Source organism: Eleutherodactylus coqui, chromosome 6, assembly GCF_035609145.1.
Source record: "Eleutherodactylus coqui strain aEleCoq1 chromosome 6, aEleCoq1.hap1, whole genome shotgun sequence".
Taxonomy (NCBI): Eukaryota; Metazoa; Chordata; class Amphibia; order Anura; family Eleutherodactylidae; genus Eleutherodactylus; species Eleutherodactylus coqui.
The window spans coordinates 228,728,570-228,800,658 of record NC_089842.1 but is presented as its reverse complement, the minus strand read 5'-3'; the positions used below and the strand labels follow the sequence as shown (position 1 = coordinate 228,800,658).

Below are 72,089 nucleotides of genomic sequence, written 5' to 3'. Positions count from 1 at the left end.
ACAAGAATATAACTACTATAATACTGCTTACTATGTACAAGAATGTAACTACTATAATACTGCCCCCTATGTACAAGAATATAACTACTATAATACTGCTTACTATGTACAAGAATGTAACTACTATAATACTGCCCCCTATGTACAAGAATATAACTACTATAATACTGTCCCCCTATGTACAAGAATATAACTACTATAATACTGCCCCCTATGTACAAGAATATAACTACTATAATACTGCCCCCATGTACAAGACTATAACTACTATAATACTGCTCCTATGTACAAGAATATAACTACTATAATACTACTCCTATGTACAAGAATATAACTACTATAATACTGCTCCTATGTACAAGTATATAACTACTATAATACTGCCCCCTATGTACAAGTATATAACTACTATAATACTGCCCCCTATGTACAAGAATATAACTACTATAATACTGCTCCTATGTACAAGAATATAACTACTATAATACTGCTCCTATGTACAAGAGTATAACTACTATAATACTGCCCCCTATGTACAAGAATGTAACTACTATAATACTGCCCCCTATGTACACGAATATAAGTACTATAATACTGCCCCCTATGTACAAGAATGTAACTACTATAATACTGCTCCTATGTACAAGAATATAACTACTATAATACTGCCTCCTATGTACAAGAATATAACTACTATAATACTGCCCCCTATGTACAAGAATATAACTACTATAATACTGCTCCCTATGTACAAGAATATAACTACTATAATACTGCCCCCTATGTACAAGAATATAACTACTATAATACTGCCCCCTATGTACAAGAATATAACTACTATAATACTGCTCCCTATGTACAAGAATATAACTACTATAATACTGCCTCCTATGTACAAGAATATAACTACTATAATACTACCTCCTATGTACAAGAATATAACTACTATAATACTGCCCCCTATGTACAAGAATATAACTACTGTAATACTACCTCCTATGTGCAAGAATATAACTACTATAATACTGCCCCCTATGTACAAGAATATAACTACTATAATACTACCTCCTATGTGCAAGAATATAACTACTATAATACTACCTCCTATGTACAAGAATATAACTAATATAATACTGCCCCCTATGTACAAGAATATAACTACTATAATACTGCCCCCTATGTACAAGAATATAACTACTATAATACTGCCCCCTATGTACAAGAATATTACTACTATAATACCGCCTCCTATATACAAGGATATAACTACTATAATACTGCCCTCTATGTACAAGAATATAACTACTATAACTGCCCCCTATGTACAAGAATATAACTACTATAATACTGCCCCCTATGTACAAGAATATAACTACTATAATACTGCCCCTATGTACAAGAATATAACTACTATAATACTGCCCCTATGTACAAGAATATAACTACTATAATACTGCCCCCTATGTACAAGAATATAACTACTATAATACTGCCCCCTATGTACAAGACTATAACTACTATAATACTGCCTCTTATGTACAATAATATACCTACTATAATACTGCCCCCTATGTACAAGAATATAACTACTATAATACTGCCCCTATGTACAAGAATATAACTACTATAATACTGCTCCCTATGTACAAGAATACAACTACTATAATACTTCCCCCTATGTACAAGAATATAACTACTATAATACTGCCCCCTATGTACAAGAATATAACTACTATAATACTGCCCCCTATGTACAAGACTATAACTACTATAATACTGCCTCCTATGTACAATAATATACCTACTATAATACTGCCCCCTATGTACAAGAATATAACTACTATAATACTGCCCCTATGTACAAGAATATAACTACTATAATACTGCTCCCTATGTAAAATAATTTAAACTACTAAAATACTGCTCCCTATGTACAAGAATATAACTACTATAATACTGCCCCCTATGTACAAGAATATAACTACTATAATACTGCTCTATATGTACAAGAATATAACTACTGTAATACTGCTCCTATGTACAAGAATATAACTACTATAATACTGCTTACTATGTATAAGAATATAACTACTATAATACTGCCCCCTATGTACAAGAATATAACTACTATAATACTGTCCCCTATGTACAAGACTATAACTACTATAATACTGCCCCCTATGTACAAGAATATAACTACTATAATACTGCTTACTATGTATAAGAATATAACTACTATAATACTGCCCCCTATGTACAAGAATATAACTACTATAATACTGCTTACTATGTACAAGAATGTAACTACTATAATACTGCCCCCTATGTACAAGAATATAACTACTTTAATACTGCTTACTATGTACAAGAATGTAACTACTATAATACTGCCCCCTATGTACAAGAATATAACTACTATAATACTGTCCCCTATGTACAAGACTATAACTACTATAATACTGCTCCTATGTACAAGAATATAACTACTATAATACTACTCCTATGTACAAGAATATAACTACTTAAATACTGCTCCTATGTACAAGTATATAACTACTATAATACTGCCCCCTATGTACAAGTATATAACTACTATAATACTGCCCCCTATGTACAAGAATATAACTACTATAATACTGCTCCTATGTACAAGAATATAACTACTATAATACTGCCCCCTATGTACAAGAATGTAACTACTATAATACTGCCCCCTATGTACAAGAATATAACTACTATAATACTGCTCCTATGTACAAGAATATAACTACTATAATACTGCCCCCTATGTACAAGTATATAACTACTATAATACTGCCCCCTATGTACAAGAATATAACTACTATAATACTGCTCCTATGTACAAGAGTATAACTACTATAATACTGCCCCCTATGTACAAGAATGTAACTACTATAATACTGCCCCCTATGTACACGAATATAAGTACTATAATACTGCCCCCTATGTACAAGAATGTAACTACTATAATACTGCTCCTATGTACAAAAATATAACTACTATAATACTGCCTCCTATGTACAAGAATATAACTACTATAATACTGCCCCCTATGTACAAGAATATAACTACTATAATACTGCTCCCTATGTACAAGAATATAACTACTATAATACTGCCCCCTATGTACACGAATATAACTACTATAATACTGCCCCCTATGTACAAGAATATAACTACTATAATACTGCTCCCTATGTACAAGAATATAACTACTATAATACTGCCTCCTATGTACAAGAATATAACTACTATAATACTACCTCCTATGTACAAGAATATAACTACTATAATACTGCCCCCTATGTACAAGAATATAACTACTGTAATACTACCTCCTATGTGCAAGAATATAACTACTATAATACTGCCCCCTATGTACAAGAATATAACTACTATAATACTACCTCCTATGTGCAAGAATATAACTACTATAATACTACCTCCTATGTACAAGAATATAACTAATATAATACTGCCCCCTATGTACAAGAATATAACTACTATAATACTGCCCCCTATGTACAAGAATATAACTACTATAATACTGCCCCCTATGTACAAGAATATTACTACTATAATACCGCCTCCTATATACAAGGATATAACTACTATAATACTGCCCTCTATGTACAAGAATATAACTACTATAACTGCCCCCTATGTACAAGAATATAACTACTATAATACTGCCCCCTATGTACAAGAATATAACTACTATAATACTGCCCCCTATGTACAAGAATATAAATACTATAATACTGCCCCCTATGTACAAAAATATAACTACTATAATACTGCCCCTATGTACAAGAATATAACTACTATAATACTGCCCCTATGTACAAGAATATAACTACTATAATACTGCCCCCTATGTACAAGAATATAACTACTATAATACTGCCCCCTATGTACAAGACTATAACTACTATAATACTGCCTCTTATGTACAATAATATACCTACTATAATACTGCCCCCTATGTACAAGAATATAACTACTATAATACTGCCCCTATGTACAAGAATATAACTACTATAATACTGCTCCCTATGTACAAGAATACAACTACTATAATACTTCCCCCTATGTACAAGAATATAACTACTATAATACTGCCCCCTATGTACAAGAATATAACTACTATAATACTGCCCCCTATGTACAAGACTATAACTACTATAATACTGCCTCCTATGTACAATAATATACCTACTATAATACTGCCCCCTATGTACAAGAATATAACTACTATAATACTGCCCCTATGTACAAGAATATAACTACTATAATACTGCCCCCTATGTACAAGAATATAACTACTATAATACTGCTCCCTATGTACAAGAATACAACTACTATAATACTTCCCCCTATGTACAAGAATATAACTACTATAATACTGCCCCCTATGTACAAGAATATAACTACTATAATACTGCCCCCTATGTACAAGAATATAACTACTATAATACTGCCCCCTATGTACAAGACTATAACTACTATAATACTGCCTCCTATGTACAATAATATACCTACTATAATACTGCCCCCTATGTACAAGAATATAACTACTATAATACTGCCCCTATGTACAAGAATATAACTACTATAATACTGCTCCCTATGTACAAGAATACAACTACTATAATACTGCCCCCTATGTACAAGAATATAACTACTATAATACTGCTCCCTATGTACAAGAATATAACTACTATAATACTGCCCCCTATGGACAAGAATATAACTCCTATAATACTGCCCCCTATGTACAAGAATACAACTACTATAATACTTCCCCTATGAAGTGGGGGCAGTAGTAAAGCCTTTCTTTAGCTGTCCATGGTACTAAGTTTTACCTTTATCTGTAGCTCCACAGGATGACAGACATGAGCAGCCAGAAGGAGACTCTTGTGACATTCTAGAAGATTGATGAGTGGCCTCTAAGAGTTGAAGTTCTGCAGTAAGGGATTGCGGAGTGAGATGTTTATCTTGGCTGGGCTCTCGCTGAATAGAAGTTTATATCATGGATTACACTATTTATAGACTATTTCAGCCTACTTATGTCCAGTGTCACAGTCTAGTCTTAAACGTTGCTGCAAGTGTAAAGTCTTTCCCTGGATTGTCATTTCAGTTTCTTAGCATAAAATGTGGTGTCCTTGCCCCACCCCCCACAGCCCAGATATGGATATATGACTCTGGCCTTTCAAACCCACTGCAAAGCTGCTTTGCTTTCAACCATGATCTAGCTTCTTGCTGGTGACCTTCTGGTCTCATCAGATGAATTGAAGCCATCAGCCACCTGACCTCAGAGACTTGGACTTTGTACAGTCGATATTATGGACCAAATCACTAATCTCTTATATACTAGGGAACAAAACACCTTACCACAAGATACCAGAGACCCAACACTTTACCATTAGATACCAAGGACCATCTTCTTTATTTGCATATATATCCAAGAGGAGCATGCATGGCCTTATAAGCCTCCTTACTCACCTTCTAGGTATCTCCTTAAGAAGAGATGATAACCCTCCTGACCCACATCATAGGCCTCTCATTAACCAAATCAGGATCCTACTGCACACTGATGAGGGGCAAATATCCTGAAACAGCTGTCTGTGTATGGATTCTGGCTTGGTTTTCAATTCCCAATCATTGTTAGAAAGACTTGTTTAAAGGGTCGGACACTGATTTGCAGAAATGCTGCTATGCAATAGATGGTGCTGCAGAGGTATTGTTCCATCTTCCTTATTTCACTCCCTCCGCAGCCCCAAGGAACAGGCCCCTGCGACAGACCTGACTGCCGGAGAACTAGCTGCCTATTTCAAAGAAAAGATCGACCACATTCGAAAAGAAATCTCTGAAAGCTGCATGGTTAGCCCTGATCCCAGTTTCATCAGCACTACATCCAGCACCTACTCACTATCTACGCTAGAACCAACGACAGAGGAAGAAGTCTCCAGGCTCCTTTCCGCTGCCCGCCCCACCACCTGCGCTAGCGACCCTCTCCCCTCTCACCTCCTCTGCTCCCTTTCCCCAGCTCTCATTACTCACCTCACTACAATCTGCAACCTCTCCCTAACCTCTGGCACTTTTCCCTCCTCATTCAAACACTCCATTATATCCCCTCTGCTTAAAAAACCAACCTTGGACCCGACTAATGCTGCTAACTACCGACCCGTCTCAAACCTCCCCTTTATCTCCAAATTACTGGAACGCCTGGTCTACTCCCGGCTTACTCGCTTTCTCTCTGACAACTCGCTCCTCGACCCCCTCCAGTCTGGTTTCCGCTCTCTACACTCGACCGAAACTGCCCTCACAAAAGTAACAAATGACCTGATGACTGCAAAGTCGAGAGGTGACTACTCCCTACTAATCCTCCTTGACCTGTCTGCTGCATTTGACACGGTCGACCATAATCTCCTTCTCACTATGCTCCACTCTATTGGTCTAAAGGATACTGCTCTCTCCTGGTTCTCTTCCTACCTCTCTGACCGCTCTTTCAGTGTTTCCTTTGCTGGTTCTATCTCTGCTCCACTTCCTCTCGCTGTCGGGGTACCCCAGGGCTCGGTCCTTGGTCCCCTTCTTTTCTCTATCTATACTGCCCCAATTGGACAAACCATCCACAGATTTGGCCTCCAATACCATCTCTACGCTGACGACACCCAACTATACACCTCCTCCCGTGAGATCTCTGGACCATTCCTCCAAAATATCACCGACTGTCTGTCCGCTGTCTTTAACACTATGTCCTCCCTTTTTCTCAAACTAAACCTCTCTAAAACTGACCTCCTTGTCTTTCCACCTTCTAACCGACCTCCCCTCAACATCTCCATTCCAGTGTCTGGCACCATTATAACCCCCAGACAGCATGCCCGATGCCTTGGGGTCACACTGGACTCTGACCTCTCCTTTGCCCCCCCATATCCAATCTCTGGCCCAAACATGCCACATGCACCTCAGAAATATTGCTAAAATACGTCCGTTCCTCACCACGGACACGCTAAAGACACTCGTGGTTGCCCTCATCCACTCCCGGCTTGACTACTGCAACTCGCTACTCATCGGCCTCCCCCGCACTAGACTCGCTCCGCTCCAATCCATACTAAATGCAGCAGCTAGGCTCATTTTTCTATCCAGTCTTATTCAGACGCCTCTGCATTATGCCAGTCGCTGCATTGGCTGCCCATCCACTGCAGAACTAAATTTAAACTCCTCTACCTCACTCACAAAGCTCTGCATGGCGCTGCGCCACCATACATCGCCTCCCTACTGTCAGTACACCACCCAGCCCGCTCAGTACGATCGGCTAACACACTCAGACTAAACACCCCTGTAATACGAACCTCACATGCTCGCCTACAGGACTTCACTAGAGCAGCACCCATCCTCTGGAATGCTCTACCCCAAGGAATCCAGACAATTCCCGATGCACGAAATTTCAGACGAGCCTTAAAAACGCACCTCTTCAGGGAAGCATACCAAATCCCCTGACCTAGTCCCTCGCCCCTCCCTATGGTGCTCCACCCTGTTTGCCTTCTGATAAATGATCTGTACATAAAATTTCCTACTGCCTGTTTCCCCACCCCTGCACCTCCTGTACCACCCCCAACCCATTTGTGTCTAACCCAATGTACCTCACATTGTAATTGTTGCAATTGTTGTATTGTTCTGCATTTATCCATGCCTGAAAGCGCTGCGGAATAAGTTGGCGCTATACAAATAAAGATTATTATTATTATTATTATTTGCATATATTTCCCAGAGGAGTTTGCATGGCCTTATAAGCCTCCTTACTCACCTTCTAGGTATCTCCTTAAGGAGAAATGATAACCCTCCTGACCCACATCATAGGCCTCTCACTAACCAAATCAGGATCCTACTGCACACTGATGAGGGGCAAATACCCCGAAACAGCTGTCTGTGTATGGATTCTGGCTTGGTTTTCAATACCCCAATCATTGTTTAAAGCGTCGGACACTGATTTGCAGAAATGCTGCTATCCAATAGATGGCGCTGCAGAGGTATTGTTCCATCTTCTTTATTTGCATATATTTCCCAGAGGAGCATGAATGGCCTTATAAGCCTCCTCACATACCTTCTAGGTGCTCTCCTTACTAATACAAGAGGGCAGGTAGAAACATCACATCCCTGACAGCCAGACTGCTAAATGGAGGAGCCACCGCACAGGTGAAGGTACTGATGAACAGCCACCCACAGACCTTCCTTATATTGATGGCGGCAGCTGTTTAGTACTATTCCTGCACATAGATAAAGCATATACAGGGTGTCAGACCACATGGTACGTGTAGATCAGGCTTGTAATCTATTAATGGTGCTATATTACAGTCCACAGGGCTACTCTGTACCCCAAAGGTGAACTATACTGGCAGCGCTTAAAGCCGCACTGCATGTTACTGACACCAGGGATCCCAACACTTTATGACCAGATACCAGGATTCAAAACACTAAACTACTAGATGCAAAGGACTAAAACACGACACCGCTAGATACTAGTGACTGAAACACTCAACTGCTAGACACCAGGGACCAAAACACTAAACTAGTACATGGGTAAAGGTAAAGTCCCCTGGTGCAAGCTCCGAGTTATGACTGACTCCTAGGGTGATGTCACCTCATGTCATTTTCTTGGCAGACTGTTTTTGTAGGGTGGTTTGCCATTGCCTTCCCCAGTCATCTTTACCCCCCAGCAAGCTGGGTACTCATTTTACTACCATAAAGTGGCTATGCATGGGCTAGAACATGCAGTCATATCCATTTTACTAACACTGGGTAGTCATTTTACTAACCTCAGAAGGATGGAAGGCTTGAGCTGGCTACCTGAACCTAGCGGGGATTGAAGTTGCAACTTTCAGGTCATGAGCAAAAGCTTAGGACTGCATTTCTGCTGCCCTAACACTCTGCGCCAAACGGGGCTCTCAAACTAGTATATACAAGGGATCAGACACTATACCACTAGATACCAGGGACCAAGCCTTATACCACTATGCACCAGGGACCAGAACACTAAACCAATAGAAACTGGACCACAACACTAACCCACTAGATACTAGGGACCAAAGCACAAAACAATTAGATATCAGGGACCAAAACATTAGACTACTTGACACCAGGAAGCAAAAAACACTTAACTAGTAGATATCAGAGACCAAAACACAAAACTACTAAATAGCAGGGACCGAAACACTAATCCACAAGATACCAAAGCACTAAACTACTAGTTACCAGGGGCCAAAACATTAAACAGCTAGATGCCGAGGACCAAAACATGACCCTGGTATAACAGAGTCATTTCCAGCTGTAGCCTTCAAATCTTTTATCCACTACCAACCTGCACCTGCAATGCCCAAATAACGACAAACACTTATAATCTTTTTGGATAATCTGGCCACAGTAGCCATTGTATTGGGAACAAAAATGTACATATATTTAACATAGAATTACCAGGATTCAACTGTCAACAATAATTAACATGCCCCACCAAAAGAAGGGAGGTCCTTGGAGCCCCAAAATCTGTCGCCTCACCATTTAAGGGAAATATCCTAATTGCCTCCAGCCACACACCTCCCAACTTGGAGACCCACTAGCCTTTACAAGGCTAGACACACCACCACCTCTGCAAGGAATCCGCCCTGTCAAAGCCAAGAGGTGACAGACCCAACAGCAACCATTATTCAAAGGGAGTAAGGTGGATATCCACCCCCTGCCTTCCCCCCAACCAAATTTTATACCAACTCCAAGGACTCCCGACCCACCACAGCAAGCACGGCTTGATCCCGTCAAGCCTATGCTGCACCCCACAAAACCACTGCTCTCTCGATCCCCTCTTGGATCGCCAATGCCCAAATTTCAATGCCCACATCATTCAAATGCACAGCATCGCTCCTCCAAAAATTCCTGTGCCCAGATTCCAGATCCAAAATGGCGAACGGCCACAACCCTGTTACAACCAATAAATCCAGAAATCTCTGGAATGATTCAACCTTTACACTGACCTCGCCACGACTTACATAGCACAATTTTAACCAAACCACTATCAACCCTGGGTATGACTTTAAAATTTGCCAAACATCATAACGAATGTCCCGTGGCAGCTCCCGAAATGGCCTCCTACCCAAATCATTTCCCCCAATGTGCAGCGTAAAAATATCCGGAACTCTATCCAAACTCACAAAATACTGAAAATGTGGCAAAACCCTACACCACGCCATCCCACACATCCCTATCCACCTTATCACTGCCACGCTCCTAGCAAATCCCAACTGTCTTCCATTAGGGTGGATGTCTTCCCTCTCCGCGCCACAATAAAAGTAGGAATGGCCCATAATCCACACTAAGGCTGGACGATGATCTGTTAAAGAAGAGAAAGAGGGGAAAAATATAGCCAAAATAGAACTCAAAGAACATCTCATTATTTCCTGCCGCCATGTGCAAGACTGCCCCCCCCCCAGCCCCTTTTACTCATCACTGACTCTTTATAATAAATTAATAAGTGGGATCTTATATATATATAACCTATATTGCCTGGATTCCCATCTGCCAATCCTTTTTACCACCTCCGAATCCAGGCCTTAACTATCAGTGCAGTGCCCACCCGGAAAGGATGAGACAAAAAAGGGAACTATCGAGTCCACACTCTTCAACGACTTATAAAATAATGCATTAAATTGGAATCCGGACAAAAAAGAACCATCTGTGAAACACAAAAACAGCTCCATGCTCACCCCGATATTTTTTTGTAGTCTTCCAAACACTTGAGCGGACACATCCGTGACCCCGGAACTTGACCAACAAAAATAATTTTATCTTTTCTCACCTGATCCATCTTAGAACGCCAAATGCAAATCTCCAATCGGCCCTCACTACAACTCGCGTGGTTCATATATAAGCTGCCCCCTACTCGTTTGCCGGGAGAATCCAACTCCCCCAACCGTAGAGTCCCAAATAGAGATGAGCGAGCACCAAAATGCTCGGGTGCTCGTTACTCGGCGACGAAATTATCGCGATGCTCGAGGGTTCGTTTCGAGTAACGAACCCCATTGAAGTCAATGGGCGACCCGAGCATTTTTGTATATCGCCGATACTCGCTAAGGTTTCCATTTGTGAAAATCTGTGCAATTCAAGAAAGTGATGGGAACGACACAGCAACGGATAGGGCAGGCGAGGGGCTACATGTTGGGCTGCACCTCAAGTTCACAGGTCCCACTATTAAGCCACAATAGCGGCAAGAGTGCCCCCCCCAACAACTTTTACTTCTGAAAAGCCCTCATTAGCAATGCATACCTTAGCTAAGCACCACACTACCTCCAACAAAGCACAATCACTGCCTGCATGACACTCCGCTACCACTTCTCCTGGGTTACATGCTGCCCAACCCCCCCGCACGACCCAGTGTCCACAGCGCACACCAAAGTGTCCCTGCGCAGCCTTCAGCTGCACTCATGCCACACCACCCTCATGTCTATTTATAAGTGCGTCTGCCATGAGGAGGAACCGCAGGCACACACTGCAGAGGGTTGGCACGGCTAGGCAGCGACCCTCTTTAAAAGGGCGATAGCCCACAATGCTGTACAGAAGCAATGAGAAATATAATCCTGTGCCACCGCCATCAGGAGCTGCACACATGGGCATAGCAATGGGGAACCTATGTGCCACACACTATGCATTCTGTCAAGGTGTCTGCATGCCCCAGTTAGACCGCGGTTTTTTATAAAAAGTCACAGGCAGGTACAACTCCGCAATGGGAATTCCATGTGCACCCACAGCATGGGTGGCTCCCTGGAACCCACCGGCTGTACATAAATGTATCCCATTGCAGTGCCCATCACAGCTGAGGTAACGTCCGATTAAATGCAGGTGGGCTTCGGCCCACACTGCATGCCCCAGTCAGACTGGGGTTCTTTAGAAGTGGACACAGATGCATTTACAACTCCCTGTGGACCCACAGCATGGGTGGGTGCCAGGAAGCCACCGGCGGTACATAAATATATCCCATTGCATTGCCCATCACAGCTGATGTAACGTCAGCTTTCATGCAGGTGGGCAAAATATTAATTGGATTACACTGTAGGTGAGGGCCACAAAAAATTGGTGTACCAACAGTACTAATGTACCTCAGAAAAATTGCCCATGCCCAACCAAGAGGGCAGGTGAAACCCATTAATCGCTTTGGTTAATGTGGCTTAATTGGTAACTAGGCCTGGAGGCAGCCCAGTTAAAATAAAAATTGGTTCAGGTGAAAGTTTCAACGCTTTAATGAGCATTGAAACGTATAAAAATTGTTTACAAAAATTATATGACTGAACCTTGTGGCCCTAAGAAAAATTGCCCGTTCGGCGTGATTACGTCAGGTTTCAGGAGGAGGAGCAGGAGGAGGAGGATGAATAGAATACACAGATTGATGAAGCTAAAAGGTCCCCGTTTTTGATGGTGATAGAGAACGATGCTTCCATCCGCGGGTGCAGCCTACGTATTGCTTAGGTATCGCTGCTGTCCGCTGGTGGAGAAGAGAAGTCTGGGGAAATCCAGCCTTTGTTCATCTTGATGAGTGTTAGCCTGTCGGCACTGTCGGTTGACAGGCGGGTACGCTTATCCATAATGATTCCCCCAGCCACACTAAACACACTCTCTGACAAGACGCTAGCCGCAGGACAAGCAAGCACCTCCAGGGCATACAGCGCGAGTTCAGGCCACCTGTCCAGCTTTGACACCCAGTAGTTGTAGGTGGCAGAGGCGTCACCAAGGACGGTCGTGCGATCGGCTACGTACTCCCTCACCATCTTTTTACAGTGCTCCCGCCAACTGAGCCTTGACTGGGGAGCGGTGACACAGTCTTGCTGGCGAGCCATAAAGCTGGCAAAGGCCTTGGAGAATGTTCCCCTGCTGCGCTGTACATGCTGCTTGATCTCTGCGTCTCCCCTGCTACCTGGCCCTCGGAACTGCACCTTCTGCCACTAGCGCTGTCGGATGGGAATGTTACCATCAGTTTGTCCACCAGCGCCCTGTGGTATAGCATCACTCTCGAACCCCTTTCCTCTTCGGGCATGAGAATGGAAAGGTTCTCCTTATACCGTGGGTCGAGAAGTGTGTACACCCAGTAATCCGTAGTGGCCAGAATGCGTGTAACGCGGGGGTCTCGAGAAAGGCATCCTAACATGAAGTCAGCCATGTGTGCCAGGGTATCTGTACGCAACACATGGCTGTCCTCACTAGGAAGATCACTTTCAGGATCCTCCTCCTCCTCTTCCTCCTCCGGCCATACACGCTGAAAGGATGACAGGCAAGCAGCATGTGTACCCTCAGCAGTGGGCCAAGCTGTCTCTTCCTCCTCCTCCTCATGCTCCTCCCCCTCCTCCTCAATGCGATATAGACATGAGGGTGCTCTGACTATCCAGCGACATACTGTCTTCCCCCGCCTCCGTTTCCGAGCGCAAAGCGTCTGCCTTTATGCTTTGCAGGGAACTTCTCAAGAGGCATAGCAGAGGAATGGTGACGCTAATGATTGCAGCATCCCCGCTCACCATCTGGGTAGACTCCTCAAAGTTTCCAAGGACCTGGCAGATGGCTGCCAACCAGGCCCACTCTTCTGTAAAGAATTGAGGAGGCTGACTCCCACTACGCCGCCCATGTTGGAGTTGGTATCCACTATAGCTCTACGCTGCTCATAAAGTCTGGCCAACATGTGGAGTGTAGAGTTCCACCGTGTGGGCACGTCGCACAGCAGTCGGTGCACTGGCAGATTAAACCGATGTTGCAGGGTCCGCAGGGTGGCAGTGTCCGTCTTGGACTTGCGGAAATGTGCGCTGACCCGGCGCACCTTTCCGAGCAGGTATGACAAGTGTGGGTAGCTTTTCAGAAAGCGCTGAACCACCAAATTAAAGACATGGGCCAGGCATGGCATGTGCATGAGGCTGCCGAGCTGCAGAGCCGCCACCAGGTTACGGCCGTTGTCACACACGACCATGCCCGGTTGGAGGCTCAGCGGCGAAAGCCAGCGGTCGGTCTGCTTTGTCAGACCCTGCAGCAGTTCGTGGGCCGTGTGCCTCTTCTCTCCTAAGCTGAGTAGTTTCAGCACGGCCTGCTGACGCTTGTCCACCGCTGTGCTGCCGTGCCGCGCGACACCGACTGCTGGCGACGTGCTGCTGCTGCTGCTGACACATCTTGATTGCGAGACAGAGGTTGCGTTGGAGGAGGAGGAGCGTGGTTTAGGGGAGGAAGCATACACCGCCGCAGATACCAGCACCGAGCTGGGGCCCACAATTCTGGGGGTGGGTAGGACGTGAGCGGTCCCAGGCTCTGACTCTGTCCCAGCCTCCACTAAATTCACCCAATGTGCCGTCAGGGAGATATAGTGGCCCTGCCCGCCTGTGCTTGTCCACGTGTCTGTTGTTAAGTGGACCTTGGCAGTAACCGCGTTGGTGAGGGCGCGTACTATGTTGCGGGAGACGTGGTCGTGCAGGGCTGGGACGGCAGATCGGGAAAAGTAGTGGCGACTGGGAACCGAGTAGCGCGAGGCTGCCGCCGCCATCATGCTTTTGAAAGCCTCCGTTTCCACAAGCCTATACGGCAGCATCTCCAGGCTGATCAATTTGGCTATGTGCACGTTTAACGCTTGAGCGTGCGGGTGCGTGGTGGCGTACTTGCGCTTGCGCTCAAACAGTTGCGCTAGCGACGTCTGGAAGCTGCGCTGAGAGACATTGCTGGATGGGGCCGAGGACAGCGGAGGTGAGGGTGTGGGTGCAGGCCGGTAGGCACTCGTGCCTGTGTCCTCAGAGGAGGGTTTGATCTCAGTGGCAGGTTGGGGCACAGGGGGAGAGGCAGTGGTGCAAACCGGAGGCGGTGAACGGCCTTCGTCCCACCTTGTGGGGTGCTTGGCCATCATATGTCTGCGCATGCTGGTGGTGGTGGCTCCCCAGCTGATCTTGGCGCGACAAAGGTTGCACACCACTGTTCGTCGGTCGTCAGGCGTCTCTGTGAAAAACTGCCACACCGTAGAGCACCTTGGCCTCTGCAGGGTGGCATGGCGCGAGGGAGCGCTTTGGGAAACATTTGGTGGATTATGCGGTCTGGCCCTGCCTCTACCCCTGGCCACCGCACTGGCTCGGCCTGTGCCCACACCCTGACTTGGGCCTCTGCGTCCTCGCCCGCGTCCACGTCCTCTAGGCCTACCCCTACCCCTCAGCATGCTGTATTACCAGTAGTGCAGAAACAGAACGCTGTAATTAAATGTGCCGCTTATTGGCCTGTGGTTGGAGGCTGACTTCGCTTACAGAACGCACAGCAGAGCCAGGAAAGAATTTTGCGCAAGCCTGCTGTAACACTTAGCTGGCTGCGTATGAATTAGGACAACTACCCCCAGCAGAGACCCTGTACACTGAGGACGGTCACAGGCAGCCCAAATAGATTTATTTTCCCAAATGTTTTTGGAAAGGCCCACTGCCTATATACACTAAATATGTCTTCTGTCCCTGCCTCACCACTACTGGCCCTGGACAATGTAAAATTACTGCAGACTGTTTCACTGTGGACAGGAATACAGCGGTCATGTAACAGGCAACACAGAGACAGGAAAGAATTTTGCGCAAGCCTGATGTAACACTTATCTGGCTGCGTATGAATTAGGACAACTACCCCCAGCAGAGACCCTGTACACTGAGGACGGTCACAGGCAGCCCAAATAGATTTTTTTTCCCAAATGTTTTTGGAAAGGCCCACTGCCTATATACACTAAATATGTCTTCTGTCCCTGCCTCACCACTACTGGCCCTGGACTATGTATAATTACTGCAGGGCGCAATGCTCTGCACGGCTGATATACAAAAAAAAAAAAAAGTGCAACAGAAGGACAGTTGGGGTTCTTGAAGCCTAAAATCACTCCTAACGCTCTCCCTATAGCAGCTCCGGCAGCAGCAGCACTTTCCCTGAACTATGTCAGAATGCATCTGTGGCGAGCCGTGGGAGGGGCCGATTTATATACTCGGGTGACACCTGATCTCGCCAGCCACTCACTGCAGGGGGGTGGTATAGGGCTTGAACGTCGCAGGGGGAAGTTGTAATGCCTTCCCTGTCTTTCTATTGGCCAGAAAAGCGCGCTAACGTCTCAGAGATGAAAGTGAAAGTAACTCGAACATCGCGTGGTGCTCGTTTCGAATAACGAGCATCTCGAACACGCTAATACTCGAATGAGCATCAAGCTCGGACGAGTACGTTCGCTCATCTCTAGTCCCAAAGAATGCCAGGGAAAAAGCAACTTTAAATAAAGACTTTTCAAAACTCCCCTCACAAATATCATCCGATACCACCTCCAATTGTTCCAACAATTTGAACGACACAGGTCTCCGGTTGTCCGGTCTCCCCTTTCCCTTTCTGAAACCTTTCAGGGCCTGGCCTTTTTCCCCTATAATTTAAAGCCAAGGCTGGCATAAAATGTTGAACCTTATCAACAGACCAGCCAACCCTAGAAGCATTCCCCAACCAACACAATAAGGCTCTCACTCTATACTTGTCCGTCCATATGTCCCCCAATTCCAGTAACCAATTCTCCCATTCCTGCTACGCTGCCTCATATGCTGACAGTGTACTCAGCACCAACGATGGACTAATCAGGTGATTCGCTGCTTGCCGACCAATCTCCAAACCCATGGCCGGCACATCCTCCCCTCCTCTTCTGCTCCCGGAGATAGCAAACAAAAACACTCCCACTGAAACCGAGAGAGAGAATCTGCAATTGAGTTCTTTACACATGAACCGCCACGACCCACATGTTTAGCGACAAGGCTTGCAAAACCAGATAATGCAACAAACTCACACATGGGTGAGAGGCTGCCGTTAAATTGTTAATCTCTTGAATCACCCTCAACAATGCCCCCTACCATATTTTCTCACCCAACCTACAGCAGCATCAAATCAAGTATAAACCCCCGATCACAGCTCAGGATCTATGCCTTCATTGACTGATGCCCCCTTTGCGTACGATAAGTGATGAATCAGCCAAAATTTATTTGGCTCCTTTTTGGTGACTACGCCTAATGGTGAAGCTCTAAAATCTGAAGAAGGTGGTTCCCTAAAAGGCTCCGCCATGCGACCAAAGGGTACCTGCTTCCTCAATTACTTTGTAACAACTGTCGGATACCGACTGAAGGTTTTTGTAGAAAAGGGAAAAAATGTCCCAGGAAAGGAGTTTTAAAACCATTGGGGAAACCCAATGACAACAACTCTGCTATAACTTTATCTGCATATCTATTTAGAAAACGGCACCATGTCTGCCTGCTTCACCGGCGTCCTGCCCTTTTCCAGAACTAGCTGGCCCTTTTCCTTTTCTAAAACATCCTGTTGTCCCATGTGATGTTGCTTTGCACCTGCAATTCCCCCCAAATTTGCATTGCCCTCATTAAACTGCCAATACAATCCCAGTTTGTGCCCCGCTGATTGCCCAGATTGACCTGAGGCTTGTGAACCACTGGCCAAGCCTGAAGACCCAGCTGCCTTCTGAAAGGGCTGCCCATTAAGGACCAGGGCCATCACCCTTAACCATAAGCCTGTATCTTTCTGACCCCATCTGATAGAAAGGTGAACCGCTTCCCTCTGCCTGAACTGCTCATCGTACCGCAGCCAGGTCTGCCCCCCATAAGCTCTCTAAGCCTCCCCAATTGAAGCCCTATACGAAGAAAGCGGGGAACAATGTTTTGGCTCCTTTTTCCCAATCATGCTAGGTAACCAGTTAGTAAAGTCTGAGGAATCAAGCGCCATCTTCTCTTCTACTCCTCTTCCTTTTTATATTCTGTCCTCTTTCTTCGTGCCATATTTTTTCTTTAACCTCCTTCTTTAAATGTGCTCCCGACGGACCCTCAAAACACACATAAACCTTACACTTTGCTCTCTTATCTAACTGCATTCCATCACCATCTTTTTCCGTCTGCACCGCGACCGTCACCCCCGAAGCCCACTGCCCCACCGTTGTCACCCCCGAGCTCCAACAGGGAATGCTACCCCTACTCGTTTACGGAAGCAATAGGGACGTCCACACTGAAATAGGAGATGGGATAGGTCCCCTCTCTCGCCTACATACCAGCTCCCACATACACCCCAAAATTGCCCTGAAATCATCCCCCACGCCATCTGCGTTCAAGCCAGCCCTCTCGCTTCCACAACCCCCACCTAAACTGTCCCCGGTGAGCACCAGCCGACTGTCTAAATTAAATGGACAAGACATGGAATTGAACTCACCCGGCTGCGCAGGAGCTGTAATCCCACCAGCCGCCGTCCCTGCATCCCAACGGGCAATCTCCTCTTCCTCTTCACATGCCTTCCGGACCTCCGAAACCCAGACCGTTTGCCATAACTCCGCTGCTCCTGCAGCCAAATCCGACCTCCTTGAAGATGAATCCTTCCCCTGTGCCGCTGGACCCACCAATTGCTGTCCTCTCTCTCTGATCTCTGGACCAACTGACATCTAGGCTCCTGATATCCTCTTCTCCCAGTGACCCTGGCCTGCGACAGGGGTGCTCCCTGACCGGTGCATCGCCAGGTAAGCTTCCCCTCGCTCATCCCCTGCTCTCTGGTGGCAACCGAGTCGTATGCCCCACCCCTTCTTTGGAGCAAGGCCTAGTACTCAGCGCTGAGCTGCACTGTCTCATGGGATTCTTCCCAGGTCTGCTCTCCCCCCTGGTAAGTGGTGCGGGGAACACCCGGCCTGGAGGGTCCTCGGAAGGACTCCACAGATGGCGGTGAACTCCCTGCTTGTGCTCCGGACTTGGGCTCTTCGGAGCCCGTGGTTTCCTCTTACGTATCCCTGCTGATCTAGTCCCATCTACGTTCTCTATAGATGAAGCGATAGATCCATGTTCTCTATGACTGGAAATATTAACCAGTAGGCACTAGAGCCGTGATGGCGAACCTATGACACGCGTGTCAGCACTGACATGCGTAGCCATAGTCGCTGACATGCGGCCGCTCACCCAGTTAATGAATACCGGCAGGGGCCGTGACTCCCCTGCCAATATTCATTAACCAGCGCTGATCCCGGCGCACACTGTGATGTCAGTGTGTAGCCAGGATCCTCCTTCCCCCGTCCCCCGACGTCTCTTACCTGTTGGTTCCGCGGGAGCGTCTGGGGGAAGAGGCATCCTGCAACACACTGACGTCACAGTGTGCGCCGGAGACCATCGCCGCTGGAGGACGCCGGTAACAGGAGGAGCGCAGCTTCCACAAGGTAAGTACATGGGTCTCGGGGGGGGGGGTCCGCTGTGAGGGGGCAGTCAGCGCTGGGGGTCCGCTGTGTGGGGGAAAGTCAGCGCTGGGGGTCCGCTGTGTGGGGGAAAGTCAGCGCTGGGGGTCCGCTGTGTGGGGGAAAGTCACCGCTGGGGGGGTCTCTGTGTGGGGGGCAGTCACCGCTGGGGAGCCTCTGTGTGGGGGCAGTCACCGCTGGGGGGCCTCTGTGTGGGGGGCAGGTAATGCTGGGGGCCGCTGTGGGGTGTGCTGTCGCTGCTGGGGGCTGCTGTGGGGTACGCTGTCGCTGTTGCGGGCCGCTGTGGGGTGCGCTGTCGCTGCTGGGGGGCCGCTGTGGGGTGCGCTGTCGCTGCTGGGGGCTCATCATTATTGACATAAGTGAGGGGGAGGCAGCGAGAGGCGAGGGCCTGTGCTGTGGGTGTTTTGGGTTTATTAAATACAGTTATACATCACAATTATACATTTTTGTTATTTAAACTATAAATATCGCAAATTTATGGATTTTTTTCTCGAAGTGACACACCACCCAAGTTATGCTCGGTTTTTTGGCGAATTTTGACACACCGACCTCAAAAGGTTGCCCATCACTGCACTAGAGAATGGAGTACCAAACCACTAAACATCAGGGACTAGTATACTCAGACTCTAGGACACAAGGGCTGAAGTTTAAACCACTAGACTCAAAGTACTAGAAAAATAAGCCACTGGGCCCCATGGAATGTATCTATGGAGTATCTAAGCATTAGATATCAGAGACTGCTGTACTGAATCCCTAGGCACAAGGACTTCAGAACGATGCAGAGAGTTATAGAGCTTGAGGTGTACCTGGCAGAAAGACCCTGAGTGTATTCAAGTCTTACTTTAGTTTAAAGGGGTTGTCTAGTTTAAAACAAAACCATTTTTATGTAACTTAGCAGGTAATATTGAGTTAGTAAATTTTTGTACTTGCAAAACCACTTTTTCTATAATCTGCTGGGAGGGGAGGGAGTGTTCTCATATTCTATTCATATTGCTACTTAGAGTGAAGAGTAACAAAAAAAGACCATCTTTCATGCTGGAGGACCTGTCCAGTCTTGCATTAGACAAACAACAAATTGGTTTGAATAAACATAGTGTAATGCTTCACAGTCCCTGTGGGGGGGGCTAAATGGAAATTCAACATTTATTGTTAGGTTTCCCCACAGATTACAGATGCTTACGTAATATAAAAATATATATAAGTACTATAATACTGCCCTCTATGTACAAGAATACAACAACTATGATACTGCTCCCATATCTACAACAATATAATTACTATAATACCGCCCCCCTATGTACAAGAATATAGCTAGTAGATTACTGCCCCCTAATGTACAAAAATATAACTACTATAATACTGCTCCTATGTACCAGAATATAACTACTATAACACTGCCCCCTATGTTCAAAAATATAACTACTGTAATACTGCTCTCATGTACAAGTATATAACTACTTTAATAATACCCCCTATGTACAAGAATATAACTACTATAATACTGCCCCCTATGTACAAGAATATAACTACTATAATACTGCCCTCTATGTACAAGAATATAACCACTATAATACTGCTCCCTATGTACAAGAATATAACTACTATAATACTGCTCCTATGTAAAAGAATAGACCTACTATAATACTGCCCCCTATGTCCAAGAATATAACTACTATAATACTGCCCCCTATGTGCAAGAATATAACTACTATAATACTCCCCCCATGTGCAAGAATATAACTACTATAATACCGCCCCTATGTACAAGAATATAACTACTATAATACCGCCCCTATGTACAAGAATATAACTACTATAATACTGCTCCTATGTACAAGAATATAACTACTATAATACTGCCCCCTATGTACAAGAATATAACTACTATAATACTGCCCCCTATGTACAAGAATATAACTACTATAATACTGCCCCCTATGTACAAGAATATAACTACTATAATACCGCCCCCTATGTACAAGAATATAACTACTATAATACTGCCCCCTATGTACAAGAATATAACTACTATAATACTGCCTTCTATGTAAAAGAATAGACCTACTATAATACTGCCCCCTATGTCCAAGAATATAACTACTATAATACTGCCCCCTATGTACAAAAATATAACTACTATAATACTCCCCCCTATGTGCAAGAATAAAATTACTATAATACTGCCCCCTATCTACAAGAATATATCTACTATAATACTGCTCCTATGTACAAGAATATAACTATTATAATACTGTCCGCTATGTACAAGAATATAACTACTATAATACTGCCCCCTATGTACAAGAATATAACTACTATAATACTGCCCCCTATGTACAAGAATATAACTACTATAATACTGCCCCCCTATGTACAAGACTATAACTACTATAATACAGCCCCCTATGTACAAGAATATAACTACTATAATACTGTCCGCTATGTACAAGAATATAACTACTATAATACTGCCCCCTATGTACAAGACTATAACTACTATAATACAGCCCCCTATGTACAAGAATATAACTACTATAATACTGCCTCCTATGTACAAGAAAATAACTACTATAATACTGCCTCCTATGTACAAAAATATAACTACTATAATACTGCCCCTATGTACAAGAATATAACTACTATAATACTGCCCCCTATGTACAAGAATATAACTACTATAATACTGCCCCCTATGTACAAGAATATAACTACTATAATACTGCTCCCTATGTACAGGAATATAACTACTATAATACTGCCCCCTATGTACAAGAATATAACTACTATAATACAGCCCCCTATGTACAAGAATATAACTACTATAATACTGCTCCCTATGTACAGGAATATAACTACTATAATACTGCCCCCTATGTACAAGAATATAACTACTATAATACTGCCCCCCATATACAAGAATATAACTACTATAATACTGCCCCCTATGTTAAACAATATAACTATTCTTATACTGCTCCCTATGGCTATGAATATGAATGTGTCTCTCTTCCTCTCCTCCGCTCTACATGTGCTCTACTTTATTCTTCTCCCTGCTGATGTAGTAGTTGCTGTAAATAGACTGATCTCGGTGTAGTTGTGAGCGATCTGTGACTTTTCCTGTTAGCACAGTCAGTATCTAAAATTAATTATTTACCGTCTGCCTGAGGATAAGAGGGTCTTTGACCTCCGGAGCCTCACTTATTGAATTGTTTTATTTTAGCATTGAGTGGGATGAAGAGAAATACACTTTTCCTAAAATAACTATCCCACCAGTATTAAAAGTTGTCGTTTTGCTGTAAGCCTCATCCTGCAGTTCCATCTAAGGCAGATATGTAAATGCTGAGAGTTGTAGTGATTAGATGAACGATCTTGTCACCAGAGGCCCTAAAAGTGTTTTCCCCCTCGGCCTATAAAAGGCTCTTGGAGGCTCCTTGTGTGTAGTGACCTCTTCTTCCGCTTGTTGACCACTAGACGCCTCTACGACGCAGAGAAGAGATTTCACCCCGTTACCAGAGTCTGAGAGGGACGCATTACTGGGATGTGAGAAGCTGAATGGTCGTATCCACGAATTGTCCACCACTGGGCCGTTCTGACCAGACTGTTAGGAGGTGTTAGGAACAACAGATGGGGAACACAAGGTGACCGGGCTCAGGACGCCCCCTACAGACCACCAATAGAGAGGAGCACCTGACCAGACTGTTATGGGGTGTTGGGGCCAGTGGATGGGGGCACACAAGGTGACCGGGCTCAGGACACCCCCTACAGACCACCATTAGAGAGGAGCATCTGACCAGACTGTTAGGAGGTGCTGGGACCTATTCTGGTACACAGAGATCACTGTTACTACTGGGGCCACTAACAAGGATCACTATTATTACTGGGACCACTAACAGGGATCATTATTACTACTGGGACCACTATGGGGGACACTATTACCACTTGGACCTCCATGAGGATCACTATTACTACTGGGGCTACTAACATGGATCCCTATTGCTACACTGGCCACTAACAGGGATCACTACCACTACTGGGACCTCTAACAGGGATCACTATTACTACTTGGGCCACTAAAAGGGATCACTATTACAACTGGGGCCACTAATAGGGATCGCTATTACTACTGGGGCCACTAACAGAGATCACGATTACAACTGTGGCCACTAACAGGGATCATTATTACTATACTGCCCACTAATAGTGATCACTATTACCACTGTGGCCACTAACAGGGATCACTATTACTACTGGAGCCACTAACAGGGATCACTATTCCTACTGGGACCACTAACAGTGATCAGTTATACTACTGGGACCACTAACAGGGATCAGCATTCCTACTTGGACCACTAACAGGGATCACTATTACTACTTACACCACTAAAAGGAATCACTATTACTACTTGGATCACTATTACTACTGGGACCACTAACAGGGATCACTATTACAACTGGAGCCACTAACATGGATCACTTTTTACTACTGGGGCCACTAACAGGGATCACTATTACTACTGGGGCCACTAACAGAGATCGCTATTACAACTGTGGCCACTAACAGGGATCATTATTACTACACTGGCCACTAACAGTGATCCCAATTACCAGTGTGGCCAATAACAGGGATCACTATTACTACTGGAGCCACTAACAGTGATCACTATTCCTACTGGGACCACTAACAGTGATCAGTAATACTACTGGGACCACTAACAGGGATTATTATAACTACTTGGACCACTAACAGGGATCACTATTACTACTTAGGCCACTAAAAGCGATCACTATTCACTATCACAACTGGGGCCACTAACAGGGATCAGTATTAATACTGGGACCACTAACAGGGATCACTATTACTACTTAGACCATTAACAGGGTTCACTATTATTACTAGGTCCACTATGAGGGCCACTATTACTGTGAGAGAGTCACTGAAGGGTACTATTATGAGATACTGAGGGTGTTACTTTGCGTAAAAGGGGCGTGGTCTGCCATGAAAATTTACAGTTTTTGTTGTTCAAAAGTTGGAAGGTATGAGCAACATTCTAAAAAAATAGCAGAGCCGCCGAGCGTGCATGAGGGTTGGGAAATACTTGGAATCTGCTGATAGACTGAATATTTGTTTCACTGTGGATTAGAGAGTCAGCCGAAGCTGCGATGACGGCCCGAGACCCCAGGGTCATCGCTGGAGCTTCCTGTATACTGGGTGGGGTGTTCCCAGCCTCCTCTTGTCCGAAAGGCATCTGGAACCCAGAATACACAACTATGGGGTGGAATCTGCAGTTCTCCAGCTATACAGAAGACATCTGAGATACCCTGAATGAGCCTCATTACCACCCTCACTGCTGGCAGACCACCATGACTGAGCTTCTATCCAGGACCACCAGATACCAGACAAATCCCCAATAAAGGTAACAGTCCTTGTATTCTTATATATATGAACCTGGATGGTGGATTTGGCTTCGGCTGGGGGTTCCAAGGTGATCAAGAAGGACCTCTATGCTTTTATCATTTTCCCTGCAGTGCCTTCACAGGGAAAACAAGGTATTACAGGTTATACACTGAAATCAGTCCTCCACTGATGTAATTTTAAGTACAGCCAGTAGAGGTGGTCCGGAAAGAGCATATAACCAGAGATGTGACACCAGTGATTATGGATGGAAGAGGACGACCTTAGTGACTTTGTGGAGCGATGTGACCCACCTTAAATAAACACACCCTTCTGATAGATAAGCATAATACCACTCTTTGGAAGCTCTTCATGATCTTTTTGTCATGACCTGGAGGATGTAAGCTAAGATCTTCATATTGTTGGACCACCAGTAAGTAACAGGAGGATGGAGGGTTAACCTAATCCCAACATGAGTAATGGAACAAAGCGGCCATGGTGATGGCATCTATGAATTAAATGAATTTGGTCCCTGAGGGCCACTCTCAGGGGCCAACCTTTAATAGGCTTTTTTCATTAAAGACATTTCTAATGGATAGGGGACACATTTCCAATTATTAAGGGTCCGATCACTGGGACCCCCAGACCCGCACACCCATTAGTGCAGAGCAGTGGTGCACATGCAGAGCCTCCACCAACCACAGCGGGAGCAAGCTGTGACTGACAGCCAGCCCCCTGCTGCAACAGCTGGGTTTGGTGAAAACACGATCAACACTGTTAACCCCTTACATGCCGCAATTAATTTTGATCGGGCATGCAAAAAGTTCACAGACAGAGGGCACTCCATCTGTGTTGTCATCGGCCCCTGCCATGTGATTGCAGAGGGCTGATGGGTTACCATGGCCTTGATTGCATTCTGATTGCAGAGGGCAGATGGGTTACCATGGCCTTGATTGCATTGTGATTGCAGAGGGCTGATGGGTTACCATGGCCTTGATTGCATTGGCTTGTAATCACTATGATAAGTGTATTGTCAGAGTGATCATAGCATCGCAGGTTCAAGCCCCCGACAGGAACATGAAAAATAGTAAATTAAAAAAACTATTTTGCACTTTCTCCTCTTGTTTAAAAACAAATGTATCATGTCATTTAGGCTGCATGTCCATGGGCGATGCTAGGGAAAGCGCAGCGGCGGTGTCCATGAATGGAGAATCATAGCAATTCTCCGCTCACGGGATTTAAATCGCGGCATGCAACAATTTGACGCGTTTCTCCGCGGTGAGCCTATCTGTTAGATAGGCTCACTGCAGAGACCCGAGAGCGCTCCCCCCTCGTCCGCCGCGGCGGAATATCGCTGGCGATATGCCGTCACGGCCGTAAACAGGGGGCCTTATGCTGTATGTTTGAGGCTGAATGCACACTGCTGGGTCAGATGCCGACCGAGATGTTGCAGTGGAATCAGACCCTGTGCCCCGCCGGTGACCGCCCCATATCTGTATGATGTCTACCTCTCTGTGTTGCAGATGTGCAGGCTGGCGCGCCGCCGCACATGCGCAGGGCAGAGAATGACGCGCCGTCAATGACGCAAATCCGTGGCGAATTCAAAATTGACCTTTCGAAATCGTCACAGGACAGACACTTCCATTGACCGCAATGGAAGCCGTCCATGCGAGGGCCGCACTAGAATAGGACATGCTGCAATTTACCCCCTGCAAGCGGAAAATCGCGATTGATTTCCGCTCGTGGGCATAGAAAAGCGTTTTGCATAGCATGTCTTTAAACAGTATTTGCTGCGGGATTCGGAGGCGAATGCCCGCTCCAGATCCTGCAGTGCAAATTAGCCCTCCAAAAAAAAAAAAGAAAAGTTCTAAATACATTGTATGTACCCAAAAAATAGTACTAATAAAAACTACAGCTGGCCACGCAAAAACAAGCCTCATACAGAAAAAAAAAGTTATGGCTTTTGAAAAGTGAAGATGAAAATCCCCAAAAATTTGTTGTGCCCTTAGGTCCAAAATAGGCCGTGTCACTAAAGGGTTAAGCAGACCATACGGCACCGCTCCCCTATAGCAGGGTGTCAGACACCACCCTCCTTTAGTGACCACGAGAATCCCACTGTTTTTTTCTGAGGCCCTGCTCTGGGATAGAGAAGAGGCTTGGTTTGTTACAATGTATCAGCCTGAAGTCTAAACTTTAACATTTCCGTTCGCTGACAGCAAGCAGAGATTTCAGTAGTGAATTGAGACACAAAGTTTATTAGAAGTTTAAAAAAAAGTGAGGACGGGGTGAAGCGTTATTGTTGCAGTCAATGGAAGCCGTCCGTTCACGCTATCTTCCGCTGTAGCGGAGCGGAAGATAGCGTGAAAACGCTTCCCCGCCCACCGCCGCCACGTCATATGACGCGGCCGGTCGAGTCATGTGACGCGGCCGGCTGTGTCATGTGATGCGGTGGGCGTGTCACATGACGCGGCAGAGGTGGGCGGGGAAGCGTCATGCTGGAGCGAGGACGCCGGATCCACAGGTAAGTATGGGGTCTCCGTGGGGGCACCGTGACGGGCTCCGCCGCGGAATTTCGCGGCGGAGCCCGTCACGGCCGTGTAAAGCCGGGCCTTAAGGCAGCAGAATGCAGACCTAAGCTCTTGCTCTTGACCTGAAGGTTGCGAGTTGCATGGTTCAGATAGCCGGCTCAGGGTAGACTCAGCCCTCCATCCCTCTGAGGTCAGTAAAATGAGTACCCAGCTTTCTGGGGGGTAAAGATGATTTGGGAAGGCAAGAGCAAACCAACCTGCAAAAACAGTCTGCCAAGAAAACGTCATATGACGTCACCCTAGGAGTTGGTCACGACTCGGTGGTGGCCCCAGGGGACGTTATCTAAATACTTTTTCTTTCCTAAACTAAAATGGTTATTTGTCACCGTATTCTGAGACCCGTAACATTTTTATCTTTTCGTCGATTGGGCTGTGTGAGGGCTCATTTTTTGCAGGGTGAGTTGCAGTTTTATATTATTACCATTTTGGGGTTCATACATGTTTTTATTCAATTTTTTCAACAAAAACGTTATTAATTTTTTACACTTCCTCAAGAGACTTGAACTTGCTATCTCATTTGATCATTTGTACTATATACTGCAATACTTTAGTATTGCAGTAGACAGTGATTTTTCATGCTGCCATGCGTAGGGCTTGACAGCCATATGTGTGTGGCAGCTCTGTGAGCCTTCAGTAGGCTCTAGGCTGCTATGATGGCCCATTAGCATTCTCCACTCACACTTTGGGGTTTGACGATGGCGTGTGAGAAGGGGTCCCTCCCCCCATTGACTGTTTAGACACACCGTCAGCTTTCTCCGTGCCATCTAAACAGTTAACTGCTGCCATCAGAGCTAACTGATCACAACAGTTACCGGTGGCATGGAGAAGACTTATCTCCCAAGCCCGCTTCATGCACACTTCATGACCACAGGACGTTAATAGTCGTTCGGTGGTCCTGGAGTGGTTAATTACGGATAATGATGATATCCCCCAGCTGTGCGCGCAGCGGCTGTGGTGTTGTGGTGCGCCTGTAACAATAGCACGTGTGGCGCACACATCACCCCCTGCCAGGCCGGCAGCAGAAGAGAGGAAGCAGAGCTGTTCAGTATGGTTTCCTGACCGCTTCCTGTCTCTCGCTCGCTGCGGGGAGGATGTGATACTCTATAGGGCGCTATTCACGGCGCTGCTCCGGAGGTGGATGAACTCGGGCGGACCCTGCGGCTCTCTCCATGGTTAGAGACAATACCCCAGGTGGGGAGAACAATCAAAGACCGCATGGTCCCTATAATACGTCCGGTGTATCCACAGCGGTGCCACACATGGACGGTGATAAACAATAGTGCACAAATAATGGTGAGAAAGAGGGTCCGGGTGCAGGTGCAGAAGGCAGGAGGGGCACGAAGAGGGCAAGAAGGCCAGCGGGTACCGAGGTTTATGAGAGAAGCTGACCAATATCATATGAGGATGGCTGAACGTACTGGACATAGAGGGACGGGTATAAGTGACAACAAAGCCTAACACAGTGCCCCCATAACAGTAATAACCACAGTGCCCCCATAACAGTGATAACCACAGTGCCCCCATAACAGTAATAACCACAGTGCCCCATAATAGTGATAATCACAGTGCCTCATAATAGTGATAACCACAGTGCCCCCATAATAGTGATAACCACAGTGCCTCCATAATAGTGATACCCACAGTGCCCCCATAACAGTAATAACCACAGTGCCCCCATAATAGTGATAACCACAGTGCCCCCATAACAGTAATAACCACAGTGCCCCCATAATAGTGATAACCACAGTGCCCCCATAACAGTAATAACCACAGTGCCCCCATAATAGTGATAACCACAGTGCCCCCATAACAGTAATAACCACAGTGCCCCCATAATAGTGATAACCACAGTGCCCCATAATAGTGATAACCACAGTGCCCCCATAATAGTAATAACCCCAGTGCCTCCATAATAGTGATACCCACAGTGCCCCCATAACAGTAATAACCACAGTGCCCCCATAATAGTGATAACCACAGTGCCCCCATAACAGTAATAACCACAGTGCCCCCATAATAGTGATAACCACAGTGCCCCATAATAGTGATAACCACAGTGCCTCCATAATAGTGATACCCACAGTGCCCCCATAACAGTAATAACCACAGTGCCCCCATAATAGTGATAACCACAGTGCCCCCATAATAGTGATGACCACAGTGCCCCCATAATAGTGATACCCACAGTGCCCCCATAATAGTGATAACCACAGTACCCCATAATAGTGATAACCACAGTGCCCCCATAATAGTGATAACCACAGTGCCCCCATAATAGTGATAACCACAGTGCCCCATAATAGTGATAATCACAGTGCCCCATAATAGTGATAACCACAGTGCCCCCATAATAGTGATAACCACAGTGCCCCCATAACAGTGATAACCACAGTGCCCCATAATAGTGATAACCACAGTGCCCCCATAATAGTGATAACCACAGTGCCCCCATAATAGTGATAACCACAGTGCCCCATAATAGTGATAACCACAGTGCCTCATAATAGTGATAACCACAGTGTCCCCATAACAGTGATAACCACAGTGCCCCATAATAGTGATAATCACAGTGCCCCATAATAGTGATAACCACAGTGCCCCATAATAGTGATAACCACAGTGCCTCATAATAGTGATAACCACAGTGCCCCCATAATAGTGATAACCACAGTGCCCCATAATAGTGATAACCAAATAATAGTCATAAATACAGTGTCCCCCCCCCCCCCACCCCCACCCCCCCCCCCCCCCCACACACACACAGTACTCCATAACAGTGACCCCATAAGAGTGAAAAACCCCTTGCCCATTCTGGGGGGTGTTGTAACAGTTCTCTAGAATGTGACTGCAGGGTGATATGTTGCACCATCTCTCTGTGGACACACTGCTGTCGGCGGACGGTGTTATCACCACTGTCAGCATTTATAGATGACTGTTATAGAAGATCCAACAACCTACAGTGCAAATGTGATTATAATTAGAGATGAGCGAATATACTCATTTCGAGTAATTACTCGATCGAGCACCGTGATTTTCGAGTACTTCCGTACTCGGGTGAAAAGATTCGGGGGGCGGGGGGAGGCGTGGCGGAGCAGGGGGTAGCAGCGGGGAACAGGGGGGAGCCCTCTCTCTCTCCCCCCCCCCCCTCCCCGCTGCAACCCCCCACTCACCCACGGCGCCCCCCGAATCTTTTCGCCCGAGTACGGAAGTACTCGAAAATCGCGGTACTCGGGCGAAAAAGGGGCGTGGCCGAGTAGGTTCGCTCATCTCTAATTATAGTACAGAGCAGTCTATGTTACCAGCATACCCCTGTCCATGCAGTGTTATGGAGACACTGTTGCTATCTGTGTTATGGAGACACTGTGGTTATTACTATTATGGGGCGCTGTTGTTATCACTGGTATGGGGGTACTACGGCTGTCACTATTATGGGGGCCCCCTGGTTAGCACTTTTATGGAGGCTCTGTGGTTGTCACTATTCTGAGGGGCCACTGTGGTTATAACTCTTATGGAGACACTGGGATCATCACTGTTATAGGGAGACTGTGGTTATCAATATTATAGGCACTCTGTGGTTATCACTATTATAGGGGCACTGTTGTTATCACTGTTGATATCACTATTATGAGGCACTGTGGTTATCACTATTATGGGAGCACTGTGGTTATTACTGTTATGGGGGCACTGTGGTTATCACTATTATGGGGCACTGTGGTTATCACTATTATGGAGGCACTGTGGTTATCATTATTATGGAGGCACTGTAGTTATCATTATTATGGGAGCACTGTGGTTATCACTATTATGGGGGCACACTGTGGTTATCCCTAATATGGGGGCACTGTGGTTATCACTATTATGGGGGCACTGTGGTTATTACTATTATGGAGGCACTGTAGTTATCATTATTATGGGAGCACTGTGGTTATCACTATTATGGGGGCACTGTGGTTATCACTATTATGGGGCACTGTGGTTATCACTATTATGGGGCACTGTGGTTATCACTATTATGGAGGCACTGTGGTTATCACTATTATGAGGCACTGTGGTTATCACTATTATGGGGCACTGTGGTTATCACTATTATGGAGGCACTGTGGTTATCATTATTATGGAGGCACTGTAGTTATCATTATTATGGGAGCACTGTGGTTATCACTATTATGGGGGCACACTGTGGTTATCCCTAATATGGGGGCACTGTGGTTATCACTATTATGGGGGCACTGTGGTTATCACTGTTATGGAGCACTGTGGTTATCACTATTATGGAGGCACTGTAGTTATCATTATTATGGGAGCACTGTAGTTATCATTATTATGGGAGCACTGTGGTTATCACTATTATGGGGGCACACTGTGGTTATCCCTAATATGGGGGCACTGTGGTTATCACTATTATGGGGGCACTGTGGTTATCACTGTTATGGAGCACTGTGGTTATCACTATTATGGAGGCACTGTAGTTATCATTATTATGGGAGCACTGTAGTTATCATTATTATGGGAGCACTGTGGTTATCACTATTATGGGGGCACACTGTGGTTATCCCTAATATGGGGGCACTGTGGTTATCACTATTATGGGGGCACTGTGGTTATCACTGTTATGGAGGCACTGTGGTTATCACTATTTTGGGGCACTGTGGTTATCACTATTATGGAGGCACTGGGGTTATTACTGTTATGGGGGGACACTGTGGTTATCACTGTTATGGAGGCACTGTAGTTATCATTATTATGGGAGCACTGTAGTTATCATTATTATGGGAGCACTGGGGTTATCACTATTATGGGGGCATTGTGGTTATCCCTAATATGGGGGCACTGTGATTATCACTATTATGGGGCACTGTGATTATCACTGTTATGGAGGCACTGGGGTTATCACTAATATGGGGCACTGTGGTTATCACTGTTATGGGGCACTGTGGTTATCACTGTTATGGGGCACTGTGGTTATCACTATTATGGGGGCTCTGTGGTTATCACTATTATGGGGGCACTGTGGTCATCACTATTATGGAGGCACTGTGGTTATCAGTATTATGGGGGGCACTGTGGTTATCACTGTTATGGAGGCACTGGGGTTATCACTCTAATAGGAATACTGTGGCTGGCACTATTATGGGGGTCTCATGGCCATGATTGTTATGGCTATGTCTGGCTCCATTGTTGCTTATACTCTTTGTAATCTCCAGCAGTGGGGAGGTTCAGAGACACTTTGGCTCCTGGGAGGTTCTCTGGCTGGCAGTGTTATGGAGGCACTGCTGCTGGCACTATTAGGAGAGCAGTCACAGGCACAGGATTTGGGTAAACTGAGCAAGAACACAAGACGGTTACCAGTTACATGCAGTATGTTCTGGTAAACTACAGTCTACAACCGGCAGTTCTTCCATCTGCAGACAGTCTGGGAATGCTGGGACTTGTAGTGTCACATCACAGAGAAGTTGGAGGTCACCATGTTTCCTCGTTCAATAATAATATGCCGCCTTTCGTGCTCCCTTGTCTCCGTGTAGCTGCAGATCAGACCAGGTGTGATCGAAGGACGCCAGGTGTATCCATGTCAGGTAAGTTGACCCGTCATCATTTATTTAGTGGTAGCAGAACATCGCGAGGAAGACTGCAGCCGGAGCGCGACTAGCAGATGGCAGAGCGGGCAAGTAACGTCTACTTACTATACAGGGCACTCGCGAGTGATGGCATACGTACAATGGGGCAATGGACTCTGGGCTGTCACCATTAGGGGGCATCATCCACTTCCCATACCATGCATGTTTTACTGCAAACTTCCTCCTTGCCAATGTTGCAAACTTACTCCATAAGGGTGTAATATATAGGCACTATATGGCAGTACTATTTTGGCACTATATGGCATGGCTGTGTTCTCACTGTACAACTGCATGACAGTATTGTATAGTCACTGTATAACATCACATGAACACTGGATGGTACTTTATGTAGGCAGTGTAGCAATATTATATGGGCACTATATGGTACCATTATGTGGGCACTATATAGAAGTGTTATGCAGTGCTGTGTGACAATATCATATAGGCACTATATGGCATTATTATGTAACAGTACGACTCAATAATTTATAGGGACTGATTTGTATTATCATGGAGCACTATGTGTCAGTATTATGCAGGCACTACATGGCAGTGTATGGGAGCGCTCTATGGCATTACTTTGTTAAACCCATGTGATGATCTTGGTGCTCACCATATAACATTATTATGTAGCGCTCTATGTGAATATTATGTAGGCATTGTATGGCAGTGTATATGGGGAGCGCTCTATGGCATTATTTTGTTAACCCCATTTGATAATGTAGCATTATATGTCAGTTTTCTGTAGGTACTATATGGCAGTATTATGTTGTCCCTATATGGTAATACTGTGTGCTCTACATATGCCTTTACTTTGTGGGCAATTTATGGAACTGGCATGGATTTATTGTACAGCGATGGTTATATATAGGGACTGTGTGGATGTGTTATATGAGCACTGTATGGTAATATATTTATATACTGTGTGGATGTGTTATATGAGCCCTGTATGGTAATATATTTATATACTGTGTGGATGTGTTATATGAGCACTGTATGGTAATATATTTATATACTGTGTGGATGTATTATATGAGCACTGTATGGTAATATATTTATATACTGTGTGGATGTATTATATGAGCCCTGTATGGTAATATATTTATATACTGTGTGGATGTATTATATGAGCCCTGTATGGTAATATATTTATATACTGTGTGGATGTATTATATGAGCCCTGTATGGTAATTAATTTATATACTGTGTGGATGTATTATATGAGCACTGTATGGTAATATATTTATATACTGTGTGGATGTATTATATGAGCACTGTATGGTAATATATTTATATACTGTGTGGATGTGTTATATGAGCACTGTATGGTAATATATTTATGTACTGTGTGGAAGTATTATATGAGCCCTGTATGGTCATATATTTATATACTGTGTGGATGTATTATATGAGCACTGTATGGTAATATATTTATATACTGTGTGGATGTATTATATGAGCACTGTATGGTAATATATTTATATACTGTGTGGATGTATTATATGAGCACTGTATGGTAATTAATTTATATACTGTGTGGATGTATTATAAGAGCACTGTATGGTAATATATTTAAATACTGTGTGGATGTGTTATATGAGCCCTGTATGGTAATATATTTATATACTGTGTGGATGTGTTATATGAGCACTGTATGGTAATATATTTATATACTGTGTGGATGTATTATATGAGCACTGTATGGTAATATATTTATATACTGTGTGGATGTATTATATGAGCACTGTATGGTAATTAATTTATATACTGTGTGGATGTATTATATGAGCCCTGTATGGTAATATATTTATATACTGTGTGGATGTATTATATGAGCCCTGTATGGTAATATATTTATATACTGTGTGGATGTATTATATGAACACTGTATGGTAATATATTTATATACTGTGTGGATGTATTATATGAGCACTGTATGGTAATATATTTATATACTGTGTGGATGTATTATATGAGCACTGTATGGTAATATATTTAAATACTGTGTGGATGTGTTATATGAGCCCTGTATGGTAATATATTTATATACTGTGTGGATGTGTTATATGAGCCCTGTATGGTAATATATTTATATACTGTGTGGATGTATTATATGAGCCCTGTATGGTAATATATTTATATACTGTGTGGATGTATTATATGAGCACTGTATGGTAATATATTTATATACTGTGTGGATGTATTATATGAGCACTGTATGGTAATATATTTATATACTGTGTGGATGTATTATTTGAGCACTGTATGGTAATATATTTATATACTGTGTGGATGTATTATATGAGCACTCTATGGCAATATATTTATATACTGTGTGGATGTGTTATATGAGCCCTGTATGGTAATATATTTATGTACTGTGTGGATGTATTATATGAGCACTCTATGGCAATATATTTATATACTGTGTGGATGTATTATATGAGCCCTGTATGGTAATATATTTATATACTGTGTGGATGTATTATATGAGCACTGTATGGTAATATATTTATATACTGTGTGGATGTATTATATGAGCACTGTATGGTAATATATTTATATACTGTGTGGATGTATTATTTGAGCACTGTATGGTAATATATTTATATACTGTGTGGATGTGTTATATGAGCCCTGTATGGTAATATATTTATATACTGTGTGGATGTATTATATGAGCACTGTATGGTAATATATTTATATACTGTGTGGATGTATTATATGAGCCCTGTATGGTAATATATTTATATACTGTGTGGATGTATTATATGAGCACTCTATGGCAATATATTTATATACTGTGTGGATGTGTTATATGAGCACTGTATGGTAATATATTTATATACTGTGTGGATGTGTTATATGAGCACTGTATGGTAATATATTTATATACTGTGTGGATGTATTATATGAGCCCTGTATGGTAATATATTTATATACTGTGTGGATGTATTATATGAGCACTGTATGGTAATATATTTATATACTGTGTGGATGTATTAAATGAGCACTGTATGGTAATATATTTATATACTGTGTGGATGTATTATATGAGCCCTGTATGGTAATATATTTATATACTGTGTGGATGTATTATATGAGCCCTGTATGGTAATATATTTATATACTGTGTGGATGTGTTATATGAGCACTGTATGGTAATATATTTATATACTGTGTGGATGTGTTATATGAGCACTCTATGGTAATATATAGGGACTGTGTGGATGTGTTATATGAGCCCTGTATAGTAATATATTTATATACTGTGTGGATGTGTTATATGAGCCCTGTATGGTAATATATTTATATACTGTGTGGATGTATTATATGAGCCCTGTATGGTAATATATTTATATACTGTGTGGATGTATTATATGAGCCCTGTATGGTAATTAATTTATATACTGTGTGGATGTATTATATGAGCCCTGTATGGTAATATATTTATATACTGTGTGGATGTATTATATGAGCCCTGTATGGTAATATATTTATTTACTGTGTGGATGTATTATATGAGCCCTGTATGGTAATATATTTATATACTGTGTGGATGTGTTATATGTATGTACACATGTAGGCCTGAGTATAGAGTGAGTTATGTTGCTCTCCTTGGAGCCGGTGTCTGCACTTCTCAGCTCATTACATCCATATTCACTTCTAGAAGCTTCTCTGACTTTAAGAAAACTTATCTCATAAGGAAGCGAGCGGATCCAGTCACGTGTCCGGAGCGCGACAGCTGGCGAGCTGCAGGTACAGGGCAATGTACACATAACTACCAGGGGTGTATCACATGGTATAAACTTAGATACAGCAGTCACACAAGATTGGCTTAGATACCCCAGCGGCGGACAGTTAGGGCCCATTCCCATGGACTTACTTTCTGTCGGTATTCAGTCCATTTGCTTACTGACCGCCTACGGACCCCTTAAATCGGTGTATTCAGATATGCGGTTTTTACACGGACTGATGTTACATGTACAAAAAGTCACTAAATGTTCCTCTTCTGCCCCAAATTCACGAACGTCTATGGGAGTGCGAGAAGACGCAGTGAAAACGGATGTCAGATGCAGGAGGTAGTGGGGGCACAGGCTATGGGGGGCACAGACATGTGCGCAATACACAAAGAGGCGCGTGATACACTGCGCAATTCTGCTTGAAAAAGAACACGTCTGGAACTCATTAGACGAAACAGCCATTTTATTTGGGGCGTGGTTGTGTCCCACACGCAACACCCCATGCCCCGCACACGGAGAAACTGTTTGCATGCGTATTCGCACGTGCAAAATCTGTGAGAATAAAACCCATTGATGTCACTGGGTCGGTTCCAAAGAGCGCCCGTATTTAAATGGCGAGGGCCTGATGAGGGCCTGATGTGTACGTTTCCCGGTGGGTTTGCGCCGCGTATTCTGCTTCCCGTTGCGTACTGCGTGCGCATTTTTTTCCATTCCTACAATCTTTTACAAGGCCCTTGGTGCGCAAACACGCAGGAAAATAGTGGAGGCGCTACTACTCAAGTGCATGCAAAAAATCGGTAAAGGGAACGACCCCACGGATATGACTGGGCTCTATTCTCTGCGTATTGCGCAAAAACGTGCACAAATATCTCCGTCTGAAGGGGCCGTCATAGACAATATATTGTGCTGGGCGGGGCCAACTGCGCAAATGCAAACGTGAAGCAGTCCTAACGCACATGATAGGCTTAGATACACCAACTCAGAAGACAGAGTCATGCATCTTGTAAGCTTAGATACAGAGGCTCAGCGGAAAATATCACACAAGATAGGCTTAGATACACGCACTATGGGATTAGATCCACGGTTTATCAAACAATATCGCACATAACAATATTAAATACACCAACTAAGTATCTTTCCAGGTCGGCTTAGATACAGTCGTATACTAGAAAGTATCACACACCATAGGCTTAGATACTGCAGATCAGCATACAGTGTCACATTGTAGTTTAGATACACCATTTCAGAAGAAAGTATCACACATGATGGGCTTAGATACACAGCTCAACAGGCGGTGTCACACGACAGGCTTAGATACAGTGGCTCAGCAGACAGTATCACACATGATAGGATTAGATACAGCAGCTCAGCAGACAGTATCACACAGGATAGGATTAGATACACGGCTCAGTAGACTATCACACAGGATAGGATTAGATACACGGCTCAGCAGACAGTATCACACGGGATAAGATTAGATACACTGCTCAGCAGAGTATCACACAGGGTAGGATTAGATACATAGCTCAGCAGACAGTATCACCCAGGATAGGATTAGATACACAGCTCAGCAGACAGTTTCACACAGGCGAGGATTAGATACACAGCGCAGTAGACAGTATCACACAGGATAGGATTAGATACACTGCTCAGCAGACAGTATCACACAGGCGAGGATTAGATACACAGCTCAGTAGACAGTATCACACAGGATAGGATTAGATACACAGCTCAGCAGACAGTATCACACAGGATAGGATTAGATACACTGCTCAGCAGACAGTAACACACATGATTGGATTAGATACACAGCTCAACAGACAGTATCACACAGGATAGGATTAGATACACAGCTCAACAGACAGTATCACATAGGACAGGATTAGATACACAGCTCAGCAGACAGTATCACACAGGATAGGGTTAGATACACAGCTCAGCAGACGGTATCACACAGGATAGGATTAGATACACAGTTCAGCAGACAGTATCACACATGATTGGATTAGATACACAGCTCAACAGACAGTATCACACAGGATAGGATTAGATACACAGTTGGGCAGACAGTATCACACAGGATAGGATTAGATACACAGTTCAGCAGACAGTATCACACATGATTGGATTAGATACATGGCTCAGCAGACAGTATCACACATGATTGGATTAGATACACAGCTCAACAGACAGTATCACACAGGATAGGATTAGATACACAGCTCAGCAGACAGTATCACACAGGATAGGATTAGATACACAGCTCAACAGACAGTATCACACAGGATAGGATTAGATACACAGCTCAGCAGACAGTATCACACAGGATAGGATTAGATACACAGCTCAGCAGACAGTATCACACAGGGTAGGATTAGATACACAGCTCAGCAGACAGTATCACACAGGATAGGATTAGATACACAGCTCAGCAGACAGTATCACACAGGGTAGGATTAGATACACAGCTCAGCAGACAGTATCACACAGGATAGGATATGTTAAAACAGGCAGTTTTTTTTTCTGCCCTGAAATATCAGACTAATTTTTCATGTGATTTTTTTTTACGTTTCTGTACTTTTTTTTACACGATTTCTGTCCGTTTCGCATCTGCAGTTTCCGTAGCAAAAAAAAAAAAAACGCACAATCAGCCAAATGATGTAATTAAAGGACCTCACACTTTTTTATGGTTACATGTAATAAAAACAGATCGCAGTCGCATCAAACGAGTGCCATCCGTGTTTTTTAATCGCCTCAATAGGGTGTTGTTCATCTCAGAATCGCAAGAAAATAGGACATGCTGCGATTTTTTTGGTTTTTGCTCGGACCGTTCATCCGATTATAAAAAATGGCGCATGTGAATAAAAGCAGTTTAAACGATCTGCTCTATTTCCATCTGATGTTTTCAGTCCAAAATACGGATGTAAAAATGGGCGCTGTGAATATGCGGTCGGGCTTAGATGCAGCGCTCAGCCCTGGATATCACTTTATCGTGACGCTCAGTGAGGTCTCATGACGGAGGACGCGGCGTTACACTAGGACGCAGGTTTCTCCGTAATCTCCGCGTTCCTCCGCATCTCTCAGGTACTGGAGCGTTTTCACGACAAAAGCCTCAGGTTATTGAGAATGACATGACTTCAGCTTGTGCGGCTTCCCCTCCCCAGTCGGAGGGCGGGCCAGGTCTCAAGTTCCTCAAGGAAGTGCCTGAGAAGTTGTTATCGGAGAAGTTTGTGCGTCTGTCAGAGGCGGGAGAGTCTATCATCCAAGGTGCAAGCTGCTGGGCTCACAGGAGAGCTGCCCAAGTAAGTGAATGAAGGGGATATGGGACCGGCGAGCGGGGCGCCGCATGCACCCGTACAGCTGGTCCGCTTACACGAATACTTCTTACGTCTCGTCTCTAAGCAGCTGCTGCCTTCTTACTTCACATCAAACCGCAGAACAAAGAAGAAGTCAGCAATCTCAGCTGCAATCTGACTTCCTTCTGTAAAACTGCCCCGTGTAGCGCTATCAGCGGGTTACCATACGGGGCTGGTCGTTGCCGTGTTCTGCATGCAGCATCTGTTAGCTGCTCCAGGTAAGGTAAAGACGTAGGCGACATAGGTACAGATGTAGGAAACGTTACCTTGATATTTAGCGCATTATGATAACTGTGAACCGAGTCATCACCATGCACCAGTTGGGGTAACGACTGCTACATCAGTATCTGGCAGGGATGGGGTTAAGTTTTGTTAGCTCCTGGAGAAGGGATATAGCATGGGAATACAATGAATTCTGTCTCTTCTCTGCTCTTGTAGAGACACGCCGGGAAGGAATTTACAGCTTTTATATGAAATAAAGTGTCTGAAGAACACGGATGGGGAATTCCTTAAAGATGCACTTTATTTTTAGTGTGGGGGGATCAGTGCCTTAAGAACAGGATACGATGCTAGATAGGATGTCTTCACAGTGACCCTTAAACTCCATTCATAGCTGCTGTCGCCTAGACCTGCAGGGGAAAGGGAACCGCTGTGGGGTCTACAGTAACCTCTGTACTAATTCTGGGGGGTCAATATCATAAAAACGGGATAAGACAAGAGATAACATGACAGTAGTGACTCTGAACTCTACTCATAGCTGCTGTGACTAAGATGTGCCGAGCAGGGGACAGCGATGAGGGTACTCAGGTGCTGGAAAGCCCTGAAGTATTACCGGTATGTATTATTGGCTTGCTCTTGTTCAGCAGTGGGATGTGTAGAGTGCGGACCGTCACATCTTTGATGTATTACGTACTGTCACTTCTGTCACCTGTGGCCCTGGTGTCACAGCACAGTGCAGCCACTGCAGTCTTTTTCAGGTCATCCTGATCACAAGTTGTCACTGATCCTCCACTGTATATTCTGTGGGCTGAAAATATGAGTGAAGTTAATCCATCTAGCTTGGAGAAAGTCTCTGTCTCCTCTTAGTCTCTGTTGCCTTCCTTCAGTCACTTTCTTGAGTCCTTTTTCTGCACTTTTTTTTCTTTCCCTTCTTCTCTCTTTCACCTTCCCTCTATTTTCTCTCAATCCCACCTCTCTACACGTTTCTTTCTTTTCTCACATCCTCTCTCCCCCTCTCTGTGTTTCTGGCTCTCTCTATCAATGGTTGTCTGTTTCTCGCTAAATCTCTTACTTTCTTTTTTTTTAATCTCTCATCCCCATTTTCTCTCTCTTTGTTTAACTTCTTTCTCTCTCTTCTTTTCTCTCTCCATATCATGCTGTCTTTTTTTTTCTTTCCTTTTTTCCCTTTCTTTCTTTTTCTTTCCTTCTTACTTTCTTTTTTTTACTTACTTTCCTTCGTTCATTCTTCCTTTTCTTTCTTTCTTTCTTTCTTTCTTTCTTTCTTTCTTTCTTTCTTTCTTTCCTCCTTTCTGTTTCTTCCTTTTTCTCTTTCTTTCCTTCTTTATTTTCCTTTTTTCCTTTCTTTCTCTCTCTTTCTCTTGCTTTCACTCTTTCTCACTCTTTCTTTTTCCCTTTCTCTTACATTCTTTCTCTCTCTCCTCTTTCTTTTGTTCTCACTCTAGTTCTTTTTCTTTTTTTTCTCTTTCTTTCCTCCCTTCTCTTACTTCTTTTCTCTTTCTTTCTCTTGCTTTCTTTCTTACTCTCTTTCTTTCCTTCTTTCTCTCTCTCTCCTTATCTTTCTTTCATTCTTTCTTTCTCTCACTCTCTATCTTTCTCTATGTTTTCTTTCTTTCTCTCTTTTTCTCTACCTCTTTTTTTCGCTCTGGCTTTTGCTCTCTCTTTCTTTCTTCCTTTCACTTTTGTCTTTCTTTTTCTTTTCCTCTCTTTTTTCTCTCTTTCTTTTTCTTTCTCTCTCTATTTCTTTATTTCCCCCTCTCTCTCTCTCTCTCTCTTTCTTTCTGTTTCCTTTTCTCTTTCTTTCCCTCTCTTTTTTTCTCCTTCTACTTTTCTCTCTCTTTCACTCTCTATCTCTCTCTCTCTTTTTTATCTCTTTTTTCTTTCTCTCACTTTGTATCTTTCTTTTTTTACTCTTTCTTTCTCTCCCCTCTTTCTTTCTTTCTTTCTTTCTTTCTTTCTTTCTTTCTTTCTTCCTTTTCTCTTTCTATCTTTCCGCCTTTCTGTTACTTCCTTTTTCTCTGTCTTTCTTTCTATCTTTCTTTCTCTTTTTCTCGCTCTTTCTTTCTCACCCTCTCTTTCTTCCCCTCTTTCTATTACATTCTTTCTCTCTCTCTCCTTCAGTTTTTTCCCTTCTCTCTATCTTTCACTTTCGATCTTTATATTTCTCTTTCTTTCTCTCTCTTTATCTCTCTATATCTTTTTATATCTTTCTTTCTTTGTCTTTCTTTTTCTCTTATTGTCTCTCTCTTTCCCTCTCTTTATTTCTCTCAAACTTTTTCTCTGTTTCCCTCTCTCTTTCCTTCTCTCTTGCTTTCCCTCTCTTTTTTCTTCTTTCTCTCTCTTTGTCACTGTCTTTCTCTCTCCTTCTTACTTTCTTTCTTTCTTCCATTTCTTTCTTTCCTCCTTTCTGTTACTTCCTTTTTCTCTCTTTCTTTCTCTTTCTCACTCTCTAATTCTCTTACTCTCTTTATCACTCTCTCTTTCTCCCTCTCTTTCTCTTACATTCTTTCTCTCTCCTTCAGTTTTTTCCTACGCTCTTTTTTTCCCTTTCTTTTTTTTACTTTTCTCTCTTTCTCTCTTTGTCTTTTTCCCTCCCGTTCTTTTTCGCTCTTTTTTCTCTCACTTTCTATTTCTTTCTCTCGCTCTCTTTTTCTCTTTCTTTCTTTCTCTGTCTCTTTCTTCTCTCTTTCTTTATCCTGCTTTCTCTCTCTTTCTTTCTCTCTATTTCCTTCTCTCTTCTTCTCTCTCTTTTTCTGTCTTTCTCTTTTTCTCTTTCTTACTTTCTTTCTCTTTCTTTTTTTCTTTCTCTCTTTCTTTCTCTCATTCTTTCTTACTTATTTTCTGTCTCTTTTTCTTTCTCGCTTTCTTTTTCTTTATCTCTCTCTTTTCTTTCTTTTTGTCTGTCTTTTTTCCTTCTATTTCCTTCTCTCCCCTTTTTCTTTATCTCTCTTTTTCTTTCTTGCTTTCTCACTCTCTGTTTTTCTTTCTCTCGTTCTCACTCTTTTATTCTCTTACTCTCTTTCTCAATCTCTGTTTTTCTTTCTCTCTCTCTTTCTCACTGTCTTTCTCTCTCTTTCTTACTTTTTTTCTTCCATTTCTTTTTCTTTCCTACTTTCTGTTACTTCCTTGTTCTCTGTCTTTCTCTCTTTCTCACTCTCTCATTCTCTCACTCTCTTTCTCTTACATTCTTTCTCTCTCTCCTTCGGTTTCTTTCCTATCTTTCTTTTTTATTTCTCTCTCTTTCTCTCTCTCATTTTCTCTCACTCTTTCTTTGTTTTACTCTCTCTCCTTCTTTTTCTCTAATTTTTTCTCTCACTTTCTATTTCTTTCTCTCGCTCTCTTTCTTTTTCTCTCTTTTCTTTCTCTCTATTTCTTTTTTACTCTCTTCCTCTCTTTTTCTGTCTTTCTCATGCTCTCTAGCTGTCTTTCTTCCTTTCTTCTCACTTTTCTTTCTTTCTTCGTTTCTTTATTTCTCTTTCTCTCTCTCCTTTTTCTCTCTTTCTTTCACTTTATTTCTCTCTGTTTCTTTCACTCTCTTGCTCTGTCTTTTTCTTTCTTCCTTTATTTATTTTTCTTTCTCTCACTTTCTTTATCTTTCTGTCTCTCTTTCCTTTTCTTTCATTCTCATTTTCTTTCTTTCTGTCTGTTGCTCTCTCTCTTTCTCTCTTTCTTTCTCTGTCTCACACACTCTCTCTCTCTCTCTCTTTCTTTCTCTTTTTCTCTCTCTCTCTCTCATTCTCTGGGATCTATATATTTGAGGTAGGTGGTGTATTACTGTAATCATAGGGTACTGCCAGCCTGTCACCAGATGTGATATCTGTAGGTTTCTGGGGCATTAGAGCCAGTCAGTCATCATGAGGCTGAGGATGGACAGGAAACAGACAGCCTGACATGTCGTAACCCTGCCATCTCCAGTAACTTTCTAGTTCCTGCAGATTTTGACGGTGTCATCATTACACCACAGACTTGTGACTAGAAGTCATAGTTATCCATCTGTGATTGCTGCCACATAACTAATATGTATAGATATATATGCTGAATGGCCCCTTAATTAGACTCCATCTAGAAACATGTTGGACCACCTTTGGTCTTCAGAACCGCAGCAATTTGTTGTGGTGTAGTTTCTACTAAGTGATAAAATCATTATGCAGAAATATCGGCCCCTGCGGACAGGAAGCTTCATGTAGTTGCTGCAGATTAGATGGTGGTGCCGAAATGCTCTGACCAGCTGACAATTCTGATCTCCCATCAGCACGGAGCAGCAGAAATCTGGATCCCTCTGACCAGGAGAGGTTTTTCCGATGCTCAGTGATACAAGTTTTTGTGCTCCTTTGCTCGCTGGAGTCTTGCCTTTCCATTGGCGCTGAAACTGGTCATCTGCTGTTATAGCCTATCCAAGCTAAGGAATGCCGAGTTGTGCATTCAGACATGTTAGTTCGAGCCCCAGCCTTGTATTCAGCTGCAATTGGCTGACCTACAGTAGCTCAACAGGCAGTATCAACCACGATAGGCTTAGATAATTTGTCTTCAGCTTAGTGGGAACGACTCCTGGTTGACTATCCCTGTTACAGCTGTAGGGATCATCATGTGAATTTCCACCCCGGATACAGATGTCACTGGGGAACAACTTCACAGAGGAGGATGATTCTTTTCATGGCTGATTGTAATAATACATGACGTGTTTCTCATCGACCACTGAAAATGGTGAAGGAGATTCTCACCGGCGCTCTACCAGTCCTCATGTGTACAGAGTACAAGTGTTCCACGGTGACTGGCAAATCTGTTCACAGATACCAGCCAACGCCTTGCAGTTCTTTGTTTGCAGAAACATGGGACTTGGAGAGTTCTTAATCCTCCACCCTTCACCGACCGCTGACATCACTGACTACACCACCTACTAATCCACTACAGAGAGGACAAAGGATGCAGCCTACCCATTAACTGGAGAGCAGCGGTGACATCACTGAGGAAACAACCTACCCATTCACTGGAGAGCAGCGGTGACATCACTGAGGAAACAGACTATCCATTCACTAGAGAGCAGCGGTGACATCACTGAGGCAACAGACTATCCATTCACTGGAGAGCAGCGCTGACATCACTGAGGAAACAGCCTACCCATTCACTGGAGAGCAGCGATGACATCACTGAGCAAACAGCCTACCCATTAACTGGAGAGCAGCGGTGACATCACTGAGGAAACAACCTACCCATTCACTGGAGAGCAGCGGTGACATCACTGAGGAAACAGCCTACCCATTCACTAGAGAGCAGCGGTGACATCACTGAGGCAACAGACTATCCATTCACTGGAGAGCAGCGCTGACATCACTGAGGAAACAGCCTACCCATTCACTGGAGAGCAGCGATGACATCACTGAGCAAACAGCCTACCCATTAACTGGAGAGCAGCGGTGACATCACTGAGGAAACAACCTACCCATTCACTGGAGAGCAGCGGTGACATCACTGAGGAAACAGCCTACCCATTCACTAGAGAGCAGCGGTGACATCACTGAGGCAACAGACTATCCATTCACTGGAGAGCAGCGCTGACATCACTGAGGAAACAGCCTACCCATTCACTGGAGAGCAGCGATGACATCACTGAGCAAACAGCCTACCCATTAACTGGAGAGCAGCGGTGACATCACTGAGGAAACAACCTACCCATTCACTGGAGAGCAGCGGTGACATCACTGAGCAAACAGCCTACCCATTCACTAGAGAGCAGCGCTGACATCACTGAGGAAACAGCCTACCTATTCACTGGAAAACAGCGGTGACATCACTGAGGCAACAGACTAACCATTCACTGGAGAGCAGCGGTGACATCACTGAGAATACAGCCTACCCATTCACTGGAGAGCAGCGATGACATCACTGAGGAAACAGACTACCCATTCACTGGAGAGCAGCGGTGACATCACCGAGAAAACAGGCTGTCCATTCAATAGAGAGCAGTGGTGACATCACTGAGAATGCATCCTATCCATTCACTAGAGAGCAGCGGTGACATCACTGAGAATGCATCCTATCCATTCCCTAGAGAGCGACGGTGACATCACTGAGAATGCCACCTATCCATTCACTAGAGAGCAGCAGTGCCATCACTGAGCATGCAGTCTGTCCATTGAGGTATGGATGATTTTGGGGCAGCACACGGCCCAGCTCGTGTGGTGCAACTCAGAGATTTTGATCACAGTTAAAGGCGACACTTCACACTGGGAGAGGCTTAAACAAAAGGATAGCAAGTGCTGCTCCTGAGGCGCTGTATGCCAAGCACGCACACGTACACACCGCGGCGCTGCCAGTGTTTACACTGCTTACTAAACACAAATTATCCAGGGATGATTCAGCCTCGTCTGGAAGTACAGGCATGTCCCCTGGGCGCGAAAATAATGTCAATGAAAAAAATAATTACTCCCGTTCTAGTATGGATTGAGCAAGCGCACTGACCGTGAAGGGGTTAATGCTCTGCGGTGCATGGCTGCCGCTGCTGCCCGTAATTCCTCATGCCTTTATGAGCCCATTAAACACAAATCAATGTGATGGATGGCTAATGGGAATCTAACTGGGAATGTTCTACTAGAGTGCGTCACCTACAGCAGCGGGTCACTGGGCCCACGCTTAACACTTGTACACCGCCACGAATTAACCCTTCCTACACCTACATGATCACAAAGACACCTTGTACTTCTATTCAAGTAATAGGATAGTCCATTTAATGGTGATGTCAGTCTTTAGGTCTGTGGCCAGCTTCACCGAATTCAAGATATATTCCTATACATAGGGGGCAGTATTATACCCGGTTTCCTCAAAAATAATCCCTACCTCGAAAATATGCTCTAGCCTAGTTTTTGGGCAGGCTTGAAATATAAGCCCTACCCTGAAAATAAGCCTTAGTTACACTGCATAAAAAAACAGAATACATTACCTAGCAGGCTTGGTCTAGGTCCCTCCTGCTGCTCTCTAGAGGTTTGGCGTGGTTCCCGCAGTCCTCTCGTACAGTACCTCGTCCTGGTTACAGGATTAGTAAATCCCACCTGCAGGAAGCGATGGCTGGGATTGGTTCTTTGACCGCTGCTCAGCCAATCAATGCAGCGCTGCATAAACCAATGCGATGGCTGAGATTGGCCATGGCTCAGCTAATTCATAAATCCCACCTCTACAACTCGATGGCTGTTGATTGGTTCTTGCACCGCTGCTCAGCCAATTATTGCAGCTCTCGATAAACCAATCACAGCCATCACATTGGTTCATCCAGCACTGCATTGATTGGCCAATCATAGCGATCACTTCCTAGAGGCAGGATTTCTGAATCCTGTAACCAGGAAGTAGTTGTATGAGTGGCCGAGGACTGCGAGAAGCGCGATGAAGCTGTGGAGAGCAGCGCGAGGGAACTGAACCGAGCCCACTAGGTAAGATATCCCCCAAAAACAAGACCTTGTGCCTCTTTTGGGGCAAAAATTAATATAAGATGGGGTCTTATTTTCAGGGAAACAAGGTAGTAGTTATATTCTTGTACATAGGAGGCAGTATTATAGTAGTTATATTCTTGTACAAAGGGGGCAGTATTATAGTAGTTATATTCTTGTACATAGGAGCAGTATTATAGTAATATTCTTGTTCATAGGGGGCAGTATTATAGTAGTTATATTCTTGTCCATAGGGGGCAGTATTATAGTAGTTATATTCTTGTACAAAGGGGGCAGTATTATAGTAGTTATATTCTTGTACATAGGAAGCAGTATTATAGTAATATTCTTGTTCATAGGGGGCAGTATTATAGTAGTTATATTCTTGTCCATAGGGGGCAGTATTATAGTAGTTATATTCTTGTCCATAGGGGGCAGTATTATAGTAATATTCTTGTTCATAGGGGGCAGTATTATAGTAGTTATATTCTTGTACATAGGGGCAGTATTATAGTAGTTATATTCTTGTACTTAGGAGGCAGTATTATAGTAGTTATATTCTTGTACATAGGGGCAGTATTATAGTAGTTATATTCTTGTACATTGGGGACAGTATTATAGTAGTTATATTCTTGTACATAGGGGCAGTATTATAGTAGTTATATTCTTGTACATAGGGAGCAGTATTATAGTAGTTATATTATTGTACATAGGAGCAGTATTATAGTAGTTATATTCTTGTACATAGGAGCAGTATTATAGCAGTTATATTCTTGTACATAGGGGGCAATATTATAGTAGTTATATTCTTGTACATAGGACGCAGTATTATAGTAGTTATATTCTTATACACGGGGGGCAGTATTATAGTAGTTATATTATTGTACACAGGGAGCAGTATTATAGTAGTTATATTCTTGTACATAGTGGACAGTATTATAGTAGTTATATTCCTGTATATAGGGGGCAGTATTATAGTAGTTATATTCTTGTACATAGGGGGCAGTATTATAGTAGTTATATTCTTGTACATAGGGTGCAGTATTATAGTAGTTATATTCTTGTACATAGGGGACAGTAATATAGTAGTCATGTTCTTGTACATAGAGGGGAGTTTTATAGTAGTTATATTCTTGTACATAGGGGGCAGTATTATAGTAGCTATATTCTTGTACATAGGACGCAGTATTATAGTAGTTATATTCTTGTCCATAGGGGGCAGTATTATAGTAGTTATATTCTTGTACATAGGAGCAGTATTATAGTAGTTCTATTCTTGTACATAGGGGGCAGTATTATAGTAGTTATATTCTTGTACATAGGAGCAGTATTATAGTAGTTATATTCTTGTACATAGGGGGCAGTATTATAGTAGTTATATTCTTGTACATAGGGGGCAGTATTATAGTAGTTATATTCTTGTACATAGGGCGCAGTATTATAGTAGTTATATTCTTGTACTTAGGGGGCAGTATTATAGTAGTTATATTCTTGTACATAGGACGCAGTATTATAGTAGTTATATTCTTGTACATAGTGGACAGTATTATAGTAGTTATATTCCTGTACATAGGGGGCAGTATTATAGTAGTTATATTCTTGTACATAGGAGGGCAGTATTATAGTAGTTATATTCTTGTACATGGGAGCAGTATTATAGTAGTTATATTCTTGTACATAGGGGGCAGTATTATAGTAGTCATATTCCTGTACATAGAGGGGAGTTTTATAGTAGTTATATTCTTGTACATAGGGGGCAGTATTATAGTAGCTATATTCTTGTACATAGGGGGCAGTATTATAGTAGTTATATTCTTGTATATAGGAGGCAGTACTATAGCAGTTATATTCTTGTACATAGGAGCATTATTATAGTAGTTATATTCTTGTACATAGGAGCAGTATTATAGTAGTTATATTCTTGTACATAGGGGGCACTATTATAGTAGTTATATTCTTGTACATAGGGGCAGTATTATAGTAGTTATATTCTTGTACATAGGGGGCAGTATTATAGTAGTTATATTCTTGTACATAGGGGGCAGTATTATAGTAGTTATATTCTTGTACATAGGGGGCAGTATTATAGTAGTTATATTCTTGTACATAGAGGACAGTATTATAGTAGTTATATTCCTGTACATAGGGGGCAGTATTATAGTAGTTATATTCTTGTACATAGGGGCAGTATTATAGTAGTTATATTCCTGTACATAGGGGGCAGTATTATAGTAGTTACATTTTTGTACATAGGGCGCAGTATAATAGTAGTTATATTCTTGTACATAGGAGCAGTATTATAGTAGTTATATTCTTGTACATAGGGGGCAGTATTATAGTAGTTATATTCTTGTACATAGGGAGCAGTATTATAGTAGTTATATTCTTGTACATAGGGGGCAGTATTATAGTAGTTATATTCTTGTACATAGGAGGCAGTATTATAGTAGATATATTCTTGTACATAAGGGGGTAGTATTATAGTAGTCATATTCTTGTACATAGGGGGCAGTATAATAGTAGTTATATTCTTGTACATAGGGGGGCAGTATTATAGTAGTTATATTCTTGTACATAGGAGGCAGTATTATAGTAGATATATTCTTGTACATAAGGGGGTAGTATTATAGTAGTCATATTCTTGTACATAGGGGGCAGTATAATAGTAGTTATATTCTTGTACATAGGGGGGCAGTATTATAGTAGTTATATTCTTGTACATAGGGGGCAGTATTATCATAGTTATATTCTTTTACATCCTTGGCCATGTGTGAAGTCGTTGTATATCCGTTGTTTCAATTCTTTGATTTTCCATTTAGTACTGTTTATCAGCTTTATCAATCGTTTCTAGATATTACCTGTAATCAGATAGTTGCTATAAGACATTTCATTATATTGGTACTTTCTATTTTTGCTCTTAGGGCAGTTGTCTTATATATCGACCTATTTCACATGTCGAATGACTCATTCCTTTTACGGAAGTAGTTGCTTTTGTGCAACTGATTCAGTTTTCTAAAGAACGATAGTATGCTCATTTAACTATTACTGTGCCATTAGGTTGTGAATATTTTTTGTGTTGGGGAATCAGGTCAAGCTGGCCTTCTTTTTTTGTGTGTGGCATAAGGGATCTACAGGCCACCAGAGAAAGTCGTTCTCATTTCCCCAGAGGGTTGTGACTTTTTACACCTTTTTTTCAACATATCTCTGTGATGGTTCCTCAGGTTACATGTCGGACCCAAAAATTGGTTGTTGACTTTGTTCCCAATGGAGACGTTGCAGAGCAAAGACAATACGTTTCCAACAAAGTCTATGAAACAGCCAACTTGCCTCTAATGGGCTGAAGACTTTAATGGAAAGTCTCCACCAGAAATAATAGGCCCTTCAGTTCTCAGATGTTAGTTAGAATATCCCTTAAAATTAAAGTCAGTGTGGCACTGGGACAACCCCTTTTAGGCTTGAATATATGTACGATGCCCTATGAAAAGTGAACTAGTAGGTGCAGTAGCCTCCATCCAATGCCCCTCCAAAGTGTCAGTCAGGATGGAGAAGTGAGTCTGAAGTTTTTGCTGTACTACTTTTTAAAAATAAAATATCTAACAAAATATACATATTTTCTGTTACCGTTTTCTGACCAGCATAACTATTCTATTTTTCTGTCAGTATACTTGTGTGGGGGCTCGTTTTTTGCGAGACATCGTGTAGTTTCTATTCGTACCCTTTTGGAGTAATTCTGACTTTTTGATCATTTTTTTTTTACATATTTTCTTGGACACTGGGTGATCAAAAAAGTGCAATTCTGATGTTGTCTATTCCCTTTTTTTGACAATGTCCACCCTGCGGGGTAAATAATGTTTTGCTTTGATAGATCTGACTTTTACGGGCGGAGTCATACCAAATATGTTGTGGGGTTTTTTGTTTTGATATTTTAATTGTAAAATACAGAAAAAGAGTTTTTTATTTCTTTTCATTTTTACAGTAATTTTTTCCCTTATCTTTACTTTTTCTTCTTAGTCCCGTAAGGGGACTTGAACTTGCGATCTCATACATTTCAGTATTGCAGTGTATGGTATTTCTGCCGGCATTGCTTTAAGATGGCATCAATTTAAAAAGGTTAACAGCTATCACGGCTGTTGCAGCCCTGTGTCAGCTATGAAAGACACATGACACTGGCTGTGTCTGATCCCCGCGCACCTACACATACATAAAGTCTTCAGACACTTTTTTACATTTTGTTATGTTTTTGTATTTTCCCCATCATTCAGCACTTAATACCCCATAATGACAGAGTGACAACAGAATGTGAGAAGTCTTTGTAAAGTTTTTAAAAAGCAAAAACTCCCATTTTGCCCTGACATAAGTATTCACACCCTTTGGTACGACACGTGACATTTAGCTCTGGGGGCTCCCATTTCTCTTGATCACCTTTCTACACCCTGATTGGAGTCACCTGTGGGAAATTCATCTGATTGGACATAAAAGACCACGCTGTATACATAAGCTCTCACTGCTCACAATGCAGATCAGAGCCAGAACCAAGGAGGAGGAGAGAACTGCTTGTAGAGCTCAGAGACAGGATTGTGTGGAGGAACAGATCTGGAGAAGCTACAAACACATCTCTGCTGCTCTGAAAGTTCCCAAGAGCCCAGCGGCCCCCATAATACTTACATGGAAGAACAACCAGGACTCTTCCTAGAGCTGCCGACCCCCAAACTAAGGGGAAGAAGGATCTCGGTAAGAGAGGTGACCAAGAGCCCAGCGGCCCCCATAATACTTACATGGAAGAACAACCAGGACTCTTTCTAGAGCCGTTGACCCCCCAAACTAAGGGGGAGAAGGGTCTCGGTAAGAGAGGTGACCAAGAACCCAGCGGTCACTCTGGCTGCACTCCAAAGATCCTGTGAATAGATGGGAGAAACTTCCAGAAGGTCAACCATCCCTGCAGCCTCCACCAATCTGGGCTTTATGGTGGAGGGGCCAGAAAGAAGCCTCCTCAATAAGACACATGGAAGCCCTCAGAGTTACCAAAAAAAAACCTAAAGGCTCGCAGACTGTGAGAAACAAGATTCTCTGCTCTGATGGAACTTTATGGCCTCTAAGCAGTCTGTCTGGAGGAAACCAGGCGCCGCTCATGACCTGCCCAATACCATCCCTACAGTGAAGCCTGGTGGTTGAGCATCTTGCTGGAGGAGGAAAGACCGGTCAGGGTGGAGGAAAACCAGGCGGCGTTCATCACCTGCCTAATACCATCCCTACAGTGACACCTGGTGGTGGAGCATCTTGCTGGGGGAGGGGAGATCGATCAGGGTGGAGGGAAAGCTTAATGGAGCAAAGTACAGAGATAATGACAACCTGATCCAGACCGCAGGCGACCTCAGACTGGGCAGAAGGGTCATCATCCAACAAGACAATGACCTTAAGACCCCAAACTACACCAGAGGGCTTAGGGACATCTCTGTGAATGTCCTTGACTGGCCTGGCCAAAGCCCTGAACCCAATGGGACATCTCTGGAGAGACCTGACATAACATAACAACATGCAAAAAGGTCAGAGGGTGTGAGGACTTCCCAGACCCCCAGACCCCATGTATGTCCTGGGGTGTGAAGGAGTTAAGTGGGCACAACTGGACCATGACGTTAAGTGTAAGGTGTTCGCATATAGAGCTATCATACAGCTTAATATTTGGCAATTCGGCCTACAAGCAGCACTACCCAGGAAAGAACAGTCTTCAAGCATCTCCGCTGAGGTTCCTTTTAAACTCCTTGATAGTTTCCTAATTAGTATCGCTGCTCAACGAGATCAGTGCTCACTTCTCTGGCCTTTAGCTGGTTATTCACATAATCATTCATCCCACATGCACCTTCATCATCGTTAGCATCACATCCCCCATTTACACGGGGAGGTGTGCTGAAAGGAGTGATGATTTTTTTCAGCTGCATAAAAGATGTGATTAGCCGGTCAATGAGCGTTGGCTCGCTTATCAGCTAATTGGCTGCAGTTTCGCACGGCTCGATGATCGGGCAAGCGAGTGTTCATGCGACTTTTTGTGCCCTATCATCAGGCCATGTAAAAGGGCTTTAGCAACCAGTTAGGTCCTTCATATACTGCACATCCTTAACCCCTTCCTGCTCCATGATATATATGTACATCACGAAGGAAAGGGGTTCCCGCGCATATAGATGGTATAGGACTGGGATTTGAACCTACATCATCCACACCAGGAGCTGGCTATAACTGGCAGCCTGGGTTTCACTGCACTGAAAGGGATTGGTGAGAACACCGATCCCTGCTGTTAATCACTAACATACCACGATCAATGTTGATCATGGCAAGTATGGGGTTAACAGAGGGAGGGAGCTCCCTCTGTAATATCATCAGTCCTCTGTCAATCCATCGCGGAGGGGCTATGGGTTACGAGGGCAACTGACCGCCAGTCAATGGCCTCCAGGTCTGGCTTGTAATGGTAAAGAATATAGATAATGTGCTGCAGTACTGAAGTGTATTACGGGAACAGGGTGATCAAAGGGTCACAGGTTCAATATCCCTACAGGGGCATAAAATTTGTCATAATAGTACAAAAAATATCCCATGTTAGAGCTTTTACCCACTAGCGTTTTTTAAATAATAAAAGCATATAATACAAGATAAGGGCTTATTCACACAAGCGTATATCGGCCGGCGTTTTCACGGCTGGCCAATATACGCTACCATCTGATGCATTGGATTCCAATGCATCAGATCACACAGGCTTAGCTTTGCCCCGCCCCGTCCCATTGCAAACAGCCAGAGGGGAGGAGAGAGGAGGGGAGTCAGCGAGGGAAGCTCTTTTCCCCCCTGCCCGACGGCATATATGCTGAGCCCGTGCATCAGACTGTAGCGTATATTGGTAAATACCACGCAAACAACCCTCATACGGCCGTGGGGATGGAAAATAAAAAAGTTATGACTATTGAAAAGTGGAGTTGAAGATAGGCCGAGTCACTAAAGGGTTAAGGGGTACTCCCAAAGGCTTGTCTTCACGGAGGCAGCATTGTCAGTAGCACTTCCCTCAATGGAAGGGATCTGGAGCGCTGCTCATCCTGATCCTCCTGGTACAGGGAAGCCGACAGACAGCAGGGGAAAGCGTGCCACAGTTGGGAAGAGCTCTGAGAAAAGCTGGGTGACCATCTAGATTTCCCCAGTAATGGTGAGTGTTAGAGGAGGAAGTGGGGGAGTCGCTCGTTACATCAAAAACTGCTTCATTTTTGCTTCTCTGTTCTGGAATGTTTCCGTTTGTTTCATCAGAACATAAACAGGATTATTTCTTAAGATGACCGAAAAGCCGAAAGCAAACATCCTCCTAGAAAGGAGAGCGCCTGAGTGGCAGCGGGAGGAGGACGCCAAGTCCCCAAGTATTGTACTGCTGTTTATCCTTCTCTTACTTCTATCTCCTTGTGGGGAAGCTGGGTGGCACCGCCGTAGGCCTCCGACACAGTAAGCTTTATTATATGTATGAAAAAACGAATGACGCACAAACAGCATACGGACCCATAATCAGGGGGGCTCCAAGCTTTTATGGTACCTCAGGTGAAGTGTGGAGTGGTGTCCCCTTCCAAAATCGTCAATACACAAGATACCCAACGTATATTTGTACCATTTTATACTTGTCTGCAGTGACAGAGTAGTAGTGGCCCCAATAGTAAGTGTCCTTCTTAGTGACCACTATAGTAAGTGTCCTCCTTGGTGGCCCCAATAGTAAGTGTCCTTCTTAGTGACCAATATAGTAAGTGTCCCCCTTGGTGGCCCCGATAGTAAGTGTCTTCCTTGGTGGCCCCAATAGTAAGTGTCCTCTTTAGTGACCCCAATAGTAAGTGTCTTCCTTGGTGGCCCCAATAGTAAGTGTCCTCTTTAGTGACCCCAATAGTAAGTGTCTTCCTTGGTGGCCCCAATAGTAAGTGTCCTCCTTGGTGGCCCCAATAGTAAGTGTCCTCTTTAGTGACCCCAATAGTAAGTGTCCTCCTTGGTGGCCCCAATAGTAAGTGTCCTCTTTAGTGACCCCAATAGTAAGTGTCCTCCTCAGTGGCCCCAATAGCAAGTGTCCTCCATAGTGACCCCAATAGCAAGTGTCCTCTTTAGTGACCCCAATAGCAAGTGTCCTCCTTAGTGACCCCAACAGCAAGTGTCCTCCTTAGTGACCCCAATAGTAAGTATCCTCCTTAGTGGGCCAAAAAAGCAAGTGTCCTCCTTAGTGGCCCCAATAGTAAGTGTCCTCCTCAGTGGCCCCATTAGCAAGTGTCCTCCATAGTGACCCCAATAGCAAGTGTCCTCTTTAGTGACCCCAATAGCAAGTGTCCTCCTTGGTGGCCCCAATAGTGTCCAGCTTAGTGGCCCCAATAGCAATATTAACCCCCCCTAAATGGCCCCAGTAAAAGTGACACCAAAGTGGATGCAGTAGTAAAATTGGCCCCCAGTAGTAGCCCCAATAGTAAGTGACTTTCTCAGTGGCAGTAATAGTAACCCCATTAATGGCCCCAGTAGTAATAGTTTCCCTCATAGTGGCCCCAGTAATATTAGTGGCCCCCATAGTGGCTCCATTAGTAATAGGGACCCCCTATTGGTCTCCAGCCCCGAATCAGCCCAACAATTTCCAGACTGCAGCAGACGCTGGGGGAGAAATCAGCAGTCACTGATTCAGCGGTGGCTGCCACTGCCAGCCTAAGCTGCAGGCTAAATGAGTGAAATGCCTGTCGGGTTGTTGCTGGGCCGCTTGCATGCCTGTTCATATCACAGTTTAGAATTAGGAGATGCAAGTGCACGTGAGTCCGTCTGTGTATGGGACAGCATATGCACAGGCATCCATACATGGTGTCCGATGCCAACTGCAAGTGGCAAGTGTATCAGAGGCCAGTTTATGAAGCAGGGGTCAGAATGCTGCTCAGGGCTCTGGGAAAGCTGGGTGACCGTAGTGGTTGTCCACCATCTTTCCTACATTCTGAAGCACAAGTTTGCATCGGATACGTCACAACTTGGATGCATCGTTCTACATCGTTCTACGGGCGTTGCGTATTTGGCCGTGTAAGTACGCTGCATATTTACGGGGCCGAGACCCGCATACGCCTGTGGAAACTAGTCAAAAGTGTTAGCGGTGCATAAGGGGTTAATGGGACGTTTCCAAAAAAGAAGAAACAAATCTTGCTTGCATTCTCATTTTTGGCCGCGCTACAGATGCTTCTTCAGAAAGCATGTGACTCGCGGCGGGGAGGGGGAGGCAGGGATTGTTATTGGCAACCACGGACGAGTCGCGTTGGAAATCCGATATACGGTGACATTAGACCGCGCAGCGCACCTGATAACAATGGGAGGGGTTTTTTTTTTTCGGTAGCGCCTGTTGAAGTGTCAGACATAATGGGTCGTTGTTTGCACAGCTCGTTCTATTCTAATTAAACAGGAAACACTTCCTGCATCCTGCGCGGCGTGAAGCGAGACTCGTGCACGCCAAATGCACGGTTAACACAACAAACGAGGGCTGCAAATAAGAGGAAGAACTGCAGCCTCCGGCTATTTAGAAATGAAGCTTCGGTTTGGAGATGCTATAAAGAGGGACACTTAAAGGGGTTGTCCGGGGTTAGAAAAACATGGCTGCTTTCTTCCAAACACAGCGCCACCCTTGTCCATAGGGTTGTGTCTGGTAGTACAGCTCCGCTTCCATTCACATCATTGGAGCTGTTCTGCAATGCCACACACAACCCTATGGACAAGGGTTTATAGTGTTGTATCTGCGCTCAAAAGAGGAGATTTCAGAAAGAATTATATAAAATATATTAGTTTAGAACTAGAGATGAGCGAGTATACTCGCTAAGGCACATTACTCGAGAGAGTAGTGCCTTAGCCGAGTATCTCCCCGCTTGTCTCTAAAGATTCGGGGGCCGGCGCGGGTGACAGGTGAGTTGCGGCGGGGAGCGGCGGGGGGAGAGAGAGATCTCCCCTCCGTTCCTCCCCGCTCTACCCCGCCGCTCCCCGCCCCCGCCAGCCCCCGAATCTTTAGAGATGAGCGGGGTGATACTCGGCTAAGGCACTACTCGCTCGAGTAATGTGCCTTAGTGGGTATACTCCCTCATCTCTAATTAGGATATATTAGTATAGCGTATAGAGTAATAAATATAGGACTCACCTGGTATGGAGTCTGTCCGAAAATGACAGGACTCCACACCTATGAGCCAGGAATTGCAGTATAGTCTCCTCATAGGTGATCCTGCTTTGATGGTATGTTTCAGCATAAAAGATCTATAGACCATATATTGATAATATGGGATGGCCCAAAGGCCACAGACGAAGAATTCATTAATCAAATCCACAAAAACGATTGGGGTCTGGAATTTTCTGAGAATATTAGGCCATTATATATATACTGCCTTGTACTGCAAGTAAATGATTTGGATGAAGATCTCGTGCCACCACCCTTCTTCTCCATATTTTGGCTAACCTGGATTTGAGGCGAAGTTGGCAGTGATTGGTAGGGGTCTGACCACCAGACAACGGAGGTCCTGTCAGTCCCCGAGTGACTGGAGCAGGCGCCACCCCCGCCATTCACTTCAATGACAGCACCAGAGATAGTTGAAGCGCTTGAATTCAGTGATCTCCAGTGCTCCATTCATTCAAGGACTGACTGGTCCCTGTTCTCCAGATTGGTGGGTTGGACCACTACCGATCATAAAGTATGCTGTGTACATTTTTTTTTTCAGTCCTGAAGGAGACTTGAACCTGTGATGCTACAGTTTTTGTGATAATACACAGCAGTACTTCTGTACTGCAATGCATTATTGCTTATCACGGCAATCACTTGCCATGGCAAACCAAAGGCCATGACATGGGCTGATGACTTCACAGAGGGAGCGCCCCCAACCTCCACCCTCTGTGAACCTTTAACATGCCGCGGTCAACATTGATCACAGAATGTAAGGAGTTAACAGTGGGGATTGGTTTTGCAATGGGAGGCCGGCTGCCGGTCACAGAAGCTGAGCCCACGCCATCTATAGAGCATAACTGTACACCCATTTATGGGAGCCCCTTCTCACCTAAGCTGTAAATATACACCCTGGTGTGGGAAGGGGTTAAACAAGGCTACTTTGGGCCCCTGAGGTCCCACAATTTAATCATGTGCACCTAACTTCTAGGATCTATGAATTCATACCAAGTCAATTAAAAGAGTTGACTTCATCCAAAAAACAGCGCCACACCCGTCCACAGGTTGTCTGTGATATTACAGCTCAGCCCCATTCACTTTAATTGAGTAAAGTTGTAATTCCAGACACAACCCATGGACGGGTGTGACAGAGATGCAGGGAGAAAGCAGCCATGTTTTTCTAATCCTAGACAATCCCTTTAAATTCCCCGAAAGACTGGCAAAATGAACGCAGCGGCAGCGGGATGCTCGGCCATTGCTCCATTCATTTCAATGAGAATGCCGAAAATTAACGAGTGCTTGAACTACTTTCAACGCTCCCAATGAAATGAATGGAATGGTGGCAGAGCATGCGCATTGCCGCTCCGTTCATTTTGCCAGTCTTTTGGGGGAGCTGGGACCCCCATTCTGGCTATTAGTCGAGGTCCCAGCAGTTGGGCCCCCACCAATCAGCTAGTTGTCTTGTGGATAGGGGATGATTTAAAGGAGATGTCCCGCGCCGAAACGGGTTTTTTTTTTTTTAAACCCCCCCCCCCCGTTCGGCGCGAGACAACCCCGATGCAGGGGTTAAAAAAACCACCCGCACAGCGCTTACCTGAATCCCGGCGGTCCGGTGACTTCAATACTTACCGCTGAAGATGGCCGCCGGGATCTTCTACCTTCGTGGACCGCAGCTCTTCTGTGCGGTCCACTGCCGATTCCAGCCTCCTGATTGGCTGGAATCGGCACGTGACGGGGCGGAGCTACACGGAGCCGCTCTCTGGCACGAGCGGCTCCATAGAAGAAAGCAGAAGACCCGGACTGCGCAAGCGCGGCTAATTTGGCCATCGGAGGGCGAAAATTAGTCGGCTCCATGGGAACGAGGACGCCAGCAACGGAGCAGGTAAGTATAAAACTTTTTATAACTTCTGTATGGCTCATAATTAATGCACAATGTACATTACAAAGTGCATTATTATGGCCATACAGAAGTGTATAGACCCACTTGCTGCCTCGGGACAACCCCTTTAATGTCACTGGATTACCCCTGTAATACCGAGAAGCTGGAAGTTCGCTAAAGAGAGCGAGAGCAACATAGTGACATCATTCTTATCACATCATTCTCATGAGGTCATAGGGTGGAACTGTGGAATGACCGCTTTAGAGTCTCTAGGTGGTAAGAAATAATGAAAATTGGGTTGCTCCTCCTGGCAATGTCCATTTATGCAGTGTCAAAAAGTTAGAGAAAGACATCTTTAGGCCGGGAATCTTTAGACTAACATTCAGTCATTTCCGTGAGAGTTAAGGGGGTTTTCCGGTCATATGCTATTGTCACTCAGGACCCCCAGTTGATCACCTGTTCAGATGCTCTCTGTCAGCACCAAGGAGTGGAAGCAGATAGCTCCAACCGTTGTGTAGTGGGCTGTGCTGGTAATTGCAGGCAAAGTTCCCATTAAAAATCAGTGAGAACTGCACCTACACTTACCAACACCGGCCACTACACAGGGGTCGGAGCTATCTACAAGTTCGTGTTATGCAATGCCATAAACAAGGATACTCCATAGAGAACCATGTCATACAAGACATCGCAAATCACGGCTGTATAGAGCATGCCGCAATTTTGTAGTCTCGCAATGTAGCAGCCGGCAAAACACCGCTTGTGTGGAAGAACCCATTGGAAACCATGGGCTCCTCATACATGCAATTTTGTAGCCCATGTAAAGCCAGCCTAAGTCATCAATAAATTTCACCAGAAGACAGCTTTAGGCCTCTTCCACACGGGCGACGCGATATCGGCATGAGAAAATCACAGTGATATCACATCGGTAGTCCTTGCAATGTCGCTGCGTTTTCTCACGGCTATGTCGCGCCACTTTGTAGCACCATGTGAGAGGATTTTCGAGGGAGGCTTGAAATATAAGCCCTACCCCCAAAATAAGGCCAAGCTGCATAAAAAAAGCAGGAGAGAAGCCGTGGCTGAGCTGACATCACCTAACGTGGCTGAGCTGACATCACCTAACGTGGCTGAGCTGACATTACCTTAGAAGCCGTGGCTGAGCTGACATCACGCTTAGGTGATGTACTGTGGTTTGTTTTTTTTTTTTTTTATGCTACTAGGTTGGAACACTGGGTCTGAATCTGACCAGACTCTTCTGTGAGGGCTTTCAACCAGAAGACAAAATTATACTGGCAGTCTGTCTCCAAATCTGTGTTCTATTATATCCATATTAATCATACCAAAATGTTTCTAATTATCTCCAGTGTGAAGGAATGTAAATACGACTCGTAGTATCCTACTCGGAGCTTCTTAGGAGGGAATTCTTGGTCTGAGTCCAACGAGAATGGAAATTTAAAATGAAATGACTTTCATTAGTCCTGAATATTGGGCAATAAGGGCTCAGAACAGCTGGCGTATTTCAGATTTATCTTCTAGACTGGAATCATTTTTGGTCAATGTGCAAAATATTAGAAGCTGATGGTCTATATTGTCCATCTTTTCTTAAGAATGCATCTATTCTATAGGCATCCAGTTGACTATCCAAGTGTCTTGCCAACTTACGACTAGTGTGTATGTTCACTATTACCCTGTCCCTCATTCCTCACTCAGAATTCATCTTCTAGACTGAAATCATTTGTGGTGAAGGTTGAAAATGCAGCAAATATTAGAAGCTGGTGGTCTACACTGTCCATCTTCTCCTAAGAAATGGTCTAGAAGGTGGTGTGTAGGCATCTGGTTGAGATGTAGTATTTATGCCCATATGTTAATACTTAGTTGGCCTCCTTTGGCCCTAATGACATTGGATACCTTCTATGGCGTACTTTATACAAAAGTCTGATATACTTCAGCTGGTATTTCCCTCCATTCATCCTTAGAATGTCTGGTGAGTTCTCTCACAGTGGTGAGTGCTGTCAATGGACAGTTGATCAATGGAAGATCGCTCTATGGAGTAACAAATCAATCTACTCCATCTTCATAAAGGCTGGACATACCTGGGTGTGATGGAATATGATGGGGGATGTTTTTTGCCTGAGTGTGTTTTGTAAACAGTTAAGTACGGTGGAGGTTCCATTATGGTTTTAGGATGTATAACGTGGCATGGTCTCAGTACAGTGGTTGTGGTGACAAGAACCATGAACACGGAGGTGACCCTGACATTCTAGATAATAATGTGCTGCCTACAATGTGGTAATACTCTGGGAATGGTTGGCCATACTTCCAACAAGACAACGCGCTTTGTCACAAATCAAACACTGGTTTACGGAAGAACAGAAGTTCCACAATTGGACTGGCTGCATAGAATCCCGACCTGAACTTATTGAACATCTTTGAGATAAACTGGAACTCCGAGTCAGAAAATAATCAATGTCCATCTTCTTTGAGAGAACTTGCCACACATTTGTAGGATGAATGGAGGGTGATACCAGCTGAAGTGTATCAGACATCAGTAGAAGTTTGCCACTGAGAGTACCCGATGTCACTAGACGCTAGGAAGCCCAACTATGTATTAATATATGGAAATAAATGCTACTTTTCATCTTGCTCAAGGGGTCGAATAACTTTGGTAGGATAGTGTATAAGATTTCACAGTTGGACATTAGAACATCTTTCCACTGTTCTTTATCGTCAATAATACAATGTCTAGAGAAAAATTGAGTAGGTGGGTTGTTCTGAGCTCCAAAAAGTCCCCCAAAAATTGAGTACTGACTTCTCTTTGTGTCTCTTGTGGTACTAATTGGATTATGTCTTCACTCATATAATTCATCTGTGTCTTCTTTTTTCACTTCTCATTGCAGACCATGGAGGCCTTCAGTTCCAAAGATCTTGCCCTTCAGGCGCAAAAGAAAATCTTGAGTCGGATGGCCAGCAAAACCATGGCGAACATGTTCATCGATGAGACAAGTAGTGAGGTTTTGGACGAACTGTACAAAGTTTCCAAAGAGTACACCAAAAACAAAGCAGAGTCTCAAAAAGTCATCAAGAACTTGATCAAGATTGCGGTGAAAATTGGCGTCTTGTATCGTCACAACCGTTTTAGCCCTGAGGAACTAGTCCTAGCCGCAGATTTCAAAAACAAGCTACACAATGGAGCAATGACGGCCATTAGTTTCTATGAGGTGGAATTTACTTATGAGACAGAGGTGTTACCCGAAATCCTCACTGAATGCAAAAACTTGCTCCTTCGCCTGGTCGACAAGCACCTGACTCCCAAGTCCCATGGCCGCATACAGCACGTGTTCAACCATTTCGCAAACAAGGAAATGCTCAGTCAACTCTATGATCCCAAAGGGTCTATGAAGTCCCATTTACAGAAAATTTGTCAGGGAATGAACAAATTAATTGATGATGGGAAACTGTGAGAGACGTTGGACTCAAAAGTGTGGTTAATGCAAGATTTTGGACTCAACTTGGAGACTAAAGGAACATAAAGCAGAATTTTTGCCCCATAAGGTATTAAACTTATGCACTGTGAACTGATGTTTATGAGATGAATGAAGGGGGTCTCATGCATCACCAATGGGATGCCCAATCATAAAGACTACGAAAGTAGTACAAGAGGGATACATACAGTTGATCTTACAAAATCTTTGGTTTTCAACCTTTAGAAAGATGTTCTTCGTCTTATCTTGGTCCGAAGACTTTGCTAATTTTTGAAGAACTAACTCCTTTCTGGACCTAAGAGTTGTCCAGTGGAGGTGACTGGTCTCATTCTAAGGTTGCTGAGGGGCTCCATGCATCTACACAGGATGAGCTCTGACAACTTGAACTTTGGTCTACATCTAAATGTTGACATGTCCTGTGACTTTCAAGTATTTGGTACACATAGGGCATAATTGTTGTTTTGTAAATTACAGAGACGGCAGATAGCTCCAAACACAAGAACTGAGGTGCAATGATTGATGTGATAATGGGCTCCATAACTTTGGTGCCTCATAGTTTTCCTTGGTATTGAATGAGAACGTTTTTTACTTTGGGCCTTAGATGACCATCAATCTTGGTCTCTTGCAGAACAAACTAATGTTTACACACCCTTGAGAACTTTTGTCTACCTGTATATCAGAAATAAATACCCAACTTTAAGCGATCTTATAAACACAAGGCCCGTTCTGAGGACTTTGGTCGGGTCCAAAAAAAGAAAACTAATTGCTTCCCTTCAAAGCGCCATAAAGTTAAATGACTAAAATCTGACTGCTGCCACCACCAAGGGAAGCTTGTCGAATACACCTTTCTACAGCATCCATTAAGCTCATTGCTATGTGTGTATGCAATGAGCTCCCCCTATTGGTGGATGTAGACAGCTAGAATTTTATAATGTATTGTATGACAATGTGTAGTGAAACGGGGGATTTAGAGTCCCATAACAGTAAAAAAAAGAGCTCTGACCTCTCTAAGGATATATTACAAAATGATGTACTTAAGAACAAAAAAATGTGTCCACATGTGGACATAAACTTTAAGATGGCCATATCAGGAGTTCAGGCTGTTGGCCATATGATAGTTGAGCCATTAATAATCCCTCCCTGATCCCCCTAAAAAAAATAACATGGAGGGAGATACGTGGTGATGGTACACATTTGGCACCACTTAATTACCGGGGAATCCAGTCTGTTTTGTTGATGGGGCATCCTTTAGTGAGGCTATCAGGGAAGGAGGAGTCCAGTCTGAACTTTTTGTAGCAAGTTTTTGTATTCTTAACTATGTTCTCGCACAGTCCTGCTACTGTCATTTTCTTTTCGATACTTAAATAGAGTTTGTGACCCACTTTTAGCCATTGACATGTTGAATGCCAGTCAGGAGTAAAAAAAAAAAATGTTTTGTGTTTTAAATGCATTTAGCCGGAGGCGATGGAGAGCACAGAAGGCGTCTCCTCCCAATAACGGACGCTACAAACAATGAACATTTTAGTATGTGAGAAAAATGTATATACATTGTCTTCTGAGGGGGCTGTGCTAATAAGATTCACGGCTTGTCTGGAATGACAGAAATATGGCTGCTGTCTTCCAAAAACAGCGCCACACAAGTCAACAGGCCGCGTGAGGTAATACAACACAGCCAGTTTAGTGGAGCTGCAATAGCAGGTACAACCTATGAATAGGTGTTGTGCTGTTTTTGATAGAAAGCAGACATGTTTTTCTAATCTCAGACAAGCCCTTTAACTCTAGGGAAACACTTTTTTTTCCATCCCTGCCGCCCATCTCCTGATTGCCTGTCACACTCTGGAAGTCTCTTTGTATTGCAGTCACTTCCATGCAGTGCAGTCCCCTACCTGATGCTTAGCTGAGATTTTTTACTTTCAAGTCTATCCCATGATGCATTAGCACTGCATTAGCACCATTTCTGCCTGCTGAGAGGAGAGTTAGAGTAACATTACCTATATTCACCTAAATAAGGTACAGACCATAAGTATAGAGTCAGGGTGCATTAATACAGGTAACTCAGAGAAACTCACAAAATTATGATGCTCATAGCACATTTGTTATTTTTTAGAAAATCGTATTGCACATACCTTCAATTGGAAAAATTAAAAATCGCACTTACATGAAATTGCAATATGATTTTCCTCAACCGCTGGAAACAATGGGAGAGATTTCTGTGGACTCGCAGAAAAGCAGAGCACTGCAATTTTTCTACTGAAAATAATGGGATCTATTTCAGTGTGAGTTTTGTGCATCACGCAAAGCACCAAATTCGCTAGTGTGAATGCACCCTTAGGAGGATGAGCTGTAATCTCCTCTATTATACCTGTGTGACAGGAGCTGTGTGATCATCATACTAATGTGACAGGAGTGTCTGTGTCCTCTTTAGGACAGTTTTCTGTGGTAGATCCATGTAACAGCATCACAAAGACTGAGAAACTGATTAGTAAGTGAACACATAAAGCCAAGCAGATCTGAACTGGTCAGAACTGAGATCACATGACCATCTGAGGAAAAGGAGACCAGGAGTTTAATATAGAAAGAAATAACCAAGCCACTTATATGTACTGGGGGGTTAGCTATATAATGAATGGGGGGAAAAAAATCACTGGAATGGCCCTTTAAATTAGGAAAACATGGCGCCTTCTTTCCAAAAACATTTCCTTCTGCTGAGTGATGTAGAAGCTTTGTCCACTATTACACATTTTGCATTTGATGAGGTACCATACCAACAAACGGCCAGTTGCGTCCTCACTGCTGGAGCTCTTAATGTACTTTTTAGGTTCATAAAAATTTCTACTAACTTATTTTTAAGATAGCAAAAACAAAAACATCTATAAAAATGGTTTTTCTTCCTATAAAATACTGTATCTTTAGCACCTGTGATTTGTTTGTGAGTCCTACAGTTCTATAATGAACTCCACCAGGAGTACAAAATAAAGTGAAAATGAACAAAAAGCCTCAATATTATAATTTTTTTTATTTGTCTTTGTGCAAATGAAAATGTGGATTTCTGAGTTTATGAATCAAAGTAAGATTTTCTATCTTTTCTATAATTTTTTTCTTCAATAAATGACTTGTTGTGGTATGAAACTTTTGTTTTATTTTTAGTAGTTACCTTTTTTTTCAATTCTTTCACTATAGGATCTCTCTTACACAGGCGTTTATTACTGCGGCGTAATGAACGCTGTGGTAATGGCGGTATAACGCGCCCATTGATTTCAATGGGGCTTCACAGACACTTATTCGATCACGGCACTGGATGGCGCTCTCCAGCGCCGTGATTTTTGAGCACCGTCTGCTCTTTTTTTGTCCGTTTAGCGCACCTCATCACCCATCACAATGATTGGGTGTGCTAAAATACGCGGTCAGCGGCGGACGAAAACTAAAGTGAAGTTGTGTCGCTTTGCAGCTAGGCACGATCTTCAGGGAAAGGCTTAGATTTCAAGCCCTTCCCCGAAAATCATCGCTGCGGTGGTTGCCTGCAACCCATTTCTTTTGATGGGGTGGCAGCAGCACTGGCTCCATTGGAAGCAATGGGATAGCATTGTGGACCTCTGCCACAGCTGTGATAGCTGTGTCAGGGAAACGCAATGTACTCCCTATGTTTTCAATGGGGCTGGTGCTGCTGCTGCCGTCCCCATTGAAAACAAGATGTAAAAGGGCAGGTACAGACACCACTTCTTAGAAGAAAGCAGGTGGCAGATTGCTATATAGAGGAGCATTGCAGAAGTGCAAGAAACTGATGAACAGTCACCCACACACCAGCCACATAGCGGGGGGGTTGATGGGCAGCTCAGCATACTTTGTCAAAAACACTCCGCCCCCGGAAGAAGTTGTCGTTTTGCTGTAAAATTCATTATGCAGTTCTCAGACAGATATGTAGATGCTGAGAGTTGTGGTTATTAGGTGAATGGTCTGGTCACTGAAGGCTCTAAAAGTGGTTCCCCCCCTTTGCCTATAAAAGGCTCTCGGAGGCTCCTTGTGTGTAGTGACCTCTTCTTCTGCTTGTGTAGGGCTTGTTGACCACTAGACGCCTCTACGACGCAGAGAAGAGATTTCACTCCGTTACAGAGTCTGAGAGGGGCGCATTATTGGGATGTGAGAAGCTGGATGGTCATATCAATGAATTGTCCCCCACCTGGGCCGTTCTGACCAGACTGTTAGGAGGTGTTGGGACCAGTGGATGTGTGAGAGCACACGGGGTGACTGGGCTCAGGATGTCCCCTACAAACCACCAGTGGAGAGGAAGGCCTGACCAGACAGTTAGGGGGTGTTGGGACCAGTGGATGGGGGCACACAAGGTAACCGGGCTCAGGACGCCCCTTACAGACCACCAGTAGAGAGGATCGTCTGACCAGACTGTTAGAAGGTGTTGGGACCAGTGGATGTGTGAGGGCACACAAGGTGACTGGGCTCAGGATGCCCCCTACAAACCACCAGTAGAGAGGAAGGCCTGACCAGACAGTTAGGAGGTGTTGGGACCAGTGGATGGGGGCACACAAGGTAACCGGGCTCAGGACACCCCCTACAGACCACCAGTAGAGAGGAACATCTGACCAGACTGTTAGGAGATGTTGGGACCAGTGGATATGTGTGGGCACACAAGGTGACCGGGCTCAGAATCCCCCAACAGACCAGCCGCAAAGAGGATCGTCTGACCAGACTGTTAAGAGATGTTGGGACCAGTGGATGGGGGCACACAAGGTGATCAGGTGTAGAACGCCCCCTACAGACTACCAGTAGAGAGGAGCGTCTGATCGTCCGACAAGCACCAGTAACTTCAACTGTTTCAATTATGGTGGAAAATACTTATTTTCCACCATAATTTTCAAATAAATTCGTTAAAAATCAGACAATGGGATTTTCTGGATGTGTTTTCTCATGTTGTTTCTCATAGTTGAGGTCTACCTATGATGTCAATTACAGGCCTCTCTAATCTTTTTAAGTGGAAGAACTTGTACAAATTGGTATCTGACTAAATACTTTTTTTCCCCCACTGTAAGTGCAGCCGCCTCATGATCACTTAGAGGTTTAAAAGTAAAGGGGAGAGGAAACATTCCTGCCTTGTGCCCTTTTTGATCTTTAACCATGATGGCAGTAGAGGGACCTGATCAATGTGATCAGGTGCGCTGGTACTCCCACCTCTTAGTGCTTCCCAAAGCTTATCATTCGCAACACAGTCGAAAGCCTTGGTGTAATCAATAAAACACAGGTAGAGCTCCTTCTGAAACTCTCTTGCCTTTCCAATGATCCACCTCAGGCTAACGATGTGGTCATGGGAGCCTCTGCCCTTGCGGAATCCAGCTTGAACGGCACGTTCAGGTCAACAGTATTGCCCAAGCGCAGGATGGATGATTTTCAGAAGCATCTTTCGGGCACGGGGAATCTGAGTGGCAAATACTTCCCTGGTATGACCTTTCTTATAGGCTATTTCAAGGCTTATTCTTCGGGCATTCAGGAAGTTGTTCTTGTCTTTCCTGGCTTCTCTTTGGAATTTGGTATTGAGTCACCTCACCTTGTCCAGCCTTCCCGCAGCCTCTCTCTCCTTTTATCAGAAATCTGGAGGGCAGTTGCAATTAGCAAACTTACCACTACGGACTGGCTTCTTGTATGGCACATATATTTGAGCAATTTTAGTGAGGTTTCCCTTTATCTCTGTCTAGATTTCATTTGGGTCTCCAGTTTCCTGTCTGAGCAAGTCCAACCTCGACTGAGTATTCTGTAGGGATCTTGAGGATATCAGATTTCAACCGCATGGCAGGACACTTGAGCTTGCATAGCCTGACCCTGACTTTTGCTATAAGGAGTTAGTGATCGGAGCCACAGTTTGCACTTGGTAGTGTTTTTGCTGAGAAAATTGAATGTTTAAATCCTCTGCAGAAATGGAGTCGATTTGGGTGGGATGCTGCCCATTTGGGGGTTTACAGGTGTAGAGGTGTCGTTTTGGCAGGTTAAAGAGGTTGGTGATTCTAAACTTGTTCTCCTAGAAGATCTGCACAAGGTGGCTCCAGCGTCATTCCTCTCCCCTAGGCCAAGTTTGCCGACCACTCTTCCATCTTCTCTTTCTCCGACTTTGAAATCACCCATGATGTAGATAAAGTCCTTTCTTGGGGTTTCTGTCGTATGCACTCTGGACGTAGGCATGGAAGTCCTCAATGTCCTTCTCAGATGGATTTGCTGTTGGATGATGGTCACATTTAGAGGTTTTCCTCTAATGTGGATGGACATAACCCTATCATTGATGTATCTGGGGGTCTCACTTTGCGATTTTTTTTGTTTGCCACAATTGCAACCCCTTTTTTTCGTTTCCGTCTCATTTCCTGAGTAATAAGTGGTGTAGTCATCGGAGCAGAAGTCCCCAAACCCAGTCCAATGCAGTTCACTGACTCCCATTAGATCCATACTCATTCTTTCCATTTCTTTTTTGATGATGTCCAGCTTTCCAATGCTCATGACTGTTCCAATGGTATACCATTCTTTGTAGCCCAGGTGACCCTTTTCACCATGGGCTACATCAGCAATTGGACTCCCTTGTGGGTTTTCCCCTTTTGCATCATGCCCATTGTCCTGGCTACTTTAGGTTCTCCTTTGCCAATAGTGTGATTGATGCCGTTCAGCCCGGGGCGACTACTGTCAAGCACCATATTTGAAGCCTGTTGATTCAGATCCATAGAGTTTCATGGTGAAGGTTTTATGGAGCAGATCTTCAGGTCTTCCGCCAAAAAAATTATATAACCTCTAACTATTGGACCAGATGACCCTGGAGGCTCTTTCCAACTTTAAGATTCTACTGCTGTACTGATGCAACACGGGATTGATTTGAAACCGAAAGTAAAAAATCTCACCATCAAGATGGTGCCTGATAAGTATCAGACAAGAGGCTGCACTGCAGGAGAATGGTGGCAATACACAGAGGAGACCTCAAGAGTGTAACAGTCAATAAGGTGAGGGGGACAGCATTGGGAAAATGTGTTTTAGCTGGAGTGACCCTTTAAAAAAAATGAAAGAAAAATCTCATAAATCTTAAATTTAATCCCTTTCAACTAAAGTCTCCAACAATTGCACACATTAACCTATTTTTACAAAACTTTATGTGACAGAAGAGTTTAATGAAGAAATTACAATATTTTTAATTCACTTTTTTTATTATTATTTTGGCCAACTTTCACAAAATCAACACTAAAAATAATAAATAATTTGATACAAAATTTCTATAAAACGTAAGCATAATCTCAAACGAAGCCGCGGGGCGTCTGTAGCTCTCTAAAGAAATCCAATGAAATAGACCTCTTCCACTAATACTGAGTAGAAACCTATAAATGAGTCAAAGTCTAAGCTATTTGGTCTTCTATAACCGCAGCGCCGCAGGCGGGACACTTAACCAGCAGACAATGTATATAGGCAAAGGGTTCGATATGGAGTCTATACTATTAAGGGGTACAACCAGAGCCTGGACATTGTTCCAAGTTTTCACTCATCCGCTGGATTGGTCAAGACTAACCGACTGGTGGAGGTCCGACCGTTGAGACCCCACTGATCACAAGAATGGGGGTTCCCATTTTCCGAAACCTTCTCACTGCAGGCTTGCTACACACACCCTGTCCCCAATCAGTGAGGAGGAAAGTGAATGGAGTGGCAGTGGCGCATGCACAGTGCTATTCCATTCATTTTCAATGGGACAGGCCGAACTTGCCAAGCGCAAATGTCAGGCCAGTTTCACACGGCCAAGAAAATCGAGTGAGATTTGTGTGTTGCGAGACTCACAAATATGAACTCTATTCTTTTGAATGTGGTCATATGCATGAGTGATATTTTCCCAAATCGCGGGACAAGATCACAGCATGTCCTATCTTTGGGTGCTCCTTCGGAATGCCTCGCATTGCCCATTATCATCAATAAGGCCAGTACAGCATGGCAGGGTGTGCGAGGTTTACCCATTGAAAGCAATGGGGGACACTCCGCGATCCTTCACAACTGCTAAAAGCCGCTGCGGGGGATTGCTACTTCTCTGAAGTGATGCGAGGCGGTTTTAGCACAAAAACACCTCTGTTGGGACGTCGCACGTTGGGGAGCGCAAAAACGGGGTTCACGGCCCGATATAGCATTTGCCTATGTGAAATAAGCCTCAAAATTAACAGGGATAGTTAAATAGTTAATAGCCACGATCAGGCTTATCTCCAATTCCAGCTGCTGCGGCCGGGTGTCACAGCCAACACCCGCTGTGTATGGAGTAAACTTGGTACCCGCTCCACAGAACCCCTGCATGCATCCAATGTACATGTACTTTGGATGTTGTGAAGGTGTTAAAGGGGTAGTGCTCGTTGCACAACCCTTGTTCATATGCTCTATTAGGGTACATGACCCTTATAGAGTGGGATCACATGTCCAGGACCCCCCGCTATGACCCAGAATGAAGAGCCGCTCACTAAGAACAGCTCCCATTTTGGTGGATCTTTATGTGAATGGCCATCGTGTAATACTACATTTTCCCTGCAGAGGTCACTGCAGGGAAAATGTGTATCTGGCTGCAACTTCACTCGGCAAAATCATCTGATTGCGGGGGTAAAAAGACCGGGGTGAGGTGTCATCAGCTGTTCACCCTGCATTCTGCGAGGAATTAAGCATCTTGACCCAACTCCTTTAAGGGCTTGAGTGAGTGTGGAATAACTAGGCTGATTAAAGGATAGGCCCCCAATAGTAAATCAGTGGGGGTCCACCGTGTGGGATTCCCTCTGATCAGCTGTTCTCTGGGCCAGTGTTTTTGGGCACTGAGCCAATTATTGAAGGAAGCAGACAGCTCCATTTCCATTGTAGTGTCCATACTTAGTATTACAAGCAGAGTTCCCATTCGCTTCAATGTGAGTTGTGCCTGTAATACCAAGCCTGA

General features: G+C 44.0%; 2 protein-coding genes across 6 annotated transcripts in view; one reads left to right on the top strand and one right to left on the bottom strand.

Moving 5' to 3' along the window:
* The first annotated feature begins 24,393 nt into the window (after positions 1-24,393).
* Positions 24,394-66,286, top strand: TNFAIP8L2 (TNF alpha induced protein 8 like 2). 4 transcript variants are annotated; one of them, XM_066609052.1, is made up of 3 exons: positions 24,394-24,711; positions 32,800-32,850; positions 62,579-66,286. In XM_066609052.1, exon 3 carries the CDS (start codon positions 62,582-62,584, stop codon positions 63,140-63,142), a length of 561 nt encoding a protein of 186 aa, XP_066465149.1. In that variant the 5' UTR covers positions 24,394-24,711; positions 32,800-32,850; positions 62,579-62,581; the 3' UTR covers positions 63,143-66,286. The 4 variants fall into 4 exon arrangements, with proteins under 4 accessions (XP_066465149.1, XP_066465148.1, XP_066465146.1 ...); XM_066609051.1 differs by lacking the exon at positions 32,800-32,850; XM_066609049.1 differs by lacking the exons at positions 24,394-24,711; positions 32,800-32,850 and adding an exon at positions 39,847-39,937.
* Positions 66,287-72,002: 5,716 nt separating this feature from the next.
* Positions 72,003-72,089, bottom strand: part of LYSMD1 (LysM domain containing 1) — a 7,609-nt gene continuing 7,522 nt past the window's right edge. For both annotated transcript variants that reach the window (XM_066609047.1, XM_066609048.1), the window contains one exon: positions 72,003-72,089. This exon is cut by the window's right edge and continues 1,698 nt beyond it. The gene's annotated coding sequence lies outside the window, so the exon portion shown is untranslated.

What these genes read in the sequence shown, in the direction of transcription:
- TNFAIP8L2 (XM_066609051.1), top strand. Translation starts at nt 62,582, where the DNA reads ATGGAGGCCTTCAGTTCCAAAGATCTTGCCCTTCAGGCGCAAAAGAAA.